The sequence below is a fragment of the Camellia sinensis genome, chromosome 12 (assembly GCF_055761805.1).
Source record: "Camellia sinensis isolate YWXY chromosome 12, ASM5576180v1, whole genome shotgun sequence".
Classification (NCBI taxonomy): Eukaryota; Viridiplantae; Streptophyta; class Magnoliopsida; order Ericales; family Theaceae; genus Camellia; species Camellia sinensis.
Genome location: NC_138972.1, coordinates 97,453,725 through 97,525,813, shown reverse-complemented (window position 1 = coordinate 97,525,813; position 72,089 = coordinate 97,453,725). Strand labels below are relative to the sequence as shown.

The window sequence follows — 72,089 nt, the reverse complement described above, 5'->3', positions numbered from 1 at the left end:
CATTGGTCAGTAACTGTTGTCGTGTTCGAAATTTATTTCTGAAACATGGATGATGTGAACATTCACATTACTATTGATTACTGGGTAAATTTAGAGTAGTACACACTGATGTGAACATTCACTTCAAGTGAATGTTCACATTAATGTCATAACCCCCAAACTTCACTCAATACTGTGATGGAGTATGATGTAAACATTCACATTATGACATCAATGCCCAAGTTGTTTGTGTTATTGCGTGTAGTTTGGCACTGTTGGTTCCCCCCTTTGATTTTTAGAACATTATAACATAATGTGATCACCCATGTAAGCATTCACATTGGCCAGTAACTGTTGTTGTGTTCGAAATTTATTTCTCAAACATGGATGATGTGAACATTCACATTACTATTGAGTACTAGGTAAATTTAGAGTAGTACACACTGATGTGAACATTCACATGTGAATGTTCACATTAATGTCAGAACCCCCAAATTTCACTCAATACTGTGATGGCGTATGATATAAACATTCACATTGTGACATCAATGCCCAAGTTGTTTGTGTTATTGGGTGTAGTTTGGCGTTGTTGGTTCCCCCCTTTGATTTTTAGCAAATTATAACATAATGTGATCACCCATGTAAACATTTACATTGCCCAGTAACTGTTGTCATTTTCCGAATTTATTTTTCCAACATGGATGATGTGAACATTCACATTAGTATTGATTACTGTGTAAACTTACAGTAATAAACACTGATGATGTGAATGTTCCAATTACTGTCAATGCTGGTTGTTGAATGTTGTTTGGTGCTTCGGGTTCCATCCTTTGTGTTTCAACCAATTACATGTGCTCATTTGAACACACAGGTCTTCCCCATAAAGTTGATGGCAAGCGAAAGCGAGGGGAATCCCGTTTCAAAACCAAGCCTGATCAAACAGCTGTTCCTGAAGAAGTGAACATGAAAAAAGTGAACTACCGGTCAAATATAACTGGATTGGTGAAACTGTTAAAGGATACGAAATTTACAAGTGGCCAATTGAAGTGCCTTAGAAAAACACCGTTCTGGCCATTATTTGATAGCTTGATCAATAACGAAATCGACCTCAACCACTGCATGAAATATGATGATGTCATTGTGCGTATAGTACAAACATTCAGGCAATCTAGTGGAAGGTTTTACATTGGGGATAAGAACATCCAGATTTTTAGAAGCGACGTATCACTGATTTTTGGGGTGGACTGCGGCACCAAGTCGATGGACCTCTCTTATGGTGCAAAACCAACAACCGGCATCATACACCGAATGTACAAGGATGTTAGTTGGTTAAGTGCTGTCAAAATACGAGAAATTCTGAGGGAAGCATTGAAGGGCACAAAAAAACATGACGATGAGGAGGTCGCAAGATTAGTTTGCATGTATGCATGCGTCAAGCTATTTTTTTCTACATCCGGAGAAACAATTGGATGGGTTTTCTACTCATACATGGACCCATTACACAAGATGATCGAGTATGATTGGGCTGAGAGCATCTGGGCAACCTTGATGGGTTCATTGGGCCAAAACTGTGGAAAATCAGGACGAGTCACCGGATGTGTGATGTTGTTAATGGTAAATCAAATCTCATACAACTTATTCTATGTTTAATATGAACATATACGGGCTCTGAACACTCTGATGTGAATGTTCACATTTCTCAGCTTTGGTGTGGAAGTTGACAACATTGATGAAAACATTCGCATTATTGTTTCAGTAATGTACAAACACACATTAGTAGATGCTGGTGTAAACATTCACATTAACAGATGTGAACATTCACATCAGTTGTACCACTCACATTACCAGATGTGAATATTCACATCAGTAACATCACTCACCATTAGCAAAATGTGAGCATTCACATAGTAATAACACTGACATGAACAGATGTGAACATTCACATCAGTATCATCCCCCACCATTAGCAAATGTGAACATTCACATCAGTAATAGCACTGACACTAACAGTTGTGAACATTCAGGTCAGTAATATCGCTCACATTAACAGTTGTGAGCACTCACATCAGTAGTATCACTCAACATTAGGAAATGTGAACATTCACATCAGTAACATTACTCCACATTAGCAGATGTGAACATTCACATCAACGGATGTGAACATTCACATCAGTTTTAAGTGATGTAAACATTCACATTACTGGCCTAGTAGTGCACTGTGAACATTCATATTACTGCACCAGTGGTGTAAACATTCACATCAATGTTAATTCATATCCACATTCAAATTACTGATATTTGTTATTTGTTTCAGTATTGGCTGTGTGAGCATACAACAATCTTATAACCCCGCAACCCCAATGCCATTCCACGATGCGTAAAATGGGACCTCACAGCCTTACATAGCAACATGAAGTCCATAACTCTGGCTAAGCTAGGTTTAAATGAGGTAGAAGTACAACCAAATATATTGTGCTTATTCACATAGTGAGACGAGGAACTATCTAACTAACATACTGTCTCGAAATGCAGGTATATGGCGGCGAGCTAATGGCATCACCAACTGAAGCGAAGATGTATCGTCATACAAAATTGAATGTGGAGCCAAAACCTGAGATTTTGTCAAGTGCAGTAGCAAAGAAAGATGAAAGCAATGAGGATCAAAGCAAAGACAGTCAACGCAGTGATGACAGGGATGCATTTTCTGTCGATGCAGTGGACCTGAATGATGTTGGACATTATATCAACCCCAGCTGTAGCACCCCCAATGCTGAGAAAGGAATCATCATAGCACAACCAACTGAGCCCGACATTGTGGAAGTACTCATGAAAGAAAACCAAAAAGCTTGGGCTCTTGTACGGCAATGGGAAGCGGAATACAAACAGTTGGAAGAATCATGGGAGTTGAGGGCAAGGGTGATTGCTGCCCTTGAAGCCAAACTATTTGACCAATCGGGCTCATTCAATGTGGACATGGACATGAAGACTTGCATGGAGTGGAAAGATACAGAAATTCAGCGGCTAACAAAGTTGGTCATCAACTTGGAATGTGAAAAAACAATACTTCAAGACCTTTTTGACGATCAGTCCGTACACATCATCACTCAAGTTGAAGCACAAAAGGCTCATGACAGTCTTAACAACAATCCCACTGCAGCATTGGAACACATTATCAGCCCCCCATCAAGGGTAAAGCGCATAAAGCAGAAGGTAAGGAAAGAACACAGGTTGGACGAGTTTGAATACCCCAACCTGCCTGGTCAGAAGAAAGGGAAAGAGGGAGCCCAACAGAAATCACATGCAGTCCAAATTGCACAAGATTTAGACAAGCAACCACCAAAAAAGCAGCCAACAAAGTCCAAGAAGTTATCCTTGAACAACAAACTAAAGGTTTGGGCTAACATGAACAAACTCAACAAGCAAAAAGTCCAAAATTTGCACAAGAATGGCGATGATGAGTAAGTGATCTTGCATATCCCCAACTGTTTTTTTTTCCATCATGTTCAGTTCACATACATACTTAATAAATTAGACCATTTCATAAATGTGCAATGTTGACATTAACATTTTTTGTAATCACAATGCACAGGTTGCTAGTGTGGCGAGGGGACTCAAAGACTAAACATGTGTATTTTGATGACATCATACACCTCATCAAGGAAGAATCAATAACCAATAACGTATGGCAACTGTAAATGTGTACAAAACACACACACACACACATACACACACATACACATAGAGTAAAGACACTGTAAATAATGTACTGCCACCCCTCCGGTTCTGCAGGTGATAGATGCTTATGGTGAAATTCTACTTGAACTACAAGGGCTAGTCAACCCAAGTTTGGAAGATTCATCATTCATCTTTACAAGCACATGTTTGGTAACCACTAGACTTTAATTTTGATTATGTTTCAATACATGTGGATGTTATTCTCAGCATTACATGCTTACATTGTTAATTTAAATAATAGGCAGATGTGAATGTTAACAACAACATAAAATGACCTTTGAGAAGATTCACATTGACAGATGTGAACATTCACATCATTCGCATTGAATATTATATGCTTATTATGTTGATAAACTTAAATGATACACACATGTGAACATTCACATCAGTAATATAACTCATAGTAACAGATGTGAACATTCACATCAGCAGTATTACTCACATTAACAGATGTGAACATTCACATCAGCAGTATTTACTCACATTAACAGATGTGAACATTCACATCAGTAACATCACCTACCATTAGCAAATGGGAACATTCACATCAGTAATAGCACTGACATTAACAGATGTGAACATTCACATCAGTAGCATTACTCACACTAACAGATGTGAACATTCACATCAGTAACATCACCCACCATTAGCAAATGGGAACATTCACACCAGTAATATCACTGACATTAACAGATGTGAACATTCACATCAGTAGTATCACTCACCATTAGGAAATGTGAACATTCACATCAGTAACATAACTCCCCATTAGCAGATGAACATTCAAATCATTAACACCAAACATCGATATAAATACTTGGTACATCATTGTATGCCCTTTGTGTACAGAAAATCATTGAACAGTACCCCCCCCCACAAGAGGAATAAACTAATTGATGTACACATCAAGGAGTATCAAGGCCAAAGATTCTTAATCTTCCCAATACACGACAACTTTCACTGGACAATTGTTGTGTACGACGTGAAAGAGAATGTATGGAGGCATTATAACTCACTGCGCCCAAGAGAAGGCATACATGACCCACATATTAACAAAGCACAAATACTGGTAAGTGGCTGACAAAAATAATACTTGTCGTGATGTGTAATATTTGAACTTGGACGTATGACCTATGTTGGTTGGTGCCTCATTGTTGGCAGAGGGACTACATCACAGCTTTGGTGCACAACATTGGACCGTCATCACCATTATGGACCAATTTATCAAGCCAAAATACTTCGAAAACAATCATATCAGTGGACATCTGTCCTCAGCAAGCATCAAATTCGTAAGCCTAAAATCGATTTCTACACATGTTCCACAACCTTTACCCACCTAAATTTCAAAATCTAACAAAAAGTTTGCATTTTCAGGGTGGATTGTGGGCCTGCAGTTTGTTACATCATGAGGGCGCATGTATATCGTGAAGACATTGTTGCCAGCCTAGATCGCTTTGAATGGTGTCAAATAAGAGACTCATTAGTACACCTTTTTCTGAACCACAGAAAGACAGTGCAATGTGAAAACCTATAGGTGGGGGGTGTCCACCTATCACTGTTACCCAAATCTGTTATCCACATTTAAGACAATTTAGTTTCACTAGCTTAATTGTAAATGAAGTCTATATCACTTCTTGTACAGATACTTTTCAGTCAATATATGTATATGCATTTTCAGGCCTATTTTGCGTTGGTCATGCACATTGAGATTGTATTTTCTTTTTTTTTTTTTTGGATACACATGACATGATGTCAATGTTCACATCACAGAATGATCGTACACTTTCTTCTATTTTAAACCATACTACATGGATGTGAATATTGCTTAAAGTGTTCATGTAACACAATATGACAGGTGTGATTATGATATTTCTTAACACAAGTCAATATTCACATCTAACAATTTGACGATGTGAATATTCACATCATAACTTCTGATTATGCGAATGGCAACAATGATGTCGTGAATATTCACATCTTATGAGTTGATGATGCGAATGGTTACATTGATGTAAACATTGCTGTTAATAGTAACAACAATGTGAACATTCCCACCACAGAAATGTTTGAAAGTTGAACAATGTGAACATTCACATAATGTGAATGTTAACAGCATGCATTCATCCAAAACACAACCAACATAAATGTCAGATTGGTACCTTAAAAAAGTAAAAATAAAACACAAATCAAACACTAATGCATTATTATGTTTGCCAACGCAACGTAATCTTATTCCAACCCAACGTTTCCCAACACAACACATTCTTATTTCAAAAATGAATATAAGAATCCAATGTAAAATACAATGTTGAAATGAAAAAAGGTACATCTTATATCGGCTCCGTGCATGATTTTCGATTATGGCTCCCCAACTTATCACATCTCCCGCACCTTATTTGCTTCAGTTTCTCACCCCTTGATGGGATCCTATTCTTCTTCGGCCTTCCGGGTGGTCTTTTCACGGTAGGTGGGTATATAGTAAAGTCCGTGGGATCAAAAGGCGACTTCTCCACCGATGGTATAGGGAATATGGCTCCCGAATAGGCTGCACGATATGTCTCTACATGAAAGTAATGTTCTACACAATCATTGAGATTGTAGCGGCTCTTCTGAATGGCAATAACAGCATGGTCACACGGGAATCCGTTGATTTGCCATTTGAAGCATGAACATGTACGCCTCGCAACATCAACTGTAACCGATGGTATTGAATGAACTTCAAACACATCCTCGTTGGCTTTGCTAACTTGCCAACACTTGTTGTCATTGAACGAATCCATAAGCCTTGTTTCGAATGTCGGACAAATAATCTCATTCCATTTGTTTGCTTGGTCACGCCGTGCAGACATTTGCCGCATCAACTGAGTACGAATTTTGTCCACCATTTGAGTGATAGGAAGATTACGTGCTTCTTTAATCCAGTTATTAAATGACTCCGCCGCATTGGATGTCATCTCCCCATAACGCATGCCCCTGCACAGTATATCACAAACATTGTACAATACAGAATTTAACAGGCCTGACCATTAATGTTGACAGATGTGAACGTTCACAGTACTGCCATTAGTATACACTGATGTGAACATTCACATCAGGGTATAATAATGTGAATGTTCACATCTGCTATCAGGTTTTAATAATGTGAATGTTCACATTACATGGTTATTACGTTGTCAACTTAAATGATAGACAGATGTGAATGTTAACAACAACAACAAAATATGACACGTGTCAACATTCAAATCTGTAATACATTGCATGACTATTTGACAAATTAACAGATGTGAACATGACATCAGTCATCATTAGCAGATATGAACATTCACATCATTTACATTGAAGATGAAACACAATTCGAAGATTGTCACCATTATAAACTGAAAATTCACATCACTACCATTCTAAACTTCAAAAATGGAACACCTTAGGAAACTATTATTACCTGAAGTATGAATTTGCCCAATGCTCAGGTGCTAAGTCCTTGAAAAAATTATGAGCTCGTTGTTTACCCTCCTCTTTTAATTTTGCAAGCTTTTCATGGAACCCTACCACAGTTGGCTCGTAGGCACAGTCACCCAAACTCCTTACTAGGTGATCCCTGAATCCATTATCAATTCCTTTCATCCGGTCTCTTAAATTTCTCTTCAAGTGTTGTAAGCAATAACCGTGATGAGCTGATGGGAACACCTTTGGCATAGCTTCTAACAGACCAAGATTACGATCCGAAATAAAAGTAATATGGCGCTTCCCATTAACAACCTTCCCAAGTTCATGCAAGAACCACGACCAATTAGCCGTGGTCTTCGAATCAACAATTGCAAATGCAACAGGAAACAGACCTACAACACAACACCAATACACAACTGTTCACAATATTCCAAAGTGAATAGAAAAATAGTATAAACGAAACAGGTCATGTGAATGTTCATATGTACATTGCCCTCTTTACTATTGCTGTTTTTGGATTCAGGTTCATAAACATCAACGATGTGAACATTCACATTAACGACCATTAATAATTCATTGTTGCTTGTTGAGTCACTGAAAATGTTAACATTCACAGTACTGTTCATTAATAGATCAACTAACATTAGTATACACTGATGTCAACATTCACATAAGTCTGTAATAAGTCTGATGTGAACATTCACATCAGTCTGATGTTAACATTTCTGTCATTAGCATACAAAGATGTGAACATTCACATCAGTACTGATGTGAATGTTCACATTACTTATAATTTAGCAATCACTCTTTCGTCCAGACTACGCTGCTCAGAGCGAATATTGACATGAATAGACAGGTAAAAAAAACTTCTAACCATTGTTCCCGTCTTTCGCCGTTGCCGCAAGTAGCTGACCTTTGTCTTTCCTTTGAGGAATGTTCCATCCAGGATTAATAAAGGCCGACAAGCATTGAACCCAGAAATACACGCAGCGAATGACACAAAGAAGCGACAAAACTGTTGACTACTCGCATCATAGTCAATATTGACATAACTCCCCGGATTGTACCGCATCACAGCATCCGAATACCACCGCAACTGGTCAAACGATAACGAGTGATCTCCATGGATACCAGCCTTTGCTTTCTCCACACCCAACCATACGACATGGTAACTCACATCTAGCCCATAATCCCTCTTCAAAATAGTCACCACTTCACACGGCCGAGTCAACGGCTTGTCCCTCACAATTTCAGATATGGTACTCGAGATATGGTACTTGACACCAAATCCGAACTAACTCGCGGATTCTTCGATGTTCGAACATCCGTACCACAAGTATGCACATCACTAAACCTCTTGATGTAGAAAAAATCATTTGCTCGTTGTGCTCTACAATGTATAGCCCACAAGCACCCCCTCTCCTCTCGCATCGCACACACAGCAGTAACTCTTGTTGTCTCGTTCTTCACGTATGTGAACTTAAACCCACATTGGATGGCATACTTACATAAAACGTTACGAAATTCTTGTGCACCTCCAACAAACCGTTGTCCTACATGCGTAATACCATTTGCCCAAGGGGCTGACAACAACACCTTCTCCTTATGGTGGCAAAATCTCCGTAGTGCATCAATTTCATCCTCAACCCCCACATGCAGCAATCCCAAACTACTTGATTGACCAATATCACCCTTCAACTCAACCACAACTTCTACATGTTGTACCCCCATTGATTTAGCAAGCAGTACCATGTTCTGAAATTCTTCCTCATTGTCCAAATGACACTTATTAATCCCAGGTAGTTTACAGAACAATGAAATAGAACCCGCAGACAACTCATCCCATTTCTCACACAAACACTCCACCAAACGAGAATAACACATTGTGCGGGCAACATTTATTACAGCTGTACTACAACCATATGTACACACCAATAGCATAAAGGTATCCATCTCCTGTAAAAACACAAAAACACAACAATGAACAGTAATGAAAATCGATATGAAAATTCACATTGTGCAAAAAAATAGATGACTACGTGTACATTTCAACTGCTAAATCCATAATTCACAATATGAAGATGTGAACATTCACATTACTATTAACAAGATGTCAACATTAAGCAAACATCAAAGTCCAATGACAACATCAACAATCTTCACATAATATAATGATGTGAACATTCACATCAGTGTATGATGATGTAAACATTCACATCAGTGCATAATGATGTGAACATTCACATCAATTTATGATGATGTAAACATTCACATTGATATTAACAAGATGTTAACATTAAGCAAGCATCAAAGTAAAATGAGAACATTAACAATCTTCACATAATTATTAACAATCTTCACAGAGCCTCATTAAGCAAACATCAATTTAAAATGAGAACATCCACATTCTTCACATATTCCACATTCACAAAATGTGTAGATTCACATTGATATATATACTGATAATCAAATCATCCACACAGAGCTTCATTACGCATGCATCGAAGTCAAATGAGAACTACACAATCTTCACATAATACGAATGAACTCCCCTCCACATAACCACGTAAAATGCATATAATTGAAAAAACAGAGCATTCAATCCATATAAATCCAAAAACAGAGCATTTGATCCATTATACGAATGAAACCATAAACTGAACATGTATTCATAACCAAATTGATACTAACCTTGATCATGCAATCCTACAATCGTACAGAAACTTGAAAAAAACTTATTTGAACTAGTTATAATCCGGCAAATGTAACAACCGAACACCCTCCTCTTCGTCGTCTTCACTCACAAACCACAGAACCAGACTCCAACAGCAAGGATGAAACCTTGGCACAACCAATCCTTGCAACGAGCATGCAAAACATAAACGTAACTCTCGGAATTGGATTGATGATGAAAAGCGTAAAATAGAAACTGCCAAACTGCATAAACGAAGAAACAGGCACCTATTACGTATTAACACTGTACATATATATATACAGGGGCAAAATAGTCCAAGAAATTATATTAAATTAGAAAAATGGACCTTATGGAATATCCAGAAAAGTTTATGGGACCAATTAGGTTATAATATACTTTAGTGGACCTAATGGGTTATAACAACTCTAGAATGGATTTATCAATAAAAATCTCTATATATAATCACACTTAATTAGAAAGTGACATAAAAAATAAATATTATCACACTCAATCAGATTAAGTGTGATTAAAAATTTGGGAATTGTATATTTTATATAAAAATCAATTTGAAATATTTTATACAATCACACCTATTTAGGAAGTGTGATTAAATATATATATATATATATATATAATCACACTTATTTAAAAAATGTGATTAAAAAGTAGTAATGTATATATAATCACATTTTAATTACATTGTGTGATTAAAAAATATATAAATAATCACACTTTAATTAGAATGTGTGATTAAAAAATATATAAATAATCACACTTATTTAAAAAGTGTGATTAAAAAGTAAAAGTGTATATATAATCACACTTTAATTAGAATATGTGATTAAAAAATATATATAAATAATCACACTTTAATTAGAATGTGTGATTAAAAATATATATATATATATATAATCACACTCATTTAAAAAGTGTAATTAAAAAGTAATAGTGTATATATAATCACACTTCAATTAGAAGGTGTAATTAAAAAATACATAAATAATCGCACTTTAATTAGAATGTGTGATTAAAAAATATATAAATAACCACACTTATTTAAAAAGTATGATTAAAAAGTAATAGTGTATATATAATCACACTTTAATTAGAATGTGTGATTAAAAATATATATAAATAATCACACTAATCTATATATAATCACACTCATTTAAAAAGTGTGATTAAAAAGTAGTAGTGTATATATAATCACACTTTAATTAGAAGGTGTGATTAAAAAATATATAAATAATCACACTTTAATTAGAATGTGTGATTAAAGTATATATATATATATAATCATACTTATTTAAAAAGTGTGATTAAAAAGTAATAGTGTATATGTAATCACACTTTAATTAGAAGGTGTGATTAAAAAAATGTATATATAATCACACTTAATTGAAAAGTGACATAAAATATAAATATTATCACACTCAATCAAATTAAGTGTGATTAAAATATTAATCTAATTTTTTTTATCACACTTTCAATAAAAGTGAGATATTTTTTTTTATCAAAGTGTGATCTTTAACTATTTTTGTAGTAGTGATGCAATCAACCAAACAAAATTTTTGGTCAATATCTATATAATAAAGCATGAGGGTTTTTAAATTTTCAACATATTTTTGTCCTTCTAGGACATTTGGACAGCTCTGATATATTCAAAGTACAAAACAATAGATGTGATGTATCTTACATGTACATTTTCTACTTTTCCGCTTTTCTCTATTACTTTTTTCTTTTCTCACCCACCCTCCCATGAATAATCACATGATCCCATCTTCCTCCTTTTCTTTTTATTTTTTTATTCTCCTCCTTATTTATTTATTTATTTATTATTTTCTCATTTTTGTTCACTTATTTTTACACCGTGTCTTCAGGTACAGGCATACACTAGTATATATATATATATATATAAAGTGATTACTTAAGTGAAAAGGATAAATAACAACTTGTTTGGTTTTAGTTTCCAGAAAATAATTTTCAGAAAATTCTATTTTTTTATTTTTGCTTATTTTTTTTGTTTTCAATGAATTTTTTTAATATTTTAAGCAACTTTTTAAAAATTTTAGATACGCCTAACATAAATACACTTAAAAAGTATAATATTTGTGATTTTTTTTTTAAAAAAATTCATTAAATACCAAAAATACAAAAAATAATAATAATAATAATAATGAAAATTTAGTACATTTTTTCTATTTTTGCTGTATTTATTAATTTTTTTTAAATATTGTTTCACAAATATTTTACTATTTAGATACATCTATGTAAGGTGCATCGAAAAAAATAAAAATAAAAATTACTTAAAATTTTAAAAATATGCACAAAAAACAAAAAACAGGAAAAAAAAAAAACTCATTTTTCAGAAAACTAAAACCAAACAGTAAATTTGGTACAATCGAGTTAAGAGTTGTTTTGGGTATGACTTATAAGTTTTTTTTTTTTTTTTTGCTTATTACGAAAAAGACGTGTGCAAAAGTAGGGAGGTGATATGATTCAAATAAGTCAATAAACTGATTTTTAGATGTTGCCAAAAGATACTTAAGTTCGTTCAATATTTGAATTCATATGATATTTATTATTTTTTCATCAATAATTCGTTAGTTTTATAGACAGATATATAATATATTCATTTTTTTATACTGAAATATATATTTTAGGGAAAGCCTACGGTGTGCACCTTACCATAAATCGATGTAATTTTATCACAAAATTTCGTAACAACAACCATAAAATACTTAATCTCGCAAAAAAAATAGCGTAAAAAAATGTTTAAAATTTTATGGTTCATGTTTCAAAAGTTTATGACTTTGTTACAATATTTTTTGTTACACAAATTTGTGATGAGATTACACGCTTTGTAGTTGATGTTACAAAATTTAATGATAAAATTACTCTAATTTGTAGTAGGGTGCCTATGCATGCACCTCAAGGTGTATTTGTAATTTATCTTAAAAAACTTAACCACATAGAGGTGACCTCCGACAGGGGTGAACATTTGTCGGGTCGGGCCGGACCCAGTTCGAGTCGGAGTCGACATTACATAGTTAGGGACTTTGTGTCTGTCTAAACTCGACTCAGCCCTAACATTGGGTCTTTACTTCTGCCAAAGCTTGGCTCAAAAAATAATTATAAATCCTAAACTCACTCATCAAGCTATATGTTAAAAAAAAAAAATCATAATTAAATTTAATCACAAATTATATTTTTTAAATAAATACACTGACATTATTATAAAGTGAAGAAATTTATGTATAAATTGAAGGATTTCTTAAGTAAATTCATTCAAATATCACCACAAATATAAGTTTTAATAAAACTAATAAAGATAAATTATAAATCCCCAAAAATATACATTTTTTAATAAATTATAATCAATTAATTATTTAATTTAATAACAGCCTAGACTGGGTTTAAAGTATAAATCCTAAACCTAACCCATTAATACATCGACCTGAAAATATTCGTTCAATCCAACCTAATGGGCTAAAACAACTTTCCTAAATCCTAAAAAAATAGGGTTAGGCTATGTTAAGATTTGAATCCACACTGATGACATTGTTTACGATTCTCTCAGGCGTCCTACCAATCATAAGTATTCGCTAGGCATCCTACCTATCCTTGAGTGTTTGGTAAGGATTATACAAATAACTTATAACTTATTTTAATTTGAAAATTTATGCTAAATTATTTAATACAATTTTTACTTATAATTTATTAAATAAAAATAATATAAATAAACTCAAAAAATCTAATTCTCTAAAAATTAAAAAATATATTTAACCTTTACTTTCTAATTAAGAGTTTTTTAGCGTAAAATAATCTTCACCAACCACTCATGTTCTTAGGGGTGTAAAAATGATTCGAGACCCGTGGGCGACCCGAAATACGAGGTGGGCCCAGCCCGTTTCGGCCCAGATATTCTTGAGCTCGAGCCCAGCCCAGTACCTTGGGCCTGGGCCCTCCATCTGACGCCTGGTCTAGCCTGGCCCAACCCACTCGACCCTCTCTCTCATAATGGTCACATTTTAAAAAGTAAAAATAAAAAACAACTTTCAACGGTTAAATAATTAAAAAATATAAAAAAATAAAATAAAAGATTGATCTTGTAAAAATTTAAAAAAATAAAAACAAAACAAAATAACACAATGGTCAATGTCATTTCCTTGCAAATTCCAATGAATTAATAAATATATATATATATATATATATATATATTTCAACCTATTGCCCTCTGCCCTGCTCAGCCTATTGTCCTATCCCCTACATCGCATCATCACCTTTTCACTTTGCAATGAATAATAAATATGAATGAAAACAAAATAAAAAATAAATTCAAAAAGTTCATCACTTGCTGCCTGCAGCCTGTAGCTGCCCCGCCCCCGCCACCTTTGTGCTATATGCTTGCATCACTCAACAAACTTTTCATTCATTGAATGAAAAAAAAAATAAAAAATCAAACAGCCACATTACCGTTTACTACAACGTTAATATATATATATATATATATATATTATAAATGTACTTCACTCTTTCAAATTATTATAAATATCCTCCGTTTTTCAAAATAAATCTCACAAATAAATCTCTCTATTTCTTAAACTCTTTCAGTCTCTCTTAAACTCTTAATATTTCTCAACTCTCAATTAATTTTGAAGTATCATCCATAAGTGACAATTGCAATTGTACAACAAGAAACTCTTATTAGAAGAAACTAATTTTTGTATCGCATTCGCTAGTTGGTAACATTAATTAGTTTAAATAAATTTATTAGCTACTCATTTTTTTCATTAATTATTTGTGCATATATATTAATTATTATTTTTTACTCATTGTATTTACACATCATTTAAATTAATTGTTAATTCTTATAATTTATTTTACTTACATTATTATGGATCCTAATATTCCTAATGTTTATGTTGATATTGATACATATACTACACAACATGAATTTGTTGATTCTCCTTCTAATATCTTTTTTCCAACAGTTGGATCATCATCTAGGGCACAACTATTACTGTTTTGGAATATTTTGAAAAAATATCTATAAATAATCTTGATGATATAATTATATTTAAATCAAAATATAAATATTGTGCACATTTACTTAGTGCTATATCTGCAGAAGGTATTAGCCATCTAAAAATGCATGCTAACAAACATTTACAAAGTCAACAACCTAATATTATAAGTCAATACAATTAGGGGTTTCATCAACTGGTAATTTGCAAATATTTTCACATGATCCTATACGTGTACAAAATTTTGTAATTGATTATATTATTAAAAAAGAAATACTACTATAAATATGATTTTAAAGAAATTTGAGGATGTTAAAAGTTAATTATTTGACATCTTTAAAAATTTGAATGGAAGAATTTGTTTAACATCTAATATATGGTCAAGTAATGATTTTGAATATCAATGTATCACTCCACATTTTATTGACAATGATTGGAAATTAAATAAAAGAATTGTTTAATTTAAATTAGTTAAACCTTCATACATTGGTCATTTGCTTGGTGTAAAAATATGAAATGTATTATATGAGTGGATTTTACAAAATAAAATATTTACGATTAGTTTAGATAATGCAACATATTATAATCAAACTGTAACTCATTAAAAATCAACTTTACAATTATTTGTTGATGGTAATTTATTTAATGTTCGTTGTTGTGCCTATATTTTAAATTTGATTGTTAAAGAAACTATGCATATATACGAGACTTCTGTACTTGTAATAAAAATGCAATTGTTACTATTATGTCTTCTGCTAAACGAATTTCGGAATATAAAAAAATCTGTCAACGAGAAAATATGCCATTTAAAAAATTAATTTTAGATGTAGATAGTAGATGGAATTTAACGTATAATATATTAAAAATAGCTCGTAAACAAAGAAGATCAATAGATTTATTTTTTGCAATAACATCAATAGGAGAAGTACTAACTCCCACATAACTTAGTTGACTCCAGGTAGCCTTATATAAAGATTTTTTAAAAAGTTTTTGATATTTCAACAAAATTATTTTCTTATATATATATATATATATATATATATTCTTATTTCACCATTTGTTTTATATATGCTAGCAGAAATAATTAAAATTTTCGTAAAATATATGAATAATGAATATTATGTAACCATTATTACTTCAATGAAAGTAAAATTTGATAAATATTTTGATCATTGCCTCATCTTTTAGGTTTAGCCATAATAATTGATCCTAGGTGTAAAGAAATTGGTTTACAATAATTTTTAGAACGTATTCTCGTTGATCAAACACAATTTGTCCCTATTATGCAAACATGCAACAGATTATTTGAAGAATACATAGCAGTTGCAACTGTAAATACACCTACATACACTACACTGGCAGTCTCATCTTGAGGCGGGAGATTAAGTATTTTTTCAGTAATAAAAAGTAGAAGAATATCTCAACATACAAGCGTAAGTAGTTTTGAACTACAACATAATTTAGAAAATTTGCCAGTGAATGATTCCGGTGATTTTGACATTTTTGAATGGTGGAAGCAAAATGAAACTATATGGCCTGTGGTTTCATAGATGACCTGTGATATACTAACTGTTCCTATTTTTATAGTTGCTTTGGAAATAACTTTTAATGCAGGTGAACAGGTGCTGAGCGATTATCGGAGCAGGCTTTCACCCAAAATGATTGAGGCACTGATGATATACAGAGGTCATATCCGTGGGCTTACAAGAAGACAAAATTATAATGAAAATAAACGAATTCAAAATGATTTGGATGAGATATTATTGGGCAATGCGACTGAAATGTCTGTCTCTTTTGATGATTGATCAACAAATTTTTTTTACTATTTCATTTAATTTTTTTTTGGGTATTAGATTATTGAGGTGGAGTATAATGCAAATGATTGGTAGGTTAATAGGTGCAAACTTGGTTGGGATGTATTTAACCTATAGTGATGCAATTACTCTACTATCATCAATAATCTATACCTATTTTGTTTAATAATATAATTTTTTGTAATATTTTATTTCATTTTGAAATAAAAATTATTCATTCAATAAATGTTATATAATTAATTTAATATTGTAATATAAAAAAATTCATTTTCATATTGTGGAGAAGTGGTTTGGAAATACTCTTCTGATCCTAGGGGACGCTCTCTACTCTCTCAATTACTTGTATTTTAAGTAAAGTGTAATAGTTCTCATATACCTCTTTCTGGCTGATGTTCTTCTATTTATATATTTTCTTTCTTGGGCCTCAAGGCTGGGCCTACCTTTAGTTCTCCATTCGGCTTCTCTTAAAGCAAACTGCTTTTCACTCAGCCCCTTACCCAACCGGCCTTTTGACCAAATAGGGTAGGATTTGAAATTGCGGGACGAAGCCGAATACTATATTTATATTCCAACTATCCAAGTTCATCCATTCGGCCTCTTTATGATCCCAAACATTCGGCCCCCACACATATATATAAAATTATTCATTTCGAAAGAAAAAAATTATATAATTATATATTTTTTTAGTTATAAGTTTATAATTAAAAAACATAAATCACACATAATTAAATTTAAATACCATCATGAAGTATAATCAAATAAAACATCTCATTAATCTTTATTAAAATACTCTAATATAATTTTTCTTTTATTTTTTATTCCCGATAAATAATCTATATAGATAATGTATTTATTATTCATTTTTCAAAAAAAAAGTTTGACTAGCCTCGGCTCGTCAGCTCGACCCTATTATGAGTGGGCCTAGTCAGCTCAACCCTATTATAAGTGGGCTTGAGTTTGGAATTGGGACCCATTTTGGACCATGACCACTCGACCTGCTAAAACAAAAAGGGTGCGAGACCCGTTTGGGCCGACCCGGGCCTAGATGAGCCGAGTCATTATTACATCCTGTGTTGTGGCCCTGTGGTTGACCCCTAAGCGCTCAAAGGTGTTGTTTGGGAACAAATTTTTTGGGTTTTTTTTTTTTTCCACTAAAAGACAAATTAGTTACAAAAAAAAAAAATCCAAACAAATTATCACATCAAATCCCATAATCATTTCACTTTTTCTCTCACAAATATCACATCCAATCACAAAAGAAACCCAACTATCTTTCAAAACGCAAAAAAAAAAATTCTCCAATAATATCTTATAACTAAAAAAACCTACAAAAAAAAAAATCCACTCGCCAAACACCCACTTTGTTTCTTACGTTTCTTTTTTGTGGATTTCTCAATTTCTCTATCTAAAATCGAATCTTATTCGCTCTCTCTCTCTCTGTGCAACACAATCAGTGCGTTTGGTTTGAGTTTTTTGGATTAAATTTTTTGAAAACTATTTTTTTGATTTTTGTGTTTTTTTGTTTTTAGTGAATATTTTTTAAATTTTAAACATTTGTTTTACTTTTTTAAATGCATCTTACTTAAATTTATCTAAAAAGTAAAAAATTTATGAAAAAATATTTTAAAAAATTAATAAATACATAAAAATATAAAAAAATATACTGAATTCTTATATTTTTTTTTTGTATTTTTGATATTTAATGAATTTTTTAATTTTTTTTTATAATTTTTAAGTGTATTTATATTAAGTGTGTCTAAAAATAAAAAAATTATTTAAAATATTAAAAACATTCAATAAAAATAAAAATATATAATTTTAAAAAAAATATTTTTTAAAAAGTGAGAACAAGGTGAATGTTATTATTTTTCTCTCTCTATAACACACACTCGTTCTCTCCGTAGAAAAGTAAAAGATACTGTTGAAGACCTGCGCTGATACACGAATATAAAAACATTCATCTGTTTGTAAACCCTAAAGCTTGAGATTTGGGGATTTAAAATCGTTACTAGTGTTTTTGATCTGGGATTGAATCGTGTTTTCAGAGGACTAGGGTTTTGAAGATCAAATTAATTTTTTTTTGTTGTTGCGTGCTCTTCCAGAGAGCGCAAATGGCGAGTGGGTACGCATCTGCTGTCAGTGCTGTTCAGGTGATTCAATCACAGAGCACGAAATTAACGTTCATTGGTGAAGGTTTAATGTTGATGTTTTAATCTGTGTCGTTGTTTCAGGTTGGTTCGTACTTCGTTGGACAGTACTACCAGATTCTTCAACAGCAACCCGATTTCGCTCATCAATTTTATACTGATAAAAGCACCATGATTCGGGTTGACGGGGATTCGAGCGAGTCAGCATCGACAATGTTGGTAATATGATTTGGTTTCATGCAACATTTTAAGATGAAATTGTACAAAATGTGCATTTATTTTCTCTGTTGTGTCAGTTTGAATAATAGAATTTCTCAGGCTACTGTTATTTGATTTATTGAAATTGGAAAATGATGCTCTTTATGATTTAGACAGATTCTTCATGTTATTTGTATTGTTGATGCTTTGCTTTAACATGAAGGCTAGTTTGCGTCCTTACTTTTGGTATATTTTTGGAAACGTAACAATATGATAATTGAATTTATGCTTTAACAATGATGAGGTACAACAAGGGTTGCTATTGCTATTGCTAAAAAGTAGCATGAAGTTTACCATCGGACATGTTTACTATCAGAAATCAACATCTTCCAAGACAAAACTCTAAAACATAGCATTTTCCTAAGAGGAAAGTGTAGAGAGGAGAGAGATTGAAATGAATATTTTGTACAGTGATAATATGTAGAAGTTATGAAAGTGTAGGGTGAGAAATGAAAAAAGGAAAAGAAGAAAGAAAAATAGAGGGTGTACATCAGGAGAGAGAGGTGGTTGGAAACAAGGTGGTTGAGACAGTGATAATTAAAAAAGGCAACTAAATAGAGGAAATGTTGGTTATGCCAAAAAAATAGCAAAGTGACCATCAAAATAACATTGCTAAAATATAGCTCTAGCAAGTTAGTTTAGCTAGTGACCATTATTGCTCCTAATGAAAATAGACAAATGGTTTAGATTAAAATTAAATCAAAAGTTTAAAATTTAATTTAAATTGACAAAATAAAAAAGTCATGGTTTATTTTGTTATGAGAGTCAATCCCAGTTTTTTTTTTTTGTGTGTGTGTGTGTTGTAATTTAACAAATTATACATTATGCTAAATAAAGTGAATTTTCTGATTTACAATTCAATACGATTCAATTTAGATATCTCATTCAGAACTTGTGGTGTAGCACATTCCCATTCTTGTTCCTTGTACCAGAATGATTTGCGTTCCAGGTAACATAGGGTGTGACTAGTTGCTTATTGGTTATGTTATTGCAGATCAGTTTTATATTTGGGCTATTATTGACAACTAACATCTATTGATGCTACTTATCTTCAATTAATCAATACGGCTTATATGTCTACGTAAATGTGTGTAAAAGTTCCTCTCCAGCAGGTGATCAGGAAATACCCTTTCATTTCTTAAATTTTATTCACTATTCTTTATTTTTTTTGCGAAACTTTGTGCACGTGTGTTGTTTGTTGGCTTTCCCTATTCAACTTTCTTTGGTCGCATTGTGTGGCTCAATATATGTGATCCATAAAATGTAAATTTATCTTTTTGTCTTTTCTGCAGCAAATCCATACACTTATGGTGTCCCTAAATTTTACCGGAATTGAGATCAAGACAATAAATTCTCTTGAATCTTGGAGGGGAGGTGTTCTTGTGGTGGTTTCAGGTTCTGTTCGAGCCAAGGATTTTAGTGGCAGTAGGAAGTTTGTGCAGACGTTTTTGCTTGCGCCTCAGGAGAAGGGTTATTTTGTTCTGAATGATGTATTTCACTTTATTAATGAGGACGAGGTTCACCAACGTACTGTACCTATTATGTCAGAAAACGAAATTGATCCCCAACCACTTACCTCAACTCTTCATCCAGAGCTGCCAGGTATTGTCAGTTGATCTGGATTGTAAAAAGTTTTGTACTTCTTAAATATGATGTTGGGATCGAAATATAATTTTTACAGCTGGTCTTGAGTAATTGTCAGAAGGGGCAACAACGAGGCTACTTTGTTGTGTGTTTGACCTACGCAACTAGTTTTATCCTGTACTATATGGCTTCAATAATCGGCTGTGGGCAGTTTGTATTGATAATCCATTTACAAGATACTATGCTTCTATGTAATTGTTTGGTTGATTTTAAATCGTCTAGTTCTTTGTTAATTTAACCTGTCTAAAGGCAGAAGTATCAGTAAGTCCATAATTTCTGCATATAGTAGTGAAAATTTCCAGTTCAAGGGTTTTGTCTGCTTGTGTTGCACATGTGTATTTTCCCATTTTGGGTTATCGAATCTGGCAAAAATAATCTCTTTGTTTTCATTGCTGACAGGTAAGTCTCAAAAGTTTTGAAATAGAGTGATTGTTTTTCTATTTTTAGATTTTTTTTTTTTAAATTTCGTTTTTTTTTGTTGGCTAATGTGATGGGTTTAACAGTTTCAGACTATCACTTAGATGAAGAGGCTAGTGAATATGTGAACTCAATTCATATTGAAGGGCATAATCCAGTAGACGAGTACACTCTCCAAGAACAGCAGCAACAGCAAGGTCCTGAAGCTGACACTGTGTTGGAGGAAACTCCTGCAGAAGGGCCATCTACTTTGCTTCAAAATGTGGTGGAAGCTATTCCAGATACACTGCATTCTGTTGAGGAACCAGTTGGAGAGCCCCCAAAATTTACTTATGCTTCTATAGTATGCACCTTTTCTATTTTCCATATATTCAGTCTGCACCTTGCTCATTGTCGAACATCTAAAATCTGGATTAAACTCACCACAGTCCAAATTAAATAAGGTTCAACCATTTCACCAACTAATTATATTGTAAGATAACAACAATTACTTTTGTACTCTTCCAAAACACAGCCTTATGGTTCAATAGTGCCACACACACATGCACTTATGCTTGCTTTTTGTAGTCATTGATTACTACATGTTTGTCAATATCTATTTTGGCCAGCTGATATTTTTGTTCATTTGAGCAAAGAAATCTAAGTCTGTATCTGGAATGATAGAACAAAGAATTTTGCACCTACCGGGGTCTTTGGGATGATATTACATATATTTTTGTTGCTAATTGTAAATTAATGTATGTGTGTGCTGGGTTGTCTACATTACACTAACACTTGAATCATTAAACATAGGTATAGTAAATTCTCATATATCTTCTCTGCTCAGTGCTTGAACCCCAAATTAAGATTTGTCAAAAAATGTTGTAATTTAATTCCTAAGAGGAAAGTCAAAACCTAAGATAAATATTTATTCTCTACAGATTTTCTTTTATCTTGGTAGCATTTTATTTATTTAGAGTTCATATGTTTGATTGATGTCATCCCAGTTGGAACTACGATTTTGTCTCGATGGGAAAGTGGCTAACAAAATTCTTGCTTTAAATCACTGTTCTAGATCAAAAACATCATTCCCAGTAGGTGATTCCTGCAACTAAGGAAAGATCTATGCCACAGACATCTCATATTATTTGAAGTGTCAACAAGATTCAAAAGCCAAGGCTTGATTTTAAATATGCATACTGTTAGAATGTGAAGTATTCTATCGGATACTTTCTTAATTTTTTTTTTTTTTTTTTTTTTTTTGTTACCTGGATATTTGGGAATGTGGTTTCTCTTAGACCCCATGGTACGGTAATGTATCTTTTCCCCTCGATGTTGGAGGAAAAGAATTGAAAAGTAACACAACCATGCCCTCTATCCAAAATTTGAGGATAAATTATTGAATTCTAACTTCTAGGTACATACCAGCACCTGGACACCATGCCTGAGTCCCTGTGTATTGATGGAAGACCTAGCTTCTATAGAAGCATGCATGTGTGATGCATGGGATTTTTGTTGGATTTTGCAAGTGATTTAATATTTTTTTTTTTATTATTTACGTTGGTTCTATTGCTTGATACTGGACTTATGTCTTGTTTTTTCCATGTGATTTTTCTATTGTTGGAAGTTGCGAGCTTCTAAAGGGCAATCTGTTCGATCAGTTGTTTCTCGGCCGTCTCTTATTAAAAGCACTCCACCTGCTTCAGAGCGGCATCATCCACAGCCTGCTTCTCAGCAGTTGAATGTTCCTGAAACTAGTTTGGAGGCATCAGAGGAAAATCCATCACTAGAAGAAGGTGATTTTCCTTTTTATCTTCTTCTTTTTATTTTATTTTTATTTATTTATATATATAAATTTAAAAAAACTGTATTTTTGTTGTTTAAATTCTGACATAGTTTAACGGTAACATATCTTTGACCAACCCTGCCAAATTCAATGACTTCACTAACCGTGGCACCCCCAAATGGAAAATGGAGAAGAGAAGGAACCTACAGAACTTTTGTAAATGTTCAAATCAAGCAGGAAAGAGTTGCATGATTTATTTTCTTGCTGATGCCATTGTGATTTGTGGAAGGGCCAGCCAATCATTTGGAATGACTTGTGAGACATTAAATTTGTGTTTGTATGCATGCTTACTTGTTTATAGGGAAATCAAATGTAATGCTACTCATCTACCTTCTGGTATTGATTTTCATAAAAGTTGAGACTTGGGATATGCTGGTGACTTGAGACAGTTTTGTGATTGGCTTCAATTTCTTCACTTATGTCTTGTTACCTTCTCCTTAGATGACTATTTTGCTTTTTTAGATTTTCATTCATAATAATTTCAACGAGGAACATCAGGTTGATTATTTAATTCATTGTTTCAGGTGAATTGAAATCTGTCTATGTGAGGAATTTGCCCTCTACCATTTCTGCGGCTGATATTGAGCTAGAGTTTAAAACCTTTGGTAGAATCCTGCCTGATGGTGTGTTCATCAGGAACAGGAAGGTCAGTTTTTGCTCTATGCCTTTTTTAATCACGTGCTTTTATGCATATCAGAAAGCAATCTAAAATAGCAATTGATGTGCAGGACATTGGTGTGTGCTATGCCTTTGTCGAGTTTGAAGATCTCCATGCTGTTCAAAATGCAATCAAGGTTTGAATTTCCGTCTTGATTGCAATTAATCAGTCCTGTTCTTTAAAAGTTTGATGTTCAAGTGGATGTCTTTAGGTTTGATGCACTTATTCTAGGTGAGCTTGTGCTGACCCCATAGTTGAGTTGTAGTCAAGATTTTTGCCTTGTTTCATGTTATGAATTATGATTTGATGATTCTATTTTTCTTATTGGCTAGCAAATATTTTTTCTATATGTTTAGTTTGTGTATATGTTTTTCAGATAATGAAGTGTTGTTTGGTATGGTTTAAAATTTTTTTTTTCTTTCTTTTATTGTGTTTTTAGAGACAAATATATGAAAAGTTTGGAAACACCCGTCAGTTTCTATCTTTTTTATTTTTATGTGAAAACAATGTTTAAAGTTTCATAAAACTATTTAAAAGTGTTTTTAAAGAATTGATGTTTTCAAAAATCCTCATTTGTTTCAGCAGAAAATGCTTGTGGGAAAATGAGAAACGAAATATGTTTGAAGAGATCCATCATTAATTTTTTAATGTTGGCATACAACACTACTTAGGAGTATCTTGTGGAACTACTTGTGAATGGTTCTAATATTTTTTTCTTAACATTATGATTGCATTTAGAGTTTATTCGATCACCTTATCCTGGGTCTTGTCTTGTGTGAAACCAAAGGTGCTTGAAGAGTCAATTTCATCTTTTTCACTTGGGTGTGGATTTTTCATGCAATCTTTCATTTGTGTTCTTGGTTTTCTTTTTGTAGGCATCTCCAATACAGTTGGCTGGAAGGCAAGTTTATATAGAGGAGAGGAGAGCAAACATCAGTGGTGCTTCTCGAGGAGGTAGTATGTCTCTCAAACTGCTTTTCCTAGTAATTATAAATTTTTTCATATTAATTATAATGCTGAATTGGTCTAAATTGCTATGTTTTGAAGTATTCATTTTTTGCTCCTTACATGTAATTTGATGCATTAAAGGAAACACTTGCTGCTGTACAAATTGCTTGAAATATTTATTTCTGCTGCCTCATATCCCTTGGTTTTCATTAATAAAAAAAATGATTATTTTGGTTGGTACGTGTCTAACCCCTCCCAGACACCCATTAATGGGCTTTGTTTTTTTTGGTACCCGTCTGGTAATCATTTGTTGATGAAAAATGCCAAACATGGTCTATTTACAATATTATTTTTGGTTGTTTGGTACTTTACTTAAGATTTTAACGACTTTTGTAGGAGATCCAAGTAACATTTCTCCAATTGAGAAAACTTGGAGTTGTTATGTATCTGCTGTTTGTTCTGTGCTTCCCACAGCACACATGCTTGCACACTGCAGAAGTAGCAAGAGCTGTCTTTAATTGCCATAAGTGAAAATACTTTAATCATAAACTTTAAAAAATGATTTAGAGTTATCAAAGAGTGGATTTCTTAACTATTATTTAGTGTTTTTTAAAGTAAATAAAATTGGAAGTGCTTAAAAGTGTGTTGAACTGTCTTGGAAATATTACATGAATATGACATAGGCACAATTTTCAAAAAATGCAAAACTGTTATATGTTATTTTTAATATTTCATTTCAAGATTACAAAAAAAGGAATAAAGGCAACATGTACTAATTCTTATAGAGATCAATAAATATAAATCTGCATTGGCCTTTTTTTTATTTATAAGCAAAGGGCATTAAAAAGCCAGCAATGTACGAAAAAAGGCCACCATACGAAGTGGCCCTAAACACGATCATGTGTGTCAAAAAGATCTGTGATATCTAAGAATCGATCCAGAGAGGGGTATCCCTCATTCGATTCCCAGCTATACATAAGATTCGCCAAAGCACTTTTAAGTTTACGTAAGGACTCTCAATGCCATCAAAGTGCCACTGATTACTTTTCAGGGGCCAGTTTCCTCTGGAATTGGTTTCTATTATCAGTGCTTGGGAACTGCCACATTGTAGATGCTGAAAGATTGTTTGTCTAGTGTAAACTGTTTCTCTCAGTATGTAATGACATAATACAAAAGGGTGGTGCTAATGCCACAAAAGAAATGGTTGGTTTCACTCTACTTTCAATTTCTGATTTTAGATGGACAAACTTGCCCTTTGTATGACCCATGAGTTCTCTTTACTGTTCCTCCTCCTCTTCACTTCTCTTCATGTGGACCTGTCAACGAAAAGACAACTAGTTCTCTCCCATGAACTAAGGTGCTCTCCTTTTGCTCTCTCTTACAAATCAAAGAGATACAAGGGAGAGAGACTAAAAGGGAGGGGTTTGTGATGGGTGACCACAGGTTCATGTTATCATAGTTTTCAAAATCAAAGACATGGGCAGATTCAGAAACCAAAACATCAAATCACCCTAAAAAAAAAAAAAAAAAAAAAAAAAAAAGAAGCCACTCTCCCTCTGAACAATGAAAGTCCCGCTCTACAATAGAGCTCCCCCCCCCCCCCCCTCCCCTCCCAAATCACCATGCCATGAGGCAACTTTTACGTTAACACCCCAAAATCATCGTAGGTAAATCATCAAAACGGAGAACCAGCAGCAACAGGAGAATCTTCTCCTTAGTCCCCCTCCCTATGGGCAGATTCAACTGATTTGCTCAATCTTGGAATAATGCTTAAACATGGGCCAGATGGTTTTGGTGGGGCTGGATATAGGGGTTTTGATGAGATAATTTCCAATGAACATTTGTTGAGTTGTTATCTGTTGTTGAGAGAGACGTGGATGATGCTTCTGGTGATTTCTCCGTTGTGGACTTGTGATTTTGGCAGCTGGGGACAATGAAGAAAAAAGGCATGGGAAGAGGGTAGGAAAGGATGAGAGACTACGGTAGTGGGTCTCTTGACTTTAAGGTCATGTTTGTTTATCGGCTTCAGTGGTCAGATTGGATTACCATGGCTGTGGGCCCTTCCCACAGCGTGTTTGGTGCTGAAATGGGAGGCCGGATCGATAGTCCAAAGGGGTTAGTAATCCCCTTCAGTAGAGGGATTAGCTTGGCGGGGTAGAGGGGGGATTAGGAAAATAATGAGCGGATTAAGCCAATTTTTTTATTATTATTTACCAAAGTACATCTGTTTGTTTTAATATTTGTTTTAGATTTTTTTTAATATTGAAATAAATTTTTTATTTATTTTATATAAAAATAATTTAACAATTTCATCACTAATCATGTCCCATACTATCATCAAAATAAATACACTTTTACTTAATCCCCTTACTAACAATCTCTACATTAACAATCTCTTCACTAATCATCCCCTCACTAACAATCCCATCCAACCTAATCCGCCAAACAAACATGGCCTAAGAGGGTAATTTGGCTTTTCCAAAAATATAGTATGTGACAGTGTGGAAGGAATGATTGTTGGCGTGGCTTTATCGCTTCCCAATACAAAATTGGTTTATGGAAGTATGTGTTGAACAAACAATTTCACCAATGCAAGTTCATGCTTGGTACTTCATCTAAGACAGTATGCATTACATTTGCTTTTTCTATTTCAGTTTTTCTTCTTTCTTTTCCCTGTTGGCTTTTCATCCTTTCGTAATTTTACTAATTTTATTGATTTGACTTGAAGTTGTGTGTTGCTTGTGATTTTCATCTTGATTCTTATGCCTCGGTTTGTAGGAGGACAAAACCATCACTCCCCCCATTTAAAGTAATTCACTGTAGTTGAATTGATCTGTTGACAACTACTGTTCTTAGCTTAACACTATCTTCAGACGGAATGTATGCTTCCATGGATTTACTGATTGCTTCAATTATCAATATTTATTGAACAAAGCAGGGTGAAAAATATTCTTGTTTGTGCATTTTTTACTCCAAATGTTGGGTTTTGTTGACACCCTTCTGCTCCTTTTAAATTGTATTGATCAGGAAGGGGAAGAGGAAGTTACCAATCTGAGGCTCCCAGAGGGCGTTTGGGTTCTCAGAGTTTTGGCAGAGGAGGCAATCACGTTGGGGGCAATGGTTTCCGTGGTTCTTGATGAAAGGGTCAAAGGAAACCAAGTTCAACAAGTGGTCATAACCACATGCCAACTAGATTTTTGGGCTGAGGCAGATAAGTTACTGTTTATTGGCTTCATATGCCACGATTTCTCCCATGGTTTTATAGAAATTTGTATTATTTGTTTGTGTGTGATTTTGCATAGATGCTCATGAGACATGTTTATTTATTTCTTTATTCCTTGTGGGTTCTGGTATATGCTTCTTTTCCTCTTGATTGTTTTTTTTATTGCGCAATTCAAGAGGAAACACTTATCCAATTTTTGAGTAAAATGTTGCGTGGAAGTCATAATTTATAAAAGCTGTTTTAATGGCCGTAATGGTGTATTTGGACTTGGATTCTTCTTTTTCTTCTTCTTCTTCTTCGTCTTCCTTTTTTTTTTTTTGTTGGTTGTCTTTTTTGCATCTCAAGGTTTGCTATCTCGTGTTTTTTGTTTCAGTCGTTTTTATTAGAAGTGGTCCAGGAAACAGTTTCTGCTAGTCAAAAGCTGTTGCAATTGCGAAAAACATATAAATGATGTACGGATAGAAACTTGAAATGACCACCTAAGATATGAAGGTAAAATATGGAATGAGAGTTTATGTGGTGATGAATTAAAAACGAAACATTGTTAGATACTACTAGGAGTATTTTTTTAATCTTTTAATTTTAATTTTTGGGTTTTTGGTGTTGAGCCGTGTTAGTTAGTAGGCCATACAAAAACAAGAAACCTGGTTTACAAATAAACTTGTAATGTCCAATTTTCTACCTACAAGCTACATCTTCATCTCCTCAAAAAACAATACCAGGACCTCGAACACCCCCAAAATCAATGTTAGCACACACACACACACACACACACACACTCTCTCTCTCTCTCTCTCTCTCTCTCCCCCCCCACTGTCTTCATTATAGCCACAACTTGCACTGTGAAACAAGTAAGATGGGAACATGGAGCTATTTGGTCTACATGAAATCCTCTTGGGCATGCTTGAAATACTGAATTAATCAGTGTCGTGGTTGCACGAGGCATTGGCTAATCCTTGTATGTTTCCTTCAGACTGATACCAATCTGGGAAAGCCAGCCATTAATTGGTGAATTCAGCAGAACTCGAGAGAGAGATGGTAGAGGAGTTGCATGATAATGTGGTGTAATTTAGTGACCTATGAGTCTTTTGTTGTGATTCTGATGAATGGGTGGTAAGTGGGTGTTTGATGATGGTGTGGGTTTGAGAGCTGTGTTGTGGTGAGAAGGAAGAAAGGAAGGATCCTAAAGAACTTGTGTTGAGCATTCTCTCTTCTTCCATAATTTTTTCTAGCAGCTTTAATGGGGGGCTGTGTTTTGTTATGCTGGATATTAAAATCCAAAAATTGTATTTTGTGGCGTGCGGTGTGGACACATTTAAAATAAATCTGTCACACTACATTTTTTATGTTTTAATAGTGTGCACCTAGCAATTTTGATTTGTAAAAGACATGGAGAGAATTTTCTCAAAATCACATATTCTTGCACTACATTTGGGTGAAAATGTGCAATCAATCTGTTGGGGAGCGGACGTAAGAACATCAACTGCCGACCCAAGAAAACATGAATCCTATTGTGTAGGATTAATATAGGGGAGTCAAAGAAAGAAAAATTGTGGTAAAAAATGAGAGACATCCCAATTATATATAATTAGCTGTTTGTACACCTGCGATCGGTGTGACTAAAAAATATATATATTATAAGAATACTCAAAAAAAAAAAAAATGCACATATATTATGTTTACTTACGTGGTAATGATTTTCTTTATTAAGTTCATAAAAGTAAAATTCTAATAATAATGACCAAGAAAAATGTGTTTTGAGAACCAGTTATTTTAGTTGAATTCTTAATTTTTTACGAAAAAACTTACAGAAAAGTAGAGAGAAAATTAACCTTTTATCAATGCTACAAACCTTCACCATGAATATTACTGAATCAACATCAAACCCGTTGTAAGGGAGGGGTTTCATGGTGGAAGGGTTGCGGTGGGAGAGAGGGGATGAGAGGAATTAGAAGATAGGTGACAAGGGGTGCGATGGTGGTTGGTGGGAAGAAAGAAAGGAAAATGTGAGGAGAGGGCAATTGGTGAAGGTGGTGGTATATGTTCTCACTCAAATCTCTCACGGGGAAAATTATCCAAAAATAAATAAAAATATGTTTCTACGTCCTCTATCAAGTATGGGCCTCCATGTGAGGGGTTTAGACCATCAACGTTGAATAAATTTTTTTATTAAATTTGAATAAATTTTTTTATTAAATTTGAATAAAAATTTAATAAAAAATTTGATTTGATTTAACGAGAACGTCTAGGCGGATGTCCTAGAGAACGTCCAGACATGAATAAAAAAGTTATTTAAGTTGTTTTTGGGTAGACATCTGGGAGGATGTTTAGTTTTCTGTCAACCGTTTATTTTTTCACTAATCCTCTCATCGGATTAGTTTTCTGTCAACCGTTTATTTTTTCACTGTCTAATTTTTTAAATACAAAATTAATTTAATCATATAGTTATCGATATCCGATTAATGTAATGTTTTATAATCTTATAATACTTGAGCGGTTCAAATTATCGAAATGAGACTCGTGATGAGCTCTCATAGACCTAACAACACCCTCCGATCCCAATTAGACTGGAGGAAAGCCAATGCCTTTTTTATTTTTTATTTTATTCTCCACCATATCATTAGAGCTGTACCATTGTTCTTTGGCCAAATTTCCCTCTATCTAAAAAATTTTAAAAAAAATACTAATAATAAAAAATTCAGTTTTGAGAAAACAGACGAAACCAAACATGGTGAATAGTTGTCCGAATAGAATAGAATGCAATAGAGTCGTGTCGGGTTGGGTAACATTTTTTTCTTCTTCATAATTTCAGGCAATTTTTGTTCCTCCTCGTCTGGATATATTTCATTCATTCATTCATATATAGATATATAGTAGTAGTAGGTACGTAGAGATCCTATGATTACGAGTACGATGTTTGGGTGCAAGTGTTTTCATTGGAGCAGGCTCTCCGATTTTTGCCCGACCCTCCCCGATTCTTTCTCTCTTCCTGCTCCCATTCCCCATTGGCCTCCAGGTAATAATAATGCCATTCTCGTTTTTTTTTTTTTTTTTTTTAAAAATTTTTATGGCGTAATTCCTCCAATTTATTTGTGGGTTTTGATCAATTTGTTGTAGATTTTTTGTTTTTTATTTATCGGCATTTTGATGGTTTTGATCAATTTTGAGATTTTATGCCCTTTCCATTCTCTAGTTTTCTCAGATAGACCGACCTTTTTCTTTTCTTTTCTTTTTTTTTTTAGTTTTTATTCTCTAATTTGATCGACTATTTTAGTTTTTTGAGGCTAGCATTTTTTGTTTTGCCTTTCAAATTAAAAATTAGAAAAAGAATGTCCACCAATTGGGCATTTTTTTGAGCACTACCATTGTCTATCCTTATGCTTGAATCGTAGTTTGAGTTGTTGTAGTTTTAAAATTTGTTTCTTGAAGTTGTGTTTCATGACTTTAATTTTGTATGGAAACTCATATTTTGAAAGCACTACTTGATTTTGAGATTTTGTGGCTTCACAAAACAATATGGCCATGTTTCGGATTAATAGTTCGTGGGACTTACCTGGCTATAGAGTTTTTGGTTGGGGTCTTGTCCCTTGACTAGTAATCAATCTCCCTATTGGTAGGACTATCAATCACAAAGTGGGGTTAAGATTAGAAATTGAGTGAGGGGATTAGTGAATTTTTAAATAATTTTTATGCAAAATTTATTTTTTAGAACAAAAAAGATACTAAAAATTAAAATATATTAATTTTATATATTCACACTATGTATAGAGTATTACTAATCCGGTGCTTTATCCTACATGTCTAATCTAATACCACTACACTAATAATCTTTACACTCAATTTCACTGTACTCTTAATCCCCTCCATTCTATGGAGCCAAACAGACATGGCCTACGAGTTTAAAAAAATTATGTTGAATACTGTGCATGAGGACTTTGAGAAATATGATACAAAACCCCACGGTTTCACATTGGAACAAGATTTTTCTGGGTGACTGAGATTGCTCTACTACTACCAGAATAATCTCATGTGGACATGTTGATGATGATGACCAATCATTAACTCTAAAGTGGGTTAATTTGCGTGAGATATGACGAATGGCTCTATGGACTAAAACTTGTTGATATGATTGTTTTAAATTTTCAGTTCAGTACTTCTTCTTTGTACAATTCTAAAGGATCTAATCATGGAAAAAATGGGTATAAGATACCAAAGTGAATTTACTTCCGTTATAGAATCATCTGGTTTTAGTGTTTCTTGCCCTTGGTCGTCCATCCTTTTCCATAGTAACATATTAGCATCTTTAATTCCTCGAGGATCACTGGGTCTATAATTCGTGATTTGTCTCTTTGTTTTTTTTCTGTATCATTGTCATTTTTTCTGCATCTGTTGCCATTTTTGCATCATGACTAAACAAATATGTGTAGTAGTTTTTCATTGTTTTTAGGGACAAGGAGGGAGGATTGGGACTTTTTTAGGGAACCGGTCTTGTGGAAAGTTTAATTTTTTTATTTTCCTGGTGTAGGTAGATAGGAAGTTTAAACATTCGACTTACAGCTTACTTGGTTCTGAATCTACTACCATTCACTTATCTATCTGATATATGATGATGGTTCTCACTGAGTGAGTTTTTCTGGTAACTCTTAGGTCAAGGATTTGCCACTGAAAGAATAAGGTTAGGACAAATAGAAGTTGTCAAAATCACCAAGTTTGAGTTTATTTGGGAACACAATTTTTCGGAGGACAAGAGAAGAGGTATTACATTTTATAAACCTGTAGGAATACCTGATGGATTTTGCAGTCTTGGTGACTACTGCCAATCTAATGACCAGCCTTTACGAGGGTTTGTACTTGTGGCACGGGAAGTGGATTTGTGTGAACCCCAAAATTCTAGCATTTGGCACCAAGATCGGCCGCCAGCTCTTCTCAAGCCCCTTGATTATACATTAGTCTGGATTTCAGATGATGGGAGTGAGGAAAATCTTGATGGACGTGGTTACTTCTGGTTACCTCAGCCACCTGAAGGATATAAATCCATGGGATTTGTGGTCACTTACAAATCAGACAAGCCCAAATTGGGGGATGTTAGATGTGTTCGAGCTGATCTAACAGATAAATGTGAAACCTACCACCTGATACTCAATGCTAATTCCAAATTTTCAAAATTACCATTTCGAGTCTGGAGCACAAGACCCTCTGATCGGGGAATGATGGGGACAGGTGTTTCTGTAGGGACATTTTTCTGCAGTAGCTATTGGAGTTCTGGAGAGGAGCTAAATATTGCATGCTTGAAGAACTTAAATCCCACTCTAAACGCAATGCCAAATTTTGATCAGATTCATGCACTCATTAGGCACTATGGTCCCACGGTTTTCTTCCATCCTGATGAGGTTTATTTGCCATCTTCTGTTTCATGGTTTTTCAACAACGGTGCATTGTTGTACAAAAAGGGCGAGTCAGTTGGTGAGGCAATTGATGCTGCAGGCTTGAATTTGCCAGGTGGTGGGACGAATGATGGGGCTTATTGGATAGATTTGCCAAATGATGATAGAAGAAAGATTGTCAAGCGAGGAGATTTAGAAAGTGCAGTCCTTTATGTCCATGTGAAGCCAGCTTTAGGTGGAACTTTCACTGATATTGTGATGTGGGTATTTTGTCCCTTTAATGGCCCAGCCACTCTCAAAGTTGGAATTATGAATGTTGCTCTTACCAAGATTGGAAAACATGCGTGTGATTGGGAACATTTCACACTCAGAGTAAGCAACTTCACTGGTGAGCTTTGGAGCATATACTTTTCACAGCACAGTGGGGGTGAGTGGGTGGATGCTTCAGATTTAGAGTTCATAGATGGAAATAAAGCTATTGTTTACTCATCGAAAAGTGGCCATGCCAGCTTTGCTCATCCTGGGAGCTACATCCAGGGGTCCGCAACGCTTGGAATTGGAGTGAGAAATGACGCTACTCAGAGCAATTATTATGTGGATTCTAGTGTCCATTATGAAATTATTGCAGCAGAGTATCTAGGAGGAGAAGGAACTACTAGTGTTAAAGAGCCATGTTGGTTGCAGTTTATGAGAAAGTGGGGTCCAACAGTTGTGTATGATTCAAGAACTGAGCTTGATAAGTTCATCAATGTTTTGCCACTGGTACTTCGATATTCAGTAGCGAATATTTTTGACAAGTTCCCAGTAGAGCTGTATGGGGAGGAAGGTCCTACCGGGCCAAAGGAAAAGAACAACTGGGTGGGGGATGAAAGATCCTAGGTTAGTCTCTGACTCTGACTCCACATTCTTACTTGGATTTTTGTTCTCCGCCTACTGCTATTTTTCATTTGGAGGTGGGGAAGAGCTGAGGGGTGCGATGAAAATGAAGATTAGTCAAGGAGTTTGGAAACTTACATTGGAAAACGTCAGTCTCTAGGAGTTTTGCGTTGACAGTGAATTGAGAACAGATTCTTTGTAGATTGTAAGATAGATTTACAGGGAGAAGAGAAGAATATACTAGTAATTTGTTGTAATGTTTAAACTCAAATTTGTTGTAACAAAGTGTTATTTATATGTTAGGTTATCTGTACTATTCTCATTGGTATAAATTATGGTGCATGATTGGTATAATGAAGAGAAGGTTCAGTTTGGTCTGCATGATGGTTTTGTATGGTGCTTGTTATTTTATTTTATTTTTAAATTATTATTATTTATATTTAAATATGTGAAAGTCCAAGTTGCACCTTGTATCAAATTTGGTTTTGAAGGATGTCACTTGTAGACTGTAGTGTTGCTGCAATTGGGTCAAGAATCATCTCTGAAACTCATGGTCTAAAGCATTGGTGGTAGGGTTTTAAATGTTTCTCCTTACTCACATTTTAAATTTTAGTCAATGTAGTTCAAACCATCTTTGATAGGTTTTTGTAATAAAATTTATTTTCGTTTTTAGTAATTTTTTTAATAAATAAAATTTAAGTCTTTTATTTTATTTATTTTTTTATTTAAGTTACAAAGAATAAATTACAATGACCTCTCTTAAAATTTAAAGAAAATAGTTGGTAGAGCAAGTATATTTTCAAAAAATAAACCATTTATTTTTTTAAGTTAAGCACGATGAAATGGAAACATTACTCGTTTTTTTCAAAAAATATAATAAAAATATTTGGATTTTCAAATCAACTTAATCTTTGTATAAATAATATACAATAAGGACCACATAAAATGACCATTTCAAATTATCAAAATAGGATAGGATGAGTCCGTTCTCTTAAATTTAGGTGCACTCCCAGAGAAGCCAACCCCCCCTTTTTTTTTTTTTTTTTTTACAGTAACACTACGAATTCATACTTAACTACCTAAAAATTATCCAAAATTATCACTTTCTGGTTGAGATTTCTTCTATATATGAATCTCACACTACACTACACTCCACTTGTGATACAAATAAATAGAGCTGTTCGTTAACAGGTTCGAGCTCTGCTTGGTAAAAGCTCGTTTGAACTCGGTTTGTTAAATTTTTTTTGCGTTCGAGATTGTTAAATTTTTAATAAACAAATACAAACATTCCAAAGTTTGGCTCGTAAGATCGGCTTGTTTAATATCTATTATTTATATATTAAATATTAAACAATATAAAAATATGTATAAAAAATAAGATAAATATGTTGTTTATATATTTAAAAAATATAAATGTAAATGATAGTTAGCTATAGATAGTACATTTATATAATAGTAGTAGTAAATATTATTATTTTTGTAAAATATTGATTTTTTTTTTTATAGAATGTTTATATATATTGTATATATAATTATATAATCAAAATTTTAATTGTAACTTTAGTCTCATACGCAAGTATAAATTTATAAATTTTTTGACTCGTTAAGACTCGTGAACAAGCTCAAGTTCGACTCAAGCCTAAGCCAACTCGGCTCGAGCTCGATTTCGATTTATTAAATTTTTATTGAGTTCGAATTCGTTAAAATCTTAATAAACATGATAAATTACAAACACACCCTCTGATATTTAATTAAATTACAAATTATCCCTGTGATTCTAGAAATTACATTATGCCTTTTAAGGTTTCTAATTTCATAACAAATATGTCTTTTTATTAATAAATCATCAAGTTAATTAGCAATTTTTAATAATATTAAAATTTTATTTCAATTAATAATTCATATAATTTTATTATTGTATAGGTGAACAGTTAGAAATTTCACATTTTCAATTTATTTTATTAAATAAAAAATTCTGATAAGAAATTATTTGTAATTTTTCAAACTACAGAAGATAATTCATATTTTAAGTAAATCTTAAGACATATATTTGTAATTTATCCTAATAAACAGAGGAAAATTCTATTTCCACATATTTGATTAAGAGTGCTGCTATTAGCACCTGTCAAAATTCTTTGAACCCCCCATTTTATAATTTTTTTTATTACAATTATACCCTAAAGTAAAATTACATGAAAAGACATTATTAAATGGAACACCCACCTATCAATAAGAACTAATACTCTATAATATTGGACACCCACCCCCACCCCCACCTCCACCTCAAACTCAAATTCCAACTATACCTATTCTATGTTTGTAAATCCTAAACCTATTACTTTTCATAACCAACTAACATAAACCCTAAATCTATTATTTTTCATAATCATCTTAAATCTTGAATGTGTCATCTTCATTACCATCATCAACACTATTGAACTTGAAAGTTTTGCTTCAAGTATAACGTATACTTCATCTTCTTATAAGTTTATCTGTCTTGCATTAACATTCTCGATCGTTTTCGGTTGTTTTCGGTCGTTCTTGTTTCGTTCGAGCTGTTCGGTACTGGTTTGCTGACTGTTATAATTATGTCCGGTTATACAGTACTAAATATAATCATTTCGTTCAATACATAGGTTCTGAACATTAATGCAGATAGTCAGTTATGTAATTTTTTTTGTTAAACTAACTTAAAATGGAAAAGAGTGAATTGGAATGAATTTAAGTTATGTATTTTGAATGGATTTAATTCATGTTATTTTAAGTTGTGAATTGGAATGGATTCAAGTTACACAGTGATGAACAAATTTTGTTCGGACATACAGTACTGACAGGATCATTATTGTTCGACAAAATAGTTCTGAACAAAATACATTTTTTCGGCTACACAGTGGTGAACAAATTGTTTTGGGCTACATTCAGAATTCCGATGGCGATTCAAACGATGATTCTGATGGCGATTTAGACGATGATTCTGTTTTTCCTCATCTTGCAAACGGTTATACAAATCCTGTAGAAATTGGAGTATCTTCGATCGATCTCAGCAATGACGAAGATACAATAAGCAACGAAGAAGATGATGATGAGAGGATGAGAGAGGTTACTGATTCGGCAATACGGAGAGCGTTCAGAGAAGATGAGAGTCGTCAGAATGCTCCGTTGACGGCCGAGACGGTGACGAGAGTGATAAAGGGTTGGGGTCCAAGAATTCTATACTAGACCAAAGCTCCAAACTTTGAAGATTGAGTGAGTCAGGGAATGAGAGGGATGAAAAATTAGATGGATGTGAATTTTATTGTGAAAAATATTATGAATATGGGTAAATTTGGTAATAAGTGGAGTGTCTAAAAAAATATTATTAAAATTTAAGGTTTAGAGTTGGGGTCCAAAGAAATAGGGGGTCTAAATAATTTTGGTAAGTATTAATCACCTTGCTTGTTTCCACTTTTCAAAAAATACTACTTTCTTATTTTTCGTATTTTTTTGTTTTTACTGAATTGTTTTAATATTTTAAGCAATTTTTTTACTTTTTAGACACACCTAACATAAATACATCTAAAAAGTAAAAAAATTGTAAAAAAAATCTTTTAAAAATTCACTAAATACCAAAAATACAAAAAAATACAAGAATTCAGTATATTTTTTATATTTTTATGTATTTATTAATTTTTTAAAATATTTTTTTATAAATTGTTTACTTTTTAGACACATCTAAATAAAGTGCATCTAAAAAAGTAAAAAAAATATTTAAAATTTTAAAAATATTCACTAAAAACAAAAAATTACAAAAACAAAAAAAATTAATTTTTAAAAAACTTAATTCAAAAAATTTAAACACAGCACTCTTGATTAACTCAATACCCATGTTTTCTGTAAATTTTTTTATTACATTTCTATCCTTCAATCAAATTAAGAACCCACCGTCCCTTTCTCTCTCCCTCGCTCCGGCCTCAAATCCACCCCTTCCACTCCCTCCTCCCACCCCATCCGCTCCCCAACCACCTCACGGCAGCGCCTCAACTCCCTCCGCCCCGTCCGCACCTCCACCGCCGTCGAAACTCTCCCCAAAACCGACACTGCCCTCGTCGAGAAATCGATCAACACTTTCCGTTTCCTCGCAATCGACGCTGTCGAGAAGGCCAATTCGGGTCACCCGGGTCTTCCCATGGGTTGTGCTCCGATGGGTCATATACTACACGATGAGTTGATGAAGTATAATCCGAAGAACCCGTACTGGTTCAATCGCGATCGCTTTGTTCTCTCTGCTGGACGTGGTTGTATGCTTTAGTACGCTTTGCTTCACCTCGCTGGTTATGACAGTGTCAAGGTCTGTTTCTTTGCTTAATCTTCACTGGTTTGCTTTGGATCTGAGTATTCTTGTTGAGAATCATATGAGTAAACGGTTTGGTTGAATCGAATTATGCTCTGGGTATTTTTATTGAAGAAGAAAATTCACATTTCAAGCCTGTAATTGTTAACATTAGTCTCTAATTGTATACAATATTTATTTGTTGGAGAAGATGAGGGTAGTTTAGTATTATCTGAAAATTAATGATGTGTATTGAGATAAAATTAAATGTTTTAATTTGTGTAGGGTGTAAACTGATTAAATGGTGTATACTAAGATAAGTAGTGATGTGTAAATAGAATTACCCATAAACAAACCCAAACATATTAACCTTCAGCTCAACTCGACTCATTTGCAATCCTAACTTCACCACACAATCACCCACCGAGAAAAATCTGGGCAATTTTGTCCAGGTCCCCACACTTTTTCATTTTAATTCATCAACAACCATCATCCAAACACACCATATATATGATAAGGAAAGAGAAAGTGATATGTGGGAGGGGGAGGGGACCTAACTAGGAGAGATTTACCAGGCTGTCTGTGACCGTGCGGGCGGCCTCAAGACAAGAGAGCACAAATCATGACCGACCCTAAACGCTTAGCCGGCGTTGCGGTTGCCGTAGCCTATTATTAATTTATCACCTCACCTTCTTCAGAAACACCCACCCCCTTATGTGTAAGCAAATTACCCCTTTACATCACTCTATTATATATATATATATATATATATATGCTATATACTTATTTAAGAAATTCAATTTTCTGATTATATTTAAACTTTATGCAAATTTGATTATACACTGCTCTGCCCTGTTTGAATTGAATTGAATTTAATAGAATTGAATTCTCATGTTGTTAGGTAAGTTATTTAAAATTTATGCCTGTGATTTTTGCTAATATATATATATGGTATGCTTTGAAACAAATTGATAGGCTGGGCCATTTGTCTCTACTTCTTTTATTTTTAAATTTTGACAACCAACCTGAACTGAGATATACTGAGAAAGTTGAGACAGAAGATGGAGGAGTCACTTCAATTGAACACAACAACTCAACAATACTATATACAGTTGTGAAACCAAGAATTGGTAGGATCAAAACTTACAACCATTGTTGTCAAATTGCAAATTGAATCATAAATCATTTTTGCTAAAATATAATCTATAATTTTATGTATGTATATGTGTAGATTAAAATACACACTATAATATTTATTTTGAAATAAATATAAATAGAACTAAATTGTATATGTGTACATGTAAAACTATTATATCAATATAATTAATAGATCAATTTTTTATTTTACAAAAATGACGTCATTTCATGTATTACTTAAACAAAAATGAATCTTTACCATTCATAGTGAATCGCAATTGTAAGATTCACTCATTAAGATTCAACAGCACGAATCGAATCATTTTGGTAGGAAACTCGTATCTAATTGTGAATCATAAGATACTAACAATGATGTTGAAAACCACCACCTTGTTTTTGTTTTGTTTTTCATTGCATTGCCTCTATCTATGTGTTGCTCTTAATATTACTTCTAATGTTTTATTTGTTATAATTTATTTATCAAACAGGATAAAATTGCACACTAAAAATGAGAAGAATTTAAACTTGTCATTTGCATTATCCGGATTGAGTTCTGTTCCATCAAATCCCAAGAATGGTCAATCCACCACCTAACATTGATGACTATTCACCTTCGTCCACCATCATCACCTTTGACTGTCCGGTGCCTCTCCTACGAGGACCCCTCCCAGCTGGTTCAGCCGACGACCCGTCAGCTGGTCCATTTGTCCTCGCTTTCAGAGATGCCCAATCTTGGACCTCTGCATATAAAGCCTGCGAATCCAAACTCACAGAGCAATGTGAGGCCGGAGCACGAATTGGCTGTGCCATCAGTGCGTCGAGCAAGTGCAAGCCCCCATGGTGGAAATCTCTCTTCAGCAGAGGCAAAACAGACTTTGCAGATAGAGAAAAATGCGAAGAGCGAGAAATGGCGGTCTGTCTTGAGGCTTCAAAAGCAAGTTGTAGTAAATTTGCCACAGACAAGTGTCTTCCAGTGTTCAGGGATGCACGAATTGCTTTGAAGGATAGAAAGGTGAATTGGAAAGAGGCTTCAAAGTTGATCTTTTGGGCTTCATTGCCATTCTCGGCGTCAGAGAGGAGTGTGGGGTTTGATTTAATTGGATTGGGTCAATTGGGCACCTGGGTTGAGTTTGAAGATCGAATTGAAGTGACAAATTATAGAGGTAGTGATATATTAGGTACTTTTACTGACTCTTGAACATTTCTTGAGATGGTGACAGCCACATGATTTCAGCCTCAAAATATTGACAAATAAGTGAAATTGTTTGGAGGGATTGATTCAGCAACAATAGAGCATATCATTAAGAATTTCAGCTGGGTCTTTAAGCATAAGTTCTATTTGTTCGAAAAATTGTGCGCTAAAGGTTTTCAACTAGTTTCTGAAGTGATGTTTTGTGTTCGATTTGTTATTTGAAGAATAGTTGATTGAAACTTACTTCTGAAGCTTAAACTTGAAGTTGCAGTGTTGAAGGAAAGATGAGAAAAGGTGCAATGACTATGACTATGAAAGATATTTGTACACTGTTGTCTCCAACAATGAACGGGTAATTGTATGCATGTTGCTAGTAATTTCTATTGCTTTGTTGCATGTATTATGTGTAATGGAAATTTGATGACACTCGGTTGGTGACAATAAAAGAATTGTGTTATACTACTCTGTGGTCAGTTACGTCGAATTCAAATTAAGTTAAAGTCTCATTTATGAATATAATGCAACCCACTGGTTAGCAGGAAGAAAGTTGAATTTGTGCTAGTATATATATATATATAAATATATATTTGTATGGTGTCTGTTTAGGATTTCTAATTTAGAGCAAAATGAGGATAAATAAAGGGTGGAAATTATCCCAAGCCTTCATAACACACACAAAATGTGCAATGGGAAGGGAACAAAGCATTTAGTACTTCAGATAATAATTTCTCTAAATCCACGAACTTCTCTCCAACTTTGAAATTCTGAGAAGAAAAACCCAATGAAAATTACTTCATATTTAAGTCGTCATGCAGTTTGGTTTCCCCTTGTAAGGTAATGCTTCTTTTCTGTGTTGAAACTGCTGGCTTAGTCGAATTACATTGCTTACGATCACTCTTACTTTGAGTAGCTTCCCTTGTGTTTAGTCTCATGCTTAAAGGACTTGCTGCTTTATCATGGATGGCGTTAACTTGTGAGGTAGAGTATTGCTCCAAACTTTGTTTCTTTAAAGCCAATGGCCTTTTGCTAATTACCTTGTTTTGGTTTCCGATCATCTTATCATTGTCTGTATGCAAATGTGCAGTGGTGTTAGCAACATATCTCGCACTAAGGTGGAAAATGATTTATAATGAAAATTGAGAAAGTTTATTACCGGGACTAGATACAACAGCACGAGGACGCGGAATGGAACTAGAGCTGATAGGTAGTTTGGTATCTTCTTGGAGCTCTCTGGTATGTCTGCTTTTCTTCTTTGGCCCTGATATATCAAGATGCATGCTTTGTCTTGAATACATAGCCACAAGTTCTTTTTATATAAATAAATAAAATCATGTTTGCATTGGAGATTTAACCTTTGGAGAGAGGAAACAATGTCATTGATAATTTTTGGACATAAGGTTTTGGAATTTTGTCACCTGATGGCAGAGAGTCATTCTAATTTTCTTTCTTTTTTTTTTTAGATTCAAAGGAAGTTCAGAAAGACAGAAAAAAAGCAGATACAAGAACAGATACACTAGCTAAACTAAGAACTAGTCTCTTAGGACACTAACTCCGGTCATATCTGCTATGACCAGATTCTTCACCTCTTCAGGAGGGTCCTCCAGCAGCACCACATACTCACCTTGCTCCACACCTAGGCTTGCCAGCTTATCAGCACATCGGTTGCCCTCCCGTAGTGTATGTCTCAGAAGGCAATCGCATCTTTTCAGCAGGAATCTTGCATCTTCAATCAGAGCTTTGTATGGAGAATGGGTATTGGGACCGTTCTGTATTTGGTCAATAGCAAGTTCAGAGTCGGATTCGATTTCTACTCCTTTAGTGCCTCTTTGAAATAAAATGGTGAGGCCACGATATATAGCCCACAACTCAGCTTCAAGACTTGTACAGTGGCCCAGCTTTCCATAGAAGCCCCAGATCCATATGCCAGTTTCGTCCCGCAGCAGTCCACCATAGCCAGCTTGTCCCGGATCACCTTTGGAGCAGCCATCAACGTTCAGTTTAAGCTTACCTGCAGGGGGGTGAAGCCAATGTATTAGTCGAGGCTGATAAGGCCTGGGGTGGAGGCTGGACTGGTAAGCTTCCTCAATCTCATGAGCATAATTCCTTATGCACTTGAGGCTGACTTGAATGGAGGGAGTTAGATTCTCAAACACAGTTTTATTGCGATCTGTCCAGATTTGCCAAAGGGCAGAAATAAACACAGTTTGCCATTTTGTTCCAAAAATAAACTCACTGGTGTTTTTTAAATTGAAAGTAATCCATTCAAGTAGAGGTCTACCACAGCCATCCTCCCACCAGGTGATATTTTTAATTTCTGTCCAGATAGTTTTGGATGCGCTGCACTCTCTGAGAAGATGGTGCAGACTTTCATCAGTTAAACCACAACGAGGGCATATCGCAGATGTGGACATGTTCCTCACAAGCCTCATGTGGTTAGTAAGCAATCTTCCCTTAAGAATGAGCCAGATAAAGCATTTTAATTTCTGAGGGGCCCTGATTTTCCAGAGCCATTTCCAGTCACCGCCATCCTCATCCTGTCCTGCAATGATCTTATACGCAGAGGAGGTAGTGAAGTTGCCACTATTGGAGCCAGCCCAAACAGGTGCATCTGTGTAAGTGACGAATCTGGGCCTGTGAAGTGTAAGTATTTCTTGGACATCTTGAGGAGTCAACAGGTTATTCAAGGCAGCAATGTCCCAATTGCCTTCATCATCAAGGACAGAGCTAACTTTTTGTAGACCATTCCCTTGTTGGGAGATGTAATTGATAGCTAAAGGTTGCTTACCGCACCACCAGTCACACCACAAGGAAATGTGCTCACCATTACCCACATTCCATTTGACTCCCTTTTTTAAATAATCTCTATTTTTACATATGCTCTTCCAAACATGAGAAGATCTCTTTTGGAGAGGCCAATTAAAAAATGTATTTTTCTGCAAATACTTGGAGTGAAGCACTTTACACCATAGTTTGTTCGTATCACGCAGCATGTTCCACCCAAGTTTAGTCAATAATGCAGCATTTTGATCTCTAGCTTTTCTAATTCCCAGCCCCCCGTCCGCCTTGCTTCTACAGACACTGTCCCAACTAACAAGATGGACTTTCTTATGATGCTCAGTCTCCCCCCATAAAAAGTTCCTATTAAGTCTGTCTATATCGTCACAAAGCCTCCTTGGGAGTTCCATGGTCTGCATGTTATAACTAGGAATAGCTGAAGTCACAGACTGGATAAGGGTGGTTCGCCCAGCAAGGGAGAGATTTCTGGCCTTCCAACCTGACAGCCTAAGTTTTAACTTCTCCATGGTATCTCTAAATAAGGTTCGATTGACTCTACCATGGAGCATGGGGGAACCTAGGTATTTCCCAAGGTTTTGAGTTAAAGGAATTCCACATTGGGAGCTTAGAGATGATGCTGAGTTACGAGACAGATTGGGGGAAACAAACAGCTTAGACTTAAGATAATTGACTTTGTGCCCGGATATATCACAAAATTCAGAGATAACTCCCATGATAACTTCACAGTTAGATTGGTCCGCTGTGGCAAATAAGATAAGATCATCAGCAAAGAAAAGGTGTGAGATGGGAGGGCTGTTGCGACCTGCTTTAATACCTTGCCACTGACCACTATTAACCTTAGAATTAATCATATTAGACAACCTTTCCATGCAAAGCACAAAGAGATAAGGAGAGAGAGGGTCCCCTTGGCGCAGCCCTCTCTCATTCTTAATCCCTTCAAGAATCTCCCCATTCCAAAGGACAACAGAATTGGTATTAGTGACACAACTCATGATAAGGTGTATCCAATTTTCATTCATATTAAACTCAATGAGTGTATCCCTGATGAACTCCCAGGACAAACGGTCATAAGCCTTCTCCAAATCTATTTTGAAAATCATGCCTCCCCTCCTACCTTTTTTATGTCTAAGAGTATGAAGAATCTCCTGAGTAATGATGATGTTATCAGTTGTACTTCTCCCAGGGATAAAACTACATTGATTATGACTCACCAAACTATCCAGAAGTGGTCTAAGTCTTCCCACAATGATTTTGGAAATGATTTTATATGTGACATTGCAGAGACTGATGGGCCTGAATTGCTTAATATTCTCAGGATTGTCTATCTTAGGAATAAGGACGATGATAGTCTCATTAATCTGGTCAGGGACAGAGTTGTTATGAAAGCAAAGGTTAATGAAATCACAAACAGACTTACCAACAAGGTTCCAATATTTGTGATAAAATATAGCCGGGATACCATCCTTCCCTGGGGCTTTAAAAGCGCCAATATCTTTCACAGCTTGGAAGATTTCAAGATTAGATAGTGGTTTCAGGAAGCCATCATTATCCTCCTTAGTGAATTTAACAGGGGTGGTATTTGCCCAATGGTCTAGGTGCTGATAGTCCCCTTTGCTAAAGAGGTTCTTAAAATAATCAAGAATGACATTCTTCACCCCCTCAGTGTCACTAATCCAAATGCCATTATCATTTTTTAGGGCATTGATTTTAAGTTTTCTCCGCTTGTTAATTGTAGAGATGTGAAAATACCGTGTATTTTTATCACCAAGGGTAATGTGTTTGGCTCTAGACTTCTGAAACCAGAGCATTTCTTCCTGAAGCAGGGTCTCATTATACTCCTTAATGAGATCATTCTCAAGGTGTTGAAGGTTATGGGAAAATTGCACCGCAAGGACTTTTTGGATACCCTCTATCCTCGCAAGGAGCCTCCTTTTCCGTTTAAAAATATTCCCAAATATCTCTTTATTCCAGGCATTGACTCGATGAGTAAATTCAGCAGTGGCATCAAGAAGTTTATTATTCATAAAATGCCAAGATGATTTAACAACTTCAATAAGCCCGGGATGAGACATCCAAGCGGCCTCAAACCGAAAAGGCCTATTGTGAGGGTTGAAAGAGTGCATACCTTGGGTGTAGACCATGAGTGGAGAATGGTCTGAATAGGTTCTAGGGAGAACTCTAACTGTAGCTTCTGGAAACATGGTCCTCCATTCTGCATTGCACATTGCCCTGTCCAGACGTTCCATAGTGTTAGCCAGCCCCTTCCTGTTGTTTGTCCAAGTCATTCGAGGCCCAGTACTACCCAAGTCAATCAGATTGCAGCTGTTAATACGGTCAATGAATTTCTGAGTCCTTCTAGAATTTTGATTAGCCGAGTAGCTCCGTCTTTCCCTTTGGTTGGCATAATCATTGAAATCTCCAGCAACCAGCCAAGGTTTCTTCATATTAGTAGCTACCGCAGTCAGATCATGCCACATCTGGTCTCGAAGGGTGGGGTTGGGGCTAGCGTAGACAGCAGCTAACACCCACTCCTCATAATCTTCCTTATGGACAGTAGCATGTATGGCTTGCGAATTAACTGAAGATGCTCTAACGTTTACTTGAGTGGTGTCCCACACAATCCATATCCCTCCCATTCTGCCCACAGGATCAACTGTTGATGAAGCTGTAAAGCCAAGACTGTTGAAGAAGTTATTCATTGTACTAAAAGCCACTTTAGTCTCCATGAGAATCAGGATCTCAGGTTTATGCAATTTAATGAGCTCCACCAGGTTGCGTTTAAATTTATTGTTGCCGGCACCGCGGCAATTCCAAAACAAGATTCGTAATAGATCCATTGAGGGGAATGTAGGAGGAAAACTACCTTCAAGGTCTACTATACTGCGTATCCGCCGATGATCGTCCTCCACTGATCTGAGGGAGGCCATTTGGATTGAGTGGAATGGCTGGGTTGGGTTGCCCTCCCAGCTGGGTGCTATGTTCAAGCGAATTTGTTCTATCCACCAGACGAAAGCGACTAGGTGAAGAGCTTCGCTCTCTGGTTCTAACAACAGTCCCACCGAACTGGTTTGCCTCAGGTGTTCCTCCACACTCAGCCTCTGGGTTTCTGAATTCAATTCTCCGTCCCTCTCCATTGTGGGGATCTCCGGGATCTGGGGGTTCTTTTTCTGTATTGAGCTGGTCCTCTGAACTAGTGCTGATATTTGAAGATGGAATGGAGTTACTAGAATGGGTTTGGAATGCCTGTGTTGTAACCATGGTTGAGTCCTCTTGCCGTGCGTTGGTTTCCAAGACACAGATCATGTCAGTTACACCAAGCTGTGTCTGATCCGTAATAGTGAAGTTGTCTATTTCGATAGGCTCATGCTCTGGTGAATCTGGGAAAGGTTCCATTTCTGACTTGGAAGAGCTGGCACCAGTTGGTGTAGTCAGAGGTAGGTGGGGATTTATAATTGGCTCCGTGTTTAAATATTGAGGCTTATCGATTTTGCCTTTACCCTTGGGGTCATGGCTTGGCCGTGGGCTCAATGGGATGGATTGGTTATTTGGAGTCTTCTCTGCACCTGCTCTGTTATGCTTCCTTCCCCTTGGGTAATCTTCCTGCCCCTTCTGGCCGTCATCTAAGGGTGAAAATTTATTGGGCTTTGTAGTTGGGCCCGAAGGGACTTGAATTTTCCTGGGTTGAATTGGTCTACGCCCACGTTTTGTTACCAACATCCAAGGTCCAAATTCATCCTCCGTGACATCCTGAGGTTGCAGGTTACCGTTAGTATCCGTGGAGGATGTGCCGCGACTATCGTCACTGGTAACGGCTAGCTTCTCCCCCGTCGGTTGTGGTATGTGAGTTCTGAATCTGCAAGCTTCCCTCCTGTGGTCAATTCGTCCACACAGAAAACAAAAGGAGTGCAGGGATTCATATTCAATACTATAGCATTTGTCCTCAAGCACAAACTTGGGGATCAAGGGCTTTGTGAGGTCCATTTCCACACAGATTCTTGCAAACTTTCCCCTGGTAACCATTGCTGTTGTCCAGTCAATCTTCAGAGGTTTACCAATGGTTTTAGCTATTGCGAAGAGGACCTTATCATGATAATATTCGATCGGAAGCTCCGGAAACCGAACCCAAATCGCAGTTGTGGTTTCAAGAGCTTCCGAAGGCTTAAAATTAGGTTCCCATAATCTCACTGTAAGATAGTGATCCATGATCACCCAAGGTCCTCCAGTATGAACTTTAGTAAAATCTTCAGGGTTGGAGAATTTAAAGAGAAAATAGTTACACCCTAGATCAATTGCACTAAACTCTTCTTGGAGTCCCCAGAGGTTTTTGACTCGAGTGCAGAGCATTTTATAGCCTATACTTTTGCCCAGAAGACGAATGATTAGTGAGCTTGCCCATGGTTTCCGGATCTTTTGTAGCAGCTTGTTGGGGAGAGAAACCTTGGGTATACCCATGTGATCTGAGGTAGAGTGTTCGATTGAGGTGCGTCCCTCTTGCTCATCGTCTTCTTCATCTGAAGATAAGATCTCCACTCGACTATCAAACGTGTAGTCATAGTTGCGGGCCGTAGACAGGGCTTCCTTGAAAGATTTAGCAGAAGGGATGGCCTGTGACGGAAGGCTTTGCGATCTAGGGTCTTCCTCCCCTGTAATAGTCGCCATGATCACTTCAGTGTCCATTTCACTGGGTGCCGATGTATCTGAACTCTTAATCTTCTTAGTGCTTCGAATCAAGTGATCCTCCTCTTCAGTGGATTTCGCGATGTTGGACGACATTGACGATTCTCTACTGCAACATAACATCTAAAACGCTTGAAAATATTCTGATTTTCTTTCGCTGCAAAAGATTAGATGTTGTACATGAAGATGACAAGTACCCTTTGGAACCAGTAGTGGCAAATGTGTCAAGAGGATATTGATAATGAACTTGATGTAATTGTTGCAAACATTTTTCATTTTTCCAGGAAAAGGAAATTACCCATTTTGTACCACATGTTGGGTTGCAAAAAGGAAAATGATACACCAAATGACCCGGTTATGGTGTTTGGATCATAGATCTGTGGAGTGGAAGGTAAGGAGAAGGGGAAAATGAAAAAAAAGAAAAAAACTTCCAATTCATTTTACTTTTTCGTTCCTTTTTCCTTTCCTCCACAAATCCATCATTCAAACATGGTCTTAATGTTTCCCTTATCATCATGACACAATGAAATTCAACTGTTCATATATATATATGTGTGTGTGTGTGTGCGCGTGTGTGGACTAGGAATGAAAATGTAGTACCAGTGGAATCAAGTAAAGGAGGAGATTGGGAAACATTCTTAGGAAGTGGAATAGAGTCGCCGTTATATGGCAATGTAAATGAGTCATCTTGTTCTTCTCTCTTCACCATCACCCTTGGATACACTTCAAAATTGACAAAAACATCATAATATAATATTCAGATGAAGTAAAAAATAACATGATATATTTATTAAAATACATGAAAGATAAATGCAAGTTCAGGTTCAAACAGAACTCCCATGGAAACAAGTCCTCACTTTTAGTTGTTTACAAACAAACTTCAAATGGCTCCTCCTGGTATTCAGCACTTGGAAACAATATGGTGCAAGAACCTTGGAGTTTTAATTCAAGGAGGGAAAAACAGAATAAAAAATCAAGAACATGTGTGAGTGAGTTGAGTGGAGTGGCTGTTAAGAGTTAAAAGAATGTCAGACAAGTATTATTAGAATAGGATAGTGCCCTTCTTTCCTCCTTGTTCCTTGACTTCAAAACCAAGCAGATTGATTCCTCTGGGCAGCTGAGGGGCTCCCTCCACCTGGCATAAGAAAAAAATTTCAATATAATGGCTACAATAATATAAGTAAATTTTATTATGTATGTAGATGTGATAATAACTCGATTGTCTTTACGTATTTTGTAAAAGGGTCCTTTTAGATAAATATTTCATTTATTCTATTTTTTTAGAGAGTGACTACGCTAAATAATATCTCAGAGACAACACATTTTTTTATGACATTTTAAAAAAAATGTTAAGTTTTTTTTAAAAAAGAAAAATTTATTAGAAAATTCTTTTTCAAGTGTTTGTATCCCAATTAGTCCATAAGATATTCTTGTATTCTAATAAATCTTATTATTTGAACATTTAATTTACCAAATCTTAATTCTCATATTTAAAGTATTTTATGGACATTTTTATCCTTACGAATATTTTTTGAACGGTTAGTAATTTGGTAATATGAACATTCATATTTTATCATGTGAATATTTACATTAACGTGTAAATGTTTATATTGACAGTGTGAACATTCAGATTAATATGATAACATTCACATTGACGGTGTGAACATTCACATCACGGAACATTTACACTGTAAATGTGAATATTATTAGGGATGTTTTGATAATTATGTCATTCGTAGGATTTATTGAAATTTAAAAAAATAATGTGAATTAAATGAAATATAAATAAATAAAAAGAAATTTATGAAAAAATGTCCCTAAAAAAACCATTATACGCACTTTTATAAGATGTGCATACCATATCAACTATTACACATTGTTGATTTTTCTTTAAAAAAATTAGCTTATTGAAACCAATATTATACACGATGACTATTAAGTTCATAACCATCATCAAGTATTATGGGTCAATAGCCAAATATCACTAGGCTTGTGACTCATTCTCTTATAATGGTACAATGTTGAGGGTTGATTTTATTTTTAATATATTTTTTTATCATTTGTTTAATGAATCAAACATAAAAATGAATATTCTTATGGGATGATCATTTTATTCTATTCTATTCTATTTCATTTAACAAAAGATTACAAAATTATAATTAGGTATACGTTACACACTAAAAGAGGGTGCATATGCCTCCCCAATAAAAAAGAAAAAAGAAGATGTACACATTAAAAGTCTTCTTAACTTCTTCAGAATATTAGATAGTTACTATAAGTTCATCTCCTATACAGTATAATACCAATTTGTTAAAATATCTACTATGACCCATTTGTTTTTTTTTTTTTTTCCAGCTTTAACCCACTAGACTAGACATATATAGTTAAGTATTTTATCTCAACTCAAATTTACTAATTAAATGTAGCTAGTTTTCGAAGGTCAAGTAAAATGTATTTGATTTTTATGATCATTTTCCTCTATTTCGTTGCTAATGTCACATTCCATAAAGTTAGTGATGTTTTAGATCAATAGCAAAAAAAGAAAAATAAAATAAAATAAAATAAAAATACAAAATTGTAGACATAAAAACTTATTAGGGTTAGGGTTTAGGGAATTTCTAATATATATTCTTTAAAAAGAGTATATCATATGCATCTCTTGTTATATCATTTTCTTCTTTAATTATGACATTACTTTAGTTATTACTCATGAATTTTTTAGTTATATCTGATTTTGTGTTTAGTTATAATATATATATATATATATATATATTTTTTTTCAATTATGACTCAAAAAAATGAAATTATATAATTTTTCTTTTCAATTATAAGATGTATATAATGCACACTTTTAAAGAGTGTGTACCATAATATTTGTCAAAGTTATTTGTTAGTATTTACATAACATTACGTGTCTATGTGATCACAAATTACAAAAAAATAATAATAATTAGAAAAAGAAACCGGGAGTCGAACCCGGATTACCAAACCCCCCAAGGGAGGCAAACATTTACAATTGATGGTTTTAATGTTGTGCTACAGCAGATTTTGTAATTTCAAATGCCAACAATAATATATTTGTTTTATACTATAAAAATTCTAATTATAACATTCTCATTTTTTATTTATACAATTAATGAACGATTGATTGAGAGAAAGTCATGTGTCATATGAATTAAAATCTTCAAACAAAATTTAGTTTTTTTAATTTTTTTTAATTTAATCATTTATCTATTTTTGTCAAGTAAAATGAATTGAAAAAAAGATATTTTAATTATTAAACTTAATGAAAAGAGTATTTTAAATATTTTATGTATACTTGTATTGAGTTTAATAATTACTCAATGAATATAGACGAATAATTTAACTCGAAAATAAATTAAAAAATTTAAATTTAAATTGACAAATTAAAATTTTATTTTTGTAGAAGGCTCTGAAAAATTAGTTTGAGAGTTTATTATTATTGTTATTATTCACTCTATTTGGTTTCTATTTCTGGAATTCAATTTTTAAAAAATTATACTATTTTGTTTTTCGTATTTTTCTATTTTGATTGAATTTTTTAAATATTTTAAGCAGTTTTTTAATTTTTAAACACACCCAACATAAATATATACTTAAAAAGTATAATATCTATGAATCTTTTTAATTTTTTAATTTTCGTATTTAATAAACATATTTATTAATTTTTTAATATTTTTTAATTAAAAAAGTGAAAAAAATTAAACATATTTATTAAAAATATATTTATTGAAAAAAATTAAACAAAAATTAAACAATTGAAAAAAATTAATTGAAAAAAATTAAACAAAAAATTAATTGAAAAAAATTAAACAAAAATTAATAAACATATTTATTAATTTTTTAAAATATTTTTTCACAGATATTTTACTAATTAGATACATTTAAGTAAGTTGCATTTAAAAAAATAAAAAAAATAAAAAATATTCATTAAAAATATAAAAAATAAAAAAAAACTTAAATTTTAAAAAATTAAATTCAAACAATTGAAACCACACAAATTAATTATTATTATTTTTTAATTGAAAAATTAGTTTTTACTTTTCCCATTATAGAGTTGGCGCATTGGAGGCTTGGAGCAGTACTGAACAGTTCTCAACTGAAAAAAAGTGACGGCACTATTAGGGTTCCAAATCAACACTGTTGAGAGAGAGAGAGAGAGAGAGAGCGAAGCGGAGGGATGTTAGGGAAGAGGCTAATCTCCTTCCTGAAGAGAACTCCATCAAGGTATAACCCTCCTCTCTCTCTCTCTCTCTCTCTCTCTGATCAAAGGGCAACAAGAAAGTGCATTGGTGTTTTTATCTATGGGGCTCTAATTTTGTGTTTTGTATCATATATCATATACAAAAGACTGAATTAACAAGTCTCAATGATCTCAATTATTAGCACTGTGTTTGGTAGGGATTTGGGTTCGGATTTAGAAGGGAAAAGAGAAAAGGGTGTGAATAGCACTGTGTTTGGTAGGGATTTGGGTTCGGATTTAGAAGGGAAAAGAGAAAAGGGTGTGAATATATTTCCTTCTCCTTTTCTTTCCAAATCTCTCCCGAAATCTTTGAGCCAAATACAGCTTAATAGTTTAAAAAGTAATTAGCATTACGGGAATAATATGCTGTGTCTGATACAATTCCTTGGTGTAAGCAGCAGCAACAGCAGCAGCTCGGTGAAGTCGGAACCGAAGACCAAATCATGGGGTCGCAAGGCGGTTTCCGGCGCCTTGATTTGCCTCACCGGCGGTGTTGCTTTGAGTGCCCTTGATGACCTTATCATTTATCATGGCTGTAGCAGGTGCGTTTTCTCCATTATTCTTCACTCTTGTGAGTCTTGTGATTGTGCACCTAAAATTATTGAAATTGCTTGAAATCACAACTTTAGAATGACATGTTTGAATCAATGTAGAAAGTAACAATTTTGCGTAATTGGAACTCTGTTTGGTTTATGGGGGAGTGTTTGATTCTCAAAATTTTTGTTACCTTATTTCTTTTGACATATCTTGGTTGCCCCTATATATATATATATATATATTTTAAAAGGACTGAAATTTATCGACATATACTTGTGTTTTTACTTTGGAGCTACAATTTTTGCTTAACTTATTTTGATAAATAAAAAAAATTATATTAAAAAACCACCAAAAACAGTATAAACTCTTTACATGGGGTGCATACAAAATGGCTATAAACCCTCACCAAATGAAAGCCCTCCCGAAAAATTTACAAGAACAAAAGATGATTCACAAAAAAATCCTTTTACCTTGGTTCTTTATGTCTTAAAACTTAGGACTGATGCTTGGACTTTATCTATTTCCTTTTTTTGACTTATATTTCCTTCAATATAAGGCTTGGTTTATATTTCCACTTAGAGAAGAAGGATTTATGTAGCCGACCCTATTTGATAGGACTTAAGGCTTGGTTTGGTTTATATTTTCCTTCAATTCAAAGATGATTTACAGAAAAATTAACGTTTTTTTTTTTTTGAAAAAAGAAAAGAAAAGAAAAGAAAACATGTTTGATAAGTTGTCAGTTATGCAACATAGATATGGACATGAGACATGAATATGACACAACATGAAAATTTTTTTAAGAAAATGACACAGACACGGTTCGGTTCAGACATGCCACCAATAATTATATCTTGATAATTCATTATCAAGGAATATATTATATTGTATAATTATATACATCTACATGTATAATATATACAAAATTAAATAATTACTTTATACTAAATAAATCTTGTATCCAATTCTTTTACATGAATTTTTAGACTATTATTGAACCATAATAGTTAATAATTAGACAAACTATAGCAAACATATATACGTGCAACATTTTCATTATCCTTCTTAGTCATCTGCTAGTACATTTATGTATATTTTTCATTTAATTTATGTAAAACTTCTATAGAATCATTCTTAATAATTATACATATTTTAAGAGTATAAGATATTTATATCAAATTCTAAAACTTTGAAAATCATGTGTTTAGCAAATGTCCAATTGTTGGTCTCATGTTTAACTTTTAGAGATAGACATGCCCAAAAAGTGATAGACACGTCGCAAAATGAATGTCAAACACATCTGAAATTAAGATTTTTGTTTTTAATTATGGACACACAAAAAAGAGTGTCAAATACTTATCAGAGAGTGTCCATGGATATGTCACCTTCTTAGAAGTGTTTGTACTTCTTAGGTTGCCGGAGGTGGTGGTAGATGCTGGAGTTGGTGGCAATGGTGGCCAGATGGATGGGAGAGGGATGAAGAAATGATAACTTGTTTTGAAAAAAACAAATGAAAACACCTTTTTCTTGTTTCCTAAAATTTTGTATATTGTTTCCATTTTTTGAAAATGAAGACAATCCCCAAATGTATTTATATTTCCACATTTAAAAATATTTGAAAACAAAAACAGTACCAAATGGGCTCTTAGTGTTTTATCCAATTCAAATATGGTAACATACGAGTAAGAAAAATTTCAGGCTACCCCGAAGATGATATAGCTTATATCTTAGGCAAGGGTATGCCTTTTTAGCATTGATCCTTTATGCAATTAATTTTCAGATTTTATATCTTAAAAGTGATCAGTGGCAAATTCAAAGTTTCTCCCTTCGGGTGGGGAGTGGGAGTAATGTTTCTTATTTCTTTGCCAAAGATAACATACTTTATTTGAATGTATAAAAAAATATTGTTACCAAAAAACGCTAATACCTTAGTGAATTACGCTTTTCAGAGCGCAAGTTCCAAAACATGGTATATTTTCGTTCCAAAACAGTAAGTATAGCGATGCAGAGTGAGCTCAATTTTTTTCTTTTCAATACATTCCTTGAGGTCTTGTTCAAGGAGGGAAAAAAAAGGGTAATTACAAGAATAGTTGTCCTAATACGAACAAAAAGTTAGATGCATTAAAGAATTAATATGCATTTTTGAATGCTATTGAGACAATAGAAGTATTGAGGATTACAAGAAGACGACTAAAAGAGTGTCCACTATCATATGAAGGGGCATAATCAATTTTTTATATACATCCTTTTTACCAGTGGGGGTCAAAGATAACTTAGGATACAGAGATAAAACAAAAATAATGTAGATTTATAAAAATTAGTGTTATATTACATTTTTTTATTTTCTTTAAATGATATATTCATATATATATATATATATATGACATATAATAAATATATAAAATTATACATTTTTGTGTTCTCCGCTTGTTGTGTCTTGAATTTTTTTGAAATTGTTGTGTTGGCATGTCTATGTTGTGTCACGTGTCCGTGCTTTTTAGTTAACAAGTAGGTCTCATTTTTCTCTTCTTGTGGAAAATAGAGTCTCTTGCATTTTCTAGCTTAGACTGAACAGTCTAGTAGCGTGAAAATGTACCAAATTTCAGTCAGATCTGTGTGTGTGTGTGTGTGTGTGTGTGTGTGTGTGTGTGACACTGTACTTGCTTTATGATGGGAAGAAACATGTTGATGGTTTTGACGTAATCATGCTTAAATTTAGAGCATGATTTTTCATGATGTGAAATGCATAACTTTGGAAAGTTAGTTGTTGGTACTGGGATCATAAACCAAGGTATTCACTAGAGGAAAATTGAAAAATTGTATGACTATTCAAGCATTTGTTTGTACCTCACATATTTATATTATTTTTAAGGTTTATGGTTTAGGCTCACATATAATCCATTTAATCAGGATTATATGTGGATCTTTAATTACTCAAATATGCTATTATTCTTGTTTTGAACAATGAATTTGACTCCCATTATGAAGTTGTAACACATACTAAAGCAGTCATTTTCTCACTGCTATGCATGCTATATTCTCCTTTCAAACCCAGGCCAAAACTTGAGGTGCAGCAATATATAAGATATTGTTATATTAATTGACTGTAATTTTATTAAATTATGGATTCTTATTTTCTGGTGGAAGCTGACTGTGAGATGTTGTAATATCCAGATTTAGGGCTGGAAGGCATTATCAAAAGTGAGAAAACAATTTGTTTGCTCTTTGATTAGCAATTGCAGCACAGAGTCATGCTGGTTATTTAACAGCATAGTTGCGTCATTAAAATACTCACCTACATGCACACATGTGGTGATTTTAACCGCTGATGGTTTCTTCAACCTTCAGAATAAGATGTCATTATGGAAAGAAATAGAGGGCAAGGTCCACACCACGTCAATTGTACCAATAACAGACAGACTAAGAAATATATGAGCTCTCTTGTTATTTGTCCAAAACCCTATTTAACATAGTATCCTGTGTAATTTGGGTTGGCTAAACAAATCTTTATGACGTCCTACCATGCTGCCCGTCATAGTGAGAGTTTTATTTTTTTAATTTTCATTTTAGTGTTATTCTTTTTTGAGTAAGAGACTCTTTTAAGTATTTTGTGCTGTTTATGATCATGAAACCCTTTAGTTATGGTGTAGAGATGCAAGGAATTACTTGGATTCGAATTGTGTTTGGGAGAGGTGTAAATTTACTCATCAGCTGCCAAGATCCAGAGACAGCTCAGATTTTTTACATCTTCTCTTCTAGACTTCTGTTTGAATGAAATTGACAAACTGGAAAGTTGGCAATTGTGAAATCAGTATGCTTGCATCTCTGATAGATGTAATATCTTATGATATCTCTTACCTTTTAAGAATGAAGGTTATGGAACATAAAGAAAAACTCTCGTCATCTTCTTTGACTCATGAACTAACTTCAATTAGTATAAGATTTGCATTTGAGATCAAGTGTGTCATTTATACATAATACATGTCTTAATTTTATTCTCACTGTTGCTAAATTCTTTCAGCAAGGCCATGGAGAGAGCTAGTAAAAACCAGGCAATTATAGATGCCATTGGGGAGCCTATTGTAAGAGGTCCTTGGTACAATGCATCACTTGCAGTTGCTCACAAGAGACATTCTGTATCTTGCTCATTTCCCGTTTCTGGACCCCAAGGTTCTGGAATCTTTCAGTTGAAGGCGGTTCGTAATGGAGGTTTGTACCTTTGTTTTGTTTGCTTCTGTCCATGTGCTTCTTCTACATTGTTTTTTACATCATTATACATGAAAAAACTGAACTGCCATACACAAACTATGCTAATTTCAAATGTGACAGTTTCCAATCTTCCTAGAATTTGTACACTGGAAAATCTAGAGTTCATGAAAGATTATATTGGGTATATGCATTGGTGAAGCTTTATTGTCAAAACGATAGCTTAAACATTATATCAACCCTCAAAACATTTAAGCTACGTTCATAACCTACGTCATTGTTATGATCATATATCCTCTATCATGAACAGATGACAGCTGGTTTTCATTTTTACGGTCACGTGACTGGGAAATCCTTATTATGGAAGCTCTCCTCCATGTTCCCTCAAATGAAGAGAAGCAGCAAACATTCCGGATTAGTGTTTCAGACTTCCCTCCTCCAGTTTGCAAGCCATGTACTGATTGCAGCTCTCCAGAATCAGCAGTCACCAGCAGAGAAGAAATGAAAAGTTGAACTAGTTATTATATGAGAATGTTACTCATTTTGCCCTTTTTCATGCATGTTCTTATTCTTCCAATATTTCCTTTTGAAGTAATAGAGGGAAGCTCTATATTTGACCTGCTTGTCTGAATAATTTCTTTGATAATTTTTTTTATTTTTTTTATAGAGTAGACCAGTTTACCGGAGTGAATGTATTTGGGGGTAAAGCTGTTCGAGATGGCCTCATTGTTTTGATATAGGAATTTATATTCTTCTGCAGCCACAACTGAGGGAAAATTGATAAATAATTACAATAATTTTGTTATTTTGATTATTCTATATGAAGATTATACTGTTTATAATTGTGAAAACCCTCTTTTTTGACTGGAAGGAAAGAAATTACTAAAACCTTATGTCCTAGCCAGTTATAAATGCATTTTTTTGAACTGCGCCATTATTGTTGTTTTAAAGTGAAGGTGTTTTATTTTATTGTGTGCTGACCATGGATCTTGAAAGCAGTTGTTTACATTGCACATAGTTGAAATATGAAAATCTATGGGGCTCAATACCTCCAATTTCAATTTTTATTTTTATTTTTAAACTTTTGCAGGAAATTTTTAAAACTATTTTATTTGGATGCAAACTTTTTTGAGTACATCTAAGAAGAGAGATATTATATATATATATATATATATATATGTATATATATGATATATCTAACCTAGGGTCGAACTTGCAACTAGGGATGGCAATGTAAACCCGGCCCGATGGAGACCCGATTCCCCGACCTCGATTGGAACGGTTTTTTCCCGAAAATTATCCCCATAGGGCCGGGGATGATATTAAAAATCTGATCCCCGATGATTTTCGGGCCGGGGACGGGGATAGATTTCCCAACCTCGGTCCTGGCCCGACTGATCCCCGATTGACCCCCGTATAATTATTATAATATATATATATATATATATATATATATATATATATATATATATATTATAGGTTTAGGATTATTATACTATATATATTATATTATAGGTTTAGACCTCTGGACTCAAACTCTCAGTTAGTCTGTTTGCCTCTCTCTCTCCCTCTCTCTCTCTTTCTAAAAGCCTCCCCTCTCTCTAGGGAGGCTCCCTCCGATGTCCCTCCCTCTGATCTTCTTCATTCCCTCCGATTTTCATCACTGCCTCACGCCGATCTCTCTCTCTTCGTCTCCCTCTTTCCGACCTCACTGCCTCACCTCGATCTCCGTCACTGCCTTCCTCCGATCTGCGTCTGGGATGCCGAGAGTCGTCCTCAACGCCGATCGTCCTCTCCGCGACGCCGATCCTCTCCTTCGTCGTTCAAACAGATTTTTGTATGTGTATTTTATATGTGTTTAAACAGTATGTATATATACAGATTTTTTATTTTTATTACACAGGTATAAATATATAAACAGTATGGTGTTGTATATAGATTTGTACATGTATGGTGTTGAAACAGATTTTTTTATGTATGGTGTTGAAATAGATTTTTCTTTGTATATGTATTACACAGTATGTGTTGAAACAGATTTTTTTTTTTTTTTTTTTGGAACGAAAATAGATTTGTACATGTATGGTGTTGTTGAAACAGATTTGTTTGGGCCGAGGAATTTTCGGGGTCGGGGAACCCTGATCCCCGTTAGGGGACGGGGATGGGACCGGTGATAGGTTCCCCGTCGGGGATCGGGGTCGGGGACGGGGAGACTTTCTCAATCGGGGATCAAGGACGGGGAGGGCAATCCCCGGTCCCGCCCCGCCCCGTTGCCATTCCTACTTGCAACCTCCCTAGAATGTAAATGTTCATCAATCACTTTGGAAAGGAAGATGTTGCACTTGCTAAAATTTTGTACAAATGTTACTCGTCTGTTTTTCAATTAATTTACACTATGCCCTTTTTATATTTAGTTATTTTTTCACTCTAATTTTTGATGTTTTTATTTGGGATTTTTATTGATAAATCTCATTTAGAAGTGTTTTAACCCAAAAAGTCCATGAATAAATTTATTAACTCATTTAGTCCCATGTATGTATAGTTTTATTTCATAAAATCATTTTTCTTGATTTACACTTTTTTTTTAGACTCTTATACCCTTATATTTAATTTTGATACCCTTACAAATATTTTTTGAACGGTTAGCAATTTTATAATGTAAATATTCATATTTTAACATTCACATTGGTAAGACTGTAAAATTGGCCCGTAGCTTGTGGGCGGTTCGAAGATCGTCCCCGGGCCGGGGCGGGCCCGGTCCGTTGATAATGTGAATATTCACATTGACATGTTAACATTTACATTGATAGAAGTGTAAAATTGGTCCGCGGCCCGTGGGCAGCCCGAAACCCGCCCGTGGCCCGTGGGCTGCCCGAGGCGGGCCCGGTCCGGCCTTTTAACAATGTGAATATTCACATTAACATATTAACATTCACGTTGATAGGAGTGTAAAATTGACTCGCGGCCCGTAAGCAGCCCGAAACCCGCCCGCGGGCTTGGCCCGGCCCGTTTACAATGTGAATATTCACATTGATATGTTAACATTCACATTGATAGGAATGTAAAATTGGTCCACGGCCCGTGGACGGCCCGAAGCCCTCCCGTTGCCTAGGGCGAGGCGGGCTGTAAATATTCATATTTTAACATTCACATTGGTAAGAATGTAAAATTGGCCCGTGGTCCATGGGCGGTCCGAAGCTCGCATCCCGAGCCGGAGCGGGCCTGGTCCGTTGACAATGTGAATATTCACATTGACATGTTAACATTCACATTGATAGAAATGTAAAATTGGCCCACGACCCGTGGGCTGCCCGGGAGGAGCCCGGCCCGTTGACAATGTGAATATTCACATTAACATATTACCATTCACGTTGATAGGAGTGTAAAATTTACCCCGCGGCCCGTAGGCGGCTAGAAACCCGCCCGCAGGCCAGGCCTGGCCCGTTTACAATATGAATATTTACATTGACATGTTAACATTCACATTGATAGGAATATAAAATTGGCCCGCGGCCCGTGGGCGGCCTGAAGCCCGCCCGTTGCCGGGGGCGGGGCGGGCTGTAAATATTCATATTTTAACATTCACATTGGTAAGAATGTAAAATTGCTCCGTGGCCCGTGGGCGGTCTGAAGCTTGCCCCCGAGCCGGGGCAGGCCCGGTCCGTTAACAATGTGAATATTCACATTGAGATGTTAACATTCACATTGATAGAAGTGTAAAATTGGCCCGCGGCCCGTGGGCTGCCCGAAACCCGTCCGCGGCCCGTGGGCTGCCCGGGCCCGGTCCAGTCTGGCCCGTTGACAATGTGAATATTCACATTAATATATTAACATTCACGTTGATAAGAGTGTAAAATTGATCCGTGGCCCGTAGGCGGCTCGAAACCCACCCGCTGGTCCGGCCCGGCCAGTTTACAATGTGAATATTTACATTGACATGTTAATATTCACATTGATAGGAGTGTAAAATTGGCCCGCGGCCCGTGGGTGGCCCGAAACCCGCTCGCGGGCTCGGCTCGGCCCGTTTACAATGTAAATATTCATATTGACATGTAACATTCACAGTGACAAAACATAATTAGTTTTTAGAGTAAATTAAACTATGAACTGAAAAAATGAAAATTTTAAGAATCGAAAGGAGAAATGACAAAACATAAAGGGCCAAAATGCAATTTTACCCCCTTTTCGGAGCTCACTGGCGTTGCACGTGGCGCTACCTACCTCGAAGCCAGTAGTAATTTTGGGTCCCACTTTTGTCGGTTTTGTCGTTTGGAGCAAAGCACCATGGGACCCTTCGACCTAATGGCTCGTGCGTGTGTCTGGGATGGACCACGGGCCACCCACCGGACAGGCTCCGTTGGTTTAGTTTTATAATTAATTTTGTAATTATAATTTGAGTTTAGAGTTATAATTTAAGTGTGTAGTTGTAAGTTGAATTTTGAAAATAAAAAAATTGTTTAGTTATAAGTTTTAAAAAGTATTTTAAAAAGAATTTTTAATTTTTAAATTTTAAAAAGAGTTTTGAGTTTTGAATTTTGAAAAGAGTTTTGAATTGTATTTTGAATTTTGAGTTTTAGAATTTTAACTTGTATTTTGAAATTTTTTTGATTTAGTTTTTTAAAATATTTAAAATTATTTAAGAAAATTTTATTTTTTTATGTTAAATATATAATTTTTATTTAAATATTTTTATTTTAACTATTTTATTTTATTTTGTAAATATATATAGGGGGATTTTTTTTAGGGTCCCTGATATTAAGATTTTATAATATAAAGAATATCTAATATTTTCATAATGTCTAAAATCCTTAACATCAATCCAGAGAAATTTTGATCACAAAGAATTTCTCTAGGTTTAAACCAGAGAAGAAATTCAGAGAAAACTGAAATTTCTCTGGCTCTGTTCACAAAGAATTTCTATGGCTTTGTTTACAAATTTCTCTGTGTTTGTTTACAATTTTAAATAAGAGAAAATTATTTTAACCAAACTAGAAAAATTTTAGTACAATGATTTTAAACCACATAAATTGTTTTAACAAAACCAAAGAAATCTTAATCAAATCAGATAAATTTTACAAATTTCTCTATGTTTGTTCATAATTTTAAACTAGAAAAAATTGAATATAATGACAAACAAGAGAAAAAGAAAAGGGGAGATTGAAAAGAGAAGATAAAAATTTATTCCCATTTCTCTTATGTTTTCGAAATATTTCCGATATGTTTCCATTTCCAAGCTAATTGAAACAACATACTCAAAAGAAATGTTCATTCTTGCATGATTTTAACTAGCTCAGAGAAATTTTAACCAAATCAAAGAAATTTTAGCCTGTGTTTGTTCACAATTAAACTAAAAAAAATTATTTTAACCAAATGAGAGAACTTTTCCTAATAAAAAAGAGAGGAATTCAATAGCTCAGACGAAAATCTGTGCATCTAAACTTGCATGAGCAAATTAAATATTGTGAACATTAGGAAAATGCTTGATTTGATGGCAAGAATGGATACCCAATGGCCCCACATTTACCTTTTTGCCTCCTCGCTTCATTAGGAAAAGTTGTAACCTCATGTGTTATAGTGTCTCATTCATGATAGTAATTAAATTAGAAAGGAAGAGCATTCTTGATATGTTTCAATAGTTCTTACCTCATCAAAAGCTTCAAATATGTCGATGCATGGCTGATGGATGGTGCACACTATTGTTCTTCCTGTGTCAATAGTGGTCCTAACTGTTCTCATCACAACAGTAGCAGCTCTTGTATCTAGCCCTGAAGTTGGTTCATTTATAAAAATTATGGAGATGGTAGCAATTAGCTCAACTGCAATTGTTAGCCTCTTGTGTTGCTCAGTTGCGAGACTGTTAACACTAGAGAAATCTTCATCGGAGCAATCATCGCCTTCATCATCTTCCTCTTCTTTCTCGCATCAATCAAAACCCTAGAGAAAGCGGAGAGTAGAGAGAGAATGAGAGTGGAGGTGTGATATAAGGGTATGGGGGTGAGGGACTTTAGACTATAAAAGAAAATATTGTGGACCTATTTCATTACTAAAAATTGGAGAGCGATGGTAGACTAATTTTCCCTATATATATATATATATATATATATGTATATATATATTTATATTTTAAACTCAAAAAATAATTCCATATTCAAATCATAACTAAACACATAACTCAAAACTCAATTCAAAAACTATTTTCAAAATTCATAACTCAAAATTTCACACTCAAATCGTAACCAAACACATAACTAAAAAATAAAAATATTTAAAAATATATTTACAAAATAAAATGAAATATTTAAAATAATAAAAAATTAAAATGTAAATTATATATTTAACATATTTTAAAAAAAACAACATACAAATGTATGAAATACAGTGTGCATTAAAATAAAAAAATAAATATTAATATAAAATATTTATCCTAAAAAATAAAATTAAGAACATTTTAAAATATTTTTAAAAAATAAATTTCAAAATACAACTCAAAACTTAGAATATAATTCAAAATTCTTTTTCAAACTCATCGTCAAACAAATTTTCTCTTATCAAAACTCATGACCCAAAACACAACTCCACACGTAATCATGATTTTAAAAAACACAATAAAAAAATATATATTTTTTGAGTCTTTTTTTGTTTTAAATAGAGTTTTGAAAGGAGTTTGGTTTTGAGTTTTGACAAAAGAGAGTTTTGAGTTGTGTGTTTGGTTTTGAGTTTTGTATATAGTTTTTGAATTGAGTTTGATATGTTTTTGAATTATGTGTTTGATTTTGACTTTTGAAAATAATTTTAAATTTTTTTGACTAGAATTACGATTACAAAACAAAACCAAAGGCTGCTAAAGTTTTACTTGCCCTTGGCTTGGATGAATTTTTTTAACTTCACTTTTTAATTTTTTGATTATTCTAATTTAGTTAAAAAAATTTGTTTGGAATAATTTTTTGAATTTTTTTTTTATAATTTTATGAGAGAAAAAATAAAATGATTATAATTTAAATGTAGCATTTTTATTTTATTGACTTTTAAGTCTATTTTTATCTTTTAGTGAACTAATTTAGGCTTGTTTTGGGAAGTAGGTTAAAAATTAGTTTTTTGACTTATTTTTTTATTTAAAAGATGTGTAAAAATGTAGAGAGGCAATATGATCCAAAATATATTAAAAGCCAAAAAATAACTTTTCACTAAATTCTCAAAATAAGCCTTAGTCCCAAATATTCGACCAAACGGAACCTTACTTCTCGCGATTTATATGAAGGATTTTTGTTAACAAGAGCTCTCAGGATATTAAGGCCCATTTTGGCAACAAGCTAAAAAAGATAACTTTTTGACTTTTTAACTTTTTTAATTAAAAAAAGTCAATTTTTTTACTCAAAAGAACCTAACTTTTTGTCAAAAAAATTAAAAAATTAAAACTTTTTACAAACTTCCCAAAATACTCTTAAAACTGTGGTAGATACGATTAACAATCTCCACTATCATAGAAATTATAAAGACAAATTGCTCTAAAGAACTCAAAAATGCCTTTCTTGTATAATTTTTTTTTTTTGGTATATACATTGTTATCTACTTTTCTCGTCTCTCTCATCTTCCACCATTTGTTTTTCAACACTTAAAATATCATTTTTATTTCACAAATTAATGAATTAGAGAATCTGTCATAGTAGCTAATGGTCAGCGATAATTTTCACGTTAATAGTATTTTTGGCAAGGCACAATAATCAAATTTGTTTCATAACAAAAGGTTGATAAGAGTGGCGGAGCCACATAGGAATTAGAGGGGTCACGTGCCCCCTGTATTTTTTTTTTTTAACATATGTATATATGTAAAATTCTAAATAAAAATAATATTTAGAATAAAATATCAAGAGAATTTTTAAATTTATGAAAATAATAGTGATTGTTTTATTGAAAATGAAGTGGTCACAATAAATTATATTTTTATGTATGAAAATTTTGTGAAAAAATCTCAATATAAAAGTAATATCCATCATTATTGATATACAAATATAATTAATCTCACTATATATATGTAAAAATTACTAGAGTGTTAGTTATATTTGCATGTGGAGTGCACCTTTTATATGCTGCTTTACTATTAGTTTGTGATATCATATGTCAATGATGACGTGATATGACTATTATATGAATTTTTACTCAAATTTTGTAAAAAATTAATTTATCTTATCATTATATAATTTATTTTACGACTTAAATATATGACTTTTTTACAATGTTTATGATACACTAGTTACACAAATACTTTCTTTTTTATTTTACTGGAAATTAATTGTAAAATTTTATGTGAAATATTTTTGTAACAATTTATTTAATTTTTTGTACTTAATATTAATTCAAAAATTATTATTATCTTTTTATTGTTGGTTATAAAAAAAAAAGTAAGGCTATAATTAATAAGTGTCCTTCCTGATTTAATTTTCTGACTCCGCCACCGGTTGTTAATGAGGAACTATACTAAAACATTAAAAATGTTATATAAATAATTTTTTTATACAAAAAAAAAATCATATAAGTCTTTTTAATATTTAAATATAGGGTATATTACACAAATAGTCCTTATAGTTTGGGACTCGTGTCACTTTAGTCCCTGACTTTTCAATTGTGACACATTTGACCCTAAATTTTGAATCTTGTTCCAAATAAGAACAATTGAAGATACCATTATTTAATTTCAAGGGCAAAATCATCAATTTAATAAAATATAAACTAATTTGACAAAAATAAATGTCAGAAAAATATTTTTAATTTTTTAAAAATTATTTTTATCCACCAATGATAAAATTATGTAAAATTGATAAAAATTAATAAAAATTACATGATTAATTTTTTAAAATTAATTTTACACAATCATCATCCAAACACATAATAAAAATTATTTTGGGAAAAAAATAAATAAATATCTAAAAGATTTATTAATTTTACATAATTTTATTTTTAGTGGGTAGAAATAATTTTTTAAAATTCAAAAATATTTGTTTGACATTTATTTTTGTCAAATTAGTTTATATTTTATCAAATTGACAATTTTACCCTTGAAAAATCTAATGATATCTTCAATTGTCCTTATTTGGAACAAGATTCAAAATTCAGGATCAAATGTGTCACAATTGAAAAGTCAGGGATCAAAATGACACAAGCCCCAAACTATAGGGACTATTAGTGTAATTCACCCTTAAATATGAGATATATAAATAATTGTGGAAAGTAGAAATTTTCAGTACAGAAAAAGTGAGATAAAGTACCTATTCCTTTACTTTACAAAGAGAAATCAAATCATCAGTGATCACCCACGACCAAGGATGGTCAGGAGGACTATCCGACGATCAAGTCAGAATATTGATCAGCTATATATATATATGTATATTACGTTTCTCAAATAAGGATTCTTAGTTACCTTCTGTCTGCCCTTTACCTTACCTGCTCTTCCCTTTTATAGTATTATTGTCTTAAGTTTCATCCGTTGGATTAACATATGATTCGAGGGTTTTACCTACTTCCTAATTTTGGTCAGGCAAGTGGCCAGGTTGTCTTTACCTTTTGTTGGATCATCCTCTTATGGGCCTCCTAGATTGCGTCAGACGTTAATGGCCAACTTGCCGAATGTTTCGTCTGTCTGATTAAGATGATTGGACGGTTTTATCGTTTGGATAGGCTTGACCTATGTCTCTGTCTCTGCTGCTTGTTGTCTCTATCGTTAGATAACGATGGATCTAAGAGCCTTCCTACGTTCTGTTGATCTCCTTCTAGAAAGAGAATTTACTCATGCTTAGTCACGTGCCATTGTTCCCTTGGGCCTCCCCTGCTAAGTTGTGTTTGGATTTGGGCTAATATTTTATCCCTTCACCATAATATATATATATATATATATATATATATATATATATATAATGTGTTAAATTATGAACCTATCATCTGAAAACTTAAAATTCATCAATAGGCATTTTAGTTACAAAAGTGTCATTGCTGGAAAAAAATTATGGTATAATATAATTGGCCCTCACTTTTCTAATTTCTAAATATTATTCTATGTGTATAGTATTATCCTACCATTTTTTGTTTGTATAGTATAAAAAATAAAATAAAAAAGGTAAATTGAGGGAATTGAAAAAGAAAAAAAAGGAGGGTAGTTTGGTCCCCCGTGAGAAAAAAGAATTTTTCTCAGTGCAATGCATTTATTATCTTTTTAATTTATACGATGGTGAAAACGATGGTGACACATATATTAATTAATGTATCTATTAATGTATCAATTAGTATTATGTCATTATTATTGATTTCACTTATTATACAAATTATAAATATCTAATATTTTAAAAATTATACCACATCATCTGTTAGTATACTAACTAATATATTAATTGGTACATATAATATTATCCTAATAAAAATTGTTAATCTCATTTAATGCATTCTTAACAAAACCCATATATATATATATGGTAGGCTTTCTTAGGGTAAATTATACTCTATCCCTAAGATAAAGGTTATTTATCATTTTAGTCCATATTCTTCCAATTTAATTTTCGAACCGTTTGTTTCTTTTTACTTTGGTCTAATTATCAACTTTCATCACCATTCGTGTCAATTTTAAAATTTTAGAATTTAGTTTCTTATTTTGGTCCATAAAAAATTATACATATATTGTTTACTTTGGTCCCTTAAAAAATAAAAAAAAGGTTGATTTTATTTTAATTTTTATTGTTTTAATTTGAACAATTTAGTTCTTAATCATTCCATCTAAATTTCTATAAATTTTTTTGTGTACACATTAAAAAATTAAGAAATATCCTAAATTTATAATTTTAACCTTTAATTTGAACGAAAATACCAAATTGAAAGTACATTTAAAGTGTAGGGATTAAATTATTCAAATTAAAAATATAAAAACTAAAAAAAATTGAATTATAAAGGTTATAATTAACCCAAAATATTTTTTTCTATTTTTGTTTGTAAATGGAACACCATTCTAATATAAATCCTCACCCCACGTCTACCCATACTTAAAAATTAACTTATATCAAATGAATGAAAATAAAAAATTATAATAAGTACGAATAAAATGAATTGAAAATGGAATAGAATATTCATTCTCATTCTATTGTTTGATTGTTAATATCAAATAACATATGAATAAAATAACAATTCTCATTTTCCTTTTAATTACACCTATTAAACTAATAGAATTGAATAAGTTTTTTTATTTTTTATCAAGCTAATAATAACCAATTTAAAAATTCATTTAGATTATGATAGTGTTGATAATTGTAGAAGTAATGGTACAAATAATGGTGGTGGTGATAACGATGTGATTGTAGTGTGGTATGGTGGTAGCAGTAATGGTAATAATGGTGGTAGCTATTCCACTATTTATGTATCTATTGATTAAAAAATAATAATAATATAATTTTTTTTGGGGAGCATTACTCTAGCTAAATCTTATCTTGTTGCAAAAAATAAAAATAAAAAATAAATCATTGTACATTAAAGTGGATTTATTATAGTAATAAGGATTTTGTTAATGAATATCTCAAGATAATTGTTGACAAATTTAAAATAATTATACATTATTTATAAAAAAAAATGTGTCATAATTTTTTTATATTTTTAAATTTTATTAATTAATATTTAAAAAATACTCATTAACAAGATGCTAATACAAATTAAGAAAGGAGAGCCTAGATGTGTACACACGTTGTTCTTTGACAAATAAAATACCAACCGTCAAAAACGAACAAAGTCTCTAGAAATATAAATAAATAAATATATGAATATTGCTAACCGGATGGACCAAACAAGCATTTTGCTGAGCCACATAAGGATGTCCAAAGGTGTTTAGTTGTTTCCAAAACACATCCAACCTATTTTAAAATTAAGGATTGTTCTATAAAGATGATTAAAAAATATTGTTTTAGTTTTTTTTTATTCTCTTTGAAAAAATATATAAAAAATATGAGAGATGATATAATTTAAAATGAGATAAAAATTAAAAGACGGTTTTTAACTACCTTCTCAAAATATTCCTAAAATACTTTTATACATTTCAAAATATTTTTATATTTATACATTTTTGTGTATTTTGATTAAATAATGTTATATACACCAATTTACTGTACTAACTAGTGTACTAATTGATGATGTATCATTAATTAAGAAATTTTTGGTATTTATAACTTGTATAATGAGTGAGGTTAATAATAATATCATAATTATTGTTGGTACACTAATTAATGCATGTAACACCACTTATTTTGATTTACTTTTTATACATTCATCAATAAATAGCATCTCCAACATTGATGGCATCGTTTGGGAAGTGAGCTAATTTTTTAATTTTTTGATTTTTTTAGTTATTTTAGTTAAGGGCTAAAAAATTTATTTGGGTTATTTTTTTTTTTTATTTTTTTGGCTTTTATAAGAGAAAAAATAAAATAATTATAGTTTAAATGTAATATTTTATCTTATTGACTTTTTAATTTATTTTGTCTTTTTATGGCTAAAAAAACTACTAACCTCATTTTAGCCCATTGTCAAATGAGGGCAGATTATTTTGGATCCTCTTGAATAAATATGAAAATATGAAAGGAAAATTGTAAATATATGGAGCAATGAGAAAAAAAATTACACTACAAAAAAAAATATTTATTTTGTGTAATTTTGACACAAAAAAAATTACACTAAATATAAAAATGAATTTATTGTTGGAAATGGTTTGGAAAAATCTGGATTTATAACAGATTTTTTCCCTAACTTTGGTCTAATATTTAGATGGGACCCGTGCGTCGATTTTCGCGGGTCAAAGTGGTAACGCGTTCTATGCCGCGTTGTGATTCTATTGGCTTATTTTTCCTACGAAGGAGAATATCATAAATGTGAGTGTACCAGCAAGGATTGAAAAAACCTTACAGATTAAATTCAAGCCAATTATCAAGCGATTGCTTTGACGGTTCTTTTGCCTCAACGAAGAGGACTTCAAAATTGTCAAGTGTAGAGAAAAGAAAAATTAAAAGAAGAAAGAGGGACGGAGAAAGACGATTGAGTGAACAATCAAAGTAATAATTACTTACCTCTACTCCTATGCTTCGAAAAGGAAGTGCATAAAATGCTTCAAAATGGAAATGCTGAAAATAAATGCTTCGAAATATAAATCTATGTTAAACTACTCCTAAGATAAGGAAAATGACAAGAAATACTGAAATCAATTGTCTTTGATTTGAATTCTGGATCTCCTTTTACAATGTAGCCATTAATGGCTATTTATAGAAGAAAAAATACAGCAATAACTACTTAGTAACTACCCATTTCTTCCATCTTCATTCTTGTCTTGCCATGTGTCCTTCCACTCATCCACTTTGTCCTCCCACTCATCCACTTTGTTCTTCATATTCTCCATTATCTCTATAACTTCTTTTAACTTCCAAATGAATAAGAGGATGCCACGTGTCCTGTAATTATATAAATAATAAATAATAATAATAATTACAGATTTATGGTGCTAACATTACCCCCGCGGCCCTTAAAAATGATGTTTACTTGAATTTTTGAAGGGCCGAACCAAGCACATGACTAATCTAAGCAATAAAATGCTTCAAATAATATCAACAAAGTGCTTCGAATGATATAATAGCACCAATGAAGTGTTTCGAATGAGTATGAAATTATGACTAGATGTCTCGAATGCCAGCTATTACGAACTAGTAACAAGCTTCGAAGATGGTACAAAGGACCAAAATCATCTTTCGAAGGTTGAAAGTGTCGACAAAGGACAAATTACATCCTTAGAAATACTCGGCAAAGTTTCGAAGGTTCACAACCACCATTATTGTTTCTTCGAAGCTGTTAATGCAAGATGGAGTGCTTCGGAGCTTACAAAATTATGGCAAAAGAGCCTTTGAAGCAGCTTTTGGCCAACATTGTAGTTATTCATATTTTGTATGTTCTGGTTCATACATAATTAATGAAAATATTAATTTTGTGCTTCGAACCAGTTATTAATTCTTCGAAGACACTAAAACTGTTGTTCTTCGAACCAACTTATCATGCCAAAAACAGGCATTATTCGACAACTAATTAATTGTTATTTTACATATATTTGAAGAGATGTACACATTTCGAAAGTTTTCAAAGCTTTATACAGTTTCGAAGGTGAAGTAATCAACCTTCGAAACAACTCTTGATGTTTCGAATGTATCTTCAAAGCTTTATACAGCTTCGAAGGTGAAGTAATCAACCTTCGAAACAACTCTTGATGCTTCGAATGTATCTTCGATGCTTTGATTGTGTACATACAAACAATTGGCCATCAATTTGAAGAGATAAGCCATTCTCAACCATTTATTTAAATGCACAGGCTTTTTCTAGCCAAATTCATACATTTTAAATGGTCATCCCTTGTTCTTAGTGCTTCGAACTCATAAGAACAATTTGTTAATTTTATTAGCCACATCATCAAAATTATATTTTGATGTGAACTACAAATCCAAAAAGGATTTTGAACACCAAAAGTCATGGTATAGTGTGACCATGAAAATTCATACTTTTTGACATTTTGAAAAATGTCAAAAAATTTGAATTCATGAACAGTGGCTTGTTCATTATTCTTGACCATGTTTGTTTTAAAAACATGACTTTTGCCGAATAAGTTTTCATAATTATTTGGCAAAGTGGGTTGTTTTTCCATGTTAGCCATTAATGACTTATGAAAATCACCCATAGATATGTTATTTTCATGACTTGACTCTCTAGAATTTAGTTTTTGGACCCTCCGAGTTATACATGGAACATCATTCTTAGCCAAATTTGGCTTAAGAACATGCTCTTTCGTTGTGTTAATTTCATAATTTGGCCCTTTTAGAACGGACTCTTGAACCCCCGAGCCATTG

General features: G+C 33.4%; 5 protein-coding genes across 7 annotated transcripts; 4 read left to right on the top strand and 1 right to left on the bottom strand.

Annotated features, from left to right (window-relative positions):
- The first annotated feature begins 18,542 nt into the window (after nucleotides 1-18,542).
- On the top strand, nucleotides 18,543-28,065 carry LOC114317580 (nuclear transport factor 2). Of its 2 annotated transcripts, none has more exons than XM_028264336.2 (9): nucleotides 18,543-18,847; nucleotides 18,929-19,063; nucleotides 20,395-20,704; nucleotides 21,250-21,506; nucleotides 22,770-22,938; nucleotides 23,513-23,634; nucleotides 23,717-23,782; nucleotides 24,522-24,600; nucleotides 27,622-28,065. In XM_028264336.2, the coding sequence occupies exons 1-9, from the start codon at nucleotides 18,809-18,811 to the stop codon at nucleotides 27,729-27,731; spliced, it is 1,287 nt and encodes a 428-aa protein (XP_028120137.2). In that variant the 5' UTR covers nucleotides 18,543-18,808; the 3' UTR covers nucleotides 27,732-28,065. The 2 variants fall into 2 exon arrangements, 1 of the variants encoding a protein (XP_028120137.2); XR_003648664.2 differs by having other exon boundaries at nucleotides 18,553-18,847; nucleotides 23,717-23,877.
- Nucleotides 28,066-30,162: 2,097 nt separating this feature from the next.
- LOC114317569 (hypothetical protein At1g04090) lies at nucleotides 30,163-34,458 on the top strand. Its single transcript, XM_028264329.2, has 2 exons — nucleotides 30,163-30,833; nucleotides 32,465-34,458. The coding sequence occupies exons 1-2, from the start codon at nucleotides 30,716-30,718 to the stop codon at nucleotides 34,078-34,080; spliced, it is 1,734 nt and encodes a 577-aa protein (XP_028120130.2). The 5' UTR covers nucleotides 30,163-30,715; the 3' UTR covers nucleotides 34,081-34,458.
- A 5,639-nt stretch (nucleotides 34,459-40,097) lies between these two features.
- LOC114317549 (uncharacterized) lies at nucleotides 40,098-40,721 on the top strand. Its single transcript, XM_082897093.1, has one exon. The coding sequence runs from the start codon at nucleotides 40,098-40,100 to the stop codon at nucleotides 40,719-40,721; it is 624 nt and encodes a 207-aa protein (XP_082753219.1).
- An 832-nt stretch (nucleotides 40,722-41,553) lies between these two features.
- On the top strand, nucleotides 41,554-58,043 carry LOC114317561 (uncharacterized). The gene is made up of 6 exons (XM_028264318.2): nucleotides 41,554-41,693; nucleotides 41,800-41,948; nucleotides 52,265-52,436; nucleotides 52,851-52,994; nucleotides 57,008-57,195; nucleotides 57,503-58,043. Exons 3-6 carry the CDS (start codon nucleotides 52,390-52,392, stop codon nucleotides 57,703-57,705), a joined length of 582 nt encoding a protein of 193 aa, XP_028120119.2. The 5' UTR covers nucleotides 41,554-41,693; nucleotides 41,800-41,948; nucleotides 52,265-52,389; the 3' UTR covers nucleotides 57,706-58,043.
- LOC114317452 (uncharacterized) lies at nucleotides 41,645-47,924 on the bottom strand. 2 transcript variants are annotated; one of them, XM_028264177.2, is made up of 3 exons: nucleotides 42,068-47,924; nucleotides 41,869-41,973; nucleotides 41,645-41,781 (listed from the first exon to the last, which is right to left on the bottom strand). In XM_028264177.2, the coding sequence occupies exon 1, from the start codon at nucleotides 46,643-46,645 to the stop codon at nucleotides 42,245-42,247; it is 4,401 nt and encodes a 1,466-aa protein (XP_028119978.2). In that variant the 5' UTR covers nucleotides 46,646-47,924; the 3' UTR covers nucleotides 41,645-41,781; nucleotides 41,869-41,973; nucleotides 42,068-42,244. The 2 variants fall into 2 exon arrangements, with proteins under 2 accessions (XP_028119978.2, XP_082755463.1); XM_082899337.1 differs by having other exon boundaries at nucleotides 41,869-47,924.
- Nucleotides 58,044-72,089: the final 14,046 nt, after the last annotated feature.

Coding starts and splice junctions, on each gene's coding strand:
- LOC114317580 (XM_028264336.2), top strand. CDS start 18,809: ATGGCGAGTGGGTACGCATCTGCTGTCAGTGCTGTTCAG. Junction 19,064..20,394: donor AGTCAGCATCGACAATGTTG/GTAATATGATTT, acceptor TCTTTTCTGCAG/CAAATCCATACACTTATGGT. Junction 20,705..21,249: donor TCTTCATCCAGAGCTGCCAG/GTATTGTCAGTT, acceptor TGGGTTTAACAG/TTTCAGACTATCACTTAGAT.
- LOC114317549 (XM_082897093.1), top strand. CDS start 40,098: ATGGTCAATCCACCACCTAACATTGATGACTATTCACCTTCGTCCACC.
- LOC114317569 (XM_028264329.2), top strand. CDS start 30,716: ATGATTACGAGTACGATGTTTGGGTGCAAGTGTTTTCATTGGAGCAGG. Junction 30,834..32,464: donor CATTCCCCATTGGCCTCCAG/GTAATAATAATG, acceptor GGTAACTCTTAG/GTCAAGGATTTGCCACTGAA.
- LOC114317452 (XM_082899337.1), bottom strand. CDS start 46,645: ATGGAGAGGGACGGAGAATTGAATTCAGAAACCCAGAGGCTGAGTGTG.
- LOC114317561 (XM_028264318.2), top strand. CDS start 52,390: ATGTTAGGGAAGAGGCTAATCTCCTTCCTGAAGAGAACTCCATCAAG. Junction 52,995..57,007: donor ATTTATCATGGCTGTAGCAG/GTGCGTTTTCTC, acceptor AAATTCTTTCAG/CAAGGCCATGGAGAGAGCTA. Junction 57,196..57,502: donor GAAGGCGGTTCGTAATGGAG/GTTTGTACCTTT, acceptor TATCATGAACAG/ATGACAGCTGGTTTTCATTT.